This window comes from Eublepharis macularius, chromosome 15 (assembly GCF_028583425.1).
Source record: "Eublepharis macularius isolate TG4126 chromosome 15, MPM_Emac_v1.0, whole genome shotgun sequence".
NCBI classification, from domain to species: domain Eukaryota; kingdom Metazoa; phylum Chordata; class Lepidosauria; order Squamata; family Eublepharidae; genus Eublepharis; species Eublepharis macularius.
In genome coordinates this window covers 45,780,489-45,847,761 of record NC_072804.1, presented here as the reverse complement: position 1 = coordinate 45,847,761, position 67,273 = coordinate 45,780,489, and the positions used below count along the sequence as shown (strand labels likewise).

The 67,273-nt window shown below is 45.1% G+C and overlaps 2 protein-coding genes across 2 annotated transcripts; one reads left to right on the top strand and one right to left on the bottom strand.

Moving 5' to 3' along the window:
- The first annotated feature begins 6,709 nt into the window (after nucleotides 1-6,709).
- On the top strand, nucleotides 6,710-20,416 carry LOC129343534 (FXYD domain-containing ion transport regulator 5-like). Its single transcript, XM_054999790.1, has 10 exons — nucleotides 6,710-6,793; nucleotides 10,033-10,090; nucleotides 12,425-12,502; nucleotides 13,999-14,073; nucleotides 15,835-15,918; nucleotides 16,063-16,098; nucleotides 16,294-16,326; nucleotides 18,116-18,190; nucleotides 19,373-19,421; nucleotides 19,976-20,416. The coding sequence occupies exons 1-10, from the start codon at nucleotides 6,755-6,757 to the stop codon at nucleotides 19,998-20,000; spliced, it is 552 nt and encodes a 183-aa protein (XP_054855765.1). The 5' UTR covers nucleotides 6,710-6,754; the 3' UTR covers nucleotides 20,001-20,416.
- Nucleotides 20,417-34,622: 14,206 nt separating this feature from the next.
- Nucleotides 34,623-49,426, bottom strand: LOC129343529 (sushi, nidogen and EGF-like domain-containing protein 1). Its single transcript, XM_054999784.1, has 7 exons — nucleotides 49,318-49,426; nucleotides 46,851-46,886; nucleotides 45,240-45,370; nucleotides 42,920-43,201; nucleotides 41,447-41,584; nucleotides 36,377-36,546; nucleotides 34,623-34,777 (listed from the first exon to the last, which is right to left on the bottom strand). Exons 1-7 carry the CDS (start codon nucleotides 49,352-49,354, stop codon nucleotides 34,774-34,776), a joined length of 798 nt encoding a protein of 265 aa, XP_054855759.1. The 5' UTR covers nucleotides 49,355-49,426; the 3' UTR covers nucleotides 34,623-34,773.
- Between the last annotated feature and the right edge of the window lie 17,847 nt (nucleotides 49,427-67,273).

The following is a 67,273-nucleotide window of genomic DNA, read 5'->3' as shown; positions in this document are numbered from 1 at the left end:
AGTTGCCCCAGAAGGCCTGGGAATGGTGCAGAGGCTAACCCAGTCTCTTCCTGATGTCTCTCCTAGCACCAGTATTCCAGTATTCAAAGGTTTACTGACCTTGGACTTGGAAGTTTCCAGATAATATATACAGAGGGGTTTGTTTTTGTTTTACTTATATGTGGAGGACAAACTAAGAGGATGGCAGCACAGAATTATTTTAATGCATTAAAGTTTTTTTTTAAAAAAGGTAAAGGTAGTCCCCTGTGCAAGCACCGAGTCATTACGGACCCATGGGGGGACGTCACATCACAATGTTTTCTTGGCAGACTTCTGTTATTGGGTGGTTTGCCAGTGCCTTCCCCAGTCATCTATACTGGGGAAACTGGGTCCTCATTTTACCAACCTTGGAAGGATGGAAGGCTGAGTCAACCTTGAGCTGGCTACCTGAACCCAGCTTCCATCAGGATCAAACTCAGGTCGTGAGCAGAGCTTGGGCTGCAGTACTGCAGATTACCACTCTGTGCCACAGGGCTCTTGCATTGAAGTTATTTTATTAAAATATGTATACTTTCTCTTGGCTCTTGGCTCTGGACATGGCTTAAACTCTCCATTCTGTCTCCATATCCAGGTGTTTATTACTGCTGTGAGGATGAAGACAGGTGAGAGAGAGAAAGAGAGAGCAAGTCAAGTGACCCCTTCGTAGGGTTGCCAACCTACAGTTGGGGTCTGAAGTTCTCCTGGAATTCATTGTCAACTTGTGCATCCATACATAGTAATGGGGAATGCCCCAGTTTGGATTAACTTGATCTTGGTTCCCAGTGAGACATCTTTATCTTTAAGGATCTTTCCTAGTTGCTCTTCTAAATCTCGATCTTCTTCTGATTTCTTGGTTGCAGTCTCTCTTTTGGTTGATGATTGAGCCAAGGAATAGAAAATCTTGAACAATTTCAATTTCCTCGTTGTCAACTTTAAAATTGTGTTATTCCTTGGTAGTCATTACTTTTGTCTTCTTGGTGTTCAGATGTAATCCTGCTTTGGCACTTTTTCCTTTAATCTTTGTCAGTAGTCATTTCAGTTCTATTTTCTGCCAGTAACGTGGTGTCATCTGCATATCTCAAATTGTTAATGTTCCTTCCACCAATTTTCACTTTCCTTATGATATGTTCTGCATAGAAGTTGAATAGGTAGGGAGATATTAATCTTTGTCTGACACCTTTGCCAACTGGAAACCATTCTGTTTCCTCATATTCTGTCCTCCTAACAGTAGCCTCCTGCCCAGAGTACAGGTTGTGCATCAAAAGAATCAGATGTTGTGGTGGCACCCCCATTTCTTTTAACACTATCCATAGCTTTTCATGATCCACACAGTTAAAAGCTTTGCTGTAATCTAAAAAACATAGGCTGATTTTCTTCTGAAATGCCTTGTATTTTCTATTCTTCTAGTTCATGATTTGTAGTGCTAATCTGTTCTTTACATTGTCTTTATACTCTTCAAGAATATTATTTAGATTGTATTTTGGCACTATGATTCTTTTTGTGTTTCTCTTCAGCTTTCTTCTAATTTTTGGTATTAGCAACTCATGATTTGTATCACAAGCAGCTCCTGGTCTTGTTTTAGCAAAGAATATAGAGCTTCTCCATCTTCTGCTTCCAATTATGTAATCTACTAGCAACAGCACCCATTGTAAAAACAAATACAATGGGCTCTAGCAATGGGACTTTGGGAGGGCTGCGGAGCCAGTGGGGAGGTGTAGCGTGGTCCTGCAGCTGACAGAGGTGGTAGGAAGGCCACATGGGGAGGAAGCCCACTGCCCTGTGCCTCCATGCCATCTCTGCAGGCAGGCCTCTGATTTTTTTGTCCTGCCACAGGCACTCCACAGGGGCACAGTGCACCTGCACCAGGATAAAAAGTGAGTTGTCAGGAGCACGGCTCAACTTTTATATAGTAGAATTTTGTTCCTGTATTGGTCATCTAGTGATTTCCACATATATAACCATCTTTTTGGTTGTCTGAAACGTGTTAGCAATGAACAGGTTGTTGGCTTCACAAAATTCTCAGTTGCTCTCCTGCTTCATTTCTTGATCCTAGTCCAAATTTTCCAACAATTTTAATTCTGCTTTGTCTCCTACTTTTGCGTTCCCCTTTCAGGAATCAGCGGTCACATCAAGAGAAGAGAACTGACTGTTCCAGTGGAGATGGGAGCGGAGGCTGGGCAGCAGCAGTAGTGGATGTTGACACCGGCGGAGGATCTTACACGGAAAACTGCAGTGTCACTTCACCTAACCTTGACTGGCACTGTGCAGGAGAATATAATGGTAAACCACTTCTGCTAATCTCTCACCTTGAAAACCCTATGATGATATCTCTGAATAAGCTTGATCTAATATTGTGTCAACCCACTATACACATACACATACACACATACATACATACATACATACAGGGCTTTTTTCTGGGAAAAGAGGTGGTGGAACTCAGTGGACTGCCCTCGGAGAAAATGGTCACATGGCTGGTGGCCCCACCCCCTGATCACATGGTGGGTTGCCCTCGGAGAAAATGGTCACATGGCTGGTGGACCCGCCCCCTGATCTCCAGACAGAGGGGAGTTTAGATTGCCCTCCACACCTGTGGCATGGAGGACAGTCTAAACTCCCCTTGTCTGGAGATCAGGGGGCAGGGCCACCAGCCTTGTGACCATTTTCAAGAGGTTCCAGAACTCCGTTCCACTGCGTTCCAGCTGAAAAAAAGTCCTGCATACATACAACATTGTGGCTGGTCTCGAAATGTATAACTTGATATATAGGGTACAACAGAATAAAAAGAACTATTAATATGCATCTCAGAAGAAGTCCAGTAGAAACTATGTAAGAATATTTTGACTTCCTCTTCGAATATGCATAGTAGAGAGAATAGTTTCAAATGCATAGGTGGTATTCTACCTCTTCTTTTAAAGATATTTCAAATGCATACTCTCATTCACGTGTGGCAGGAATGCTCTATGGTCAAATGATTTGACCATAGATTTTTGAGACAACTGAGAAAATTTGAGATCTATCATATGACTCAAAGATGATCTTATTAGGCTTAATCTGGGATAATGTGGAATAAGAGCATGTGTGTTTAGTATGCCCCAAGATTATTACTGGTTGAAAACAAATGAAAAATGCTACTTACCGTACATAGTAGCATTAGGTCATGTTGGTTTTGAAATATTGATGGATACACTGTGAGAAAGAATAGATTTTTCACAGATGTTAATTTTTCAAAGCTGGCGGCCATTTGTGTTATTCTGAGGAGGATTAAACCAGATGAAGATGTCTGCATGTCAGTTTTTATCATATGCATAATGGCTGTAACAATTGTATGTGCAATGCAACAACCTCCACTGTGTTAATTTTTCATAGCTCTTTCCCCTATGACTTGTTTTTTTTCTCCTTTGGTCTCTTCCAAAGGGTCAAATAAATTGAGAATCATACAATCATAAAATCATAGAGTTGGAAGGGACCTCTAGGGTCATTTAGTCCAATCCCCTGCACAATGCAGGAAATTCACAACTACTCCCCCAACACACCCAGTGACTCCTGCTTCATGCCAAGGGATGGCAGAACACCTCCAGGATCCCTAGTCAAACTGACTTGGAGAAAATGACTTCTTGACCCCAAAGTGGTGATCAGTATTACCCTGGGCATGTAAGAAGGAGCCACGAAAACTAAGCACTGGTGTAACCTTTCCTGCCCTCCCTCTCATGATCTGCCCAGGTTCACAGAATCAGTTTCTGGTTGAAAAACCTTTTCCCTCCCTAGATTAACTTCTTTAATTCTTGTTGACAGATTGTGCTTGTGATCCAGGTGGATGTGAGTAATAGAGGCCAAACTCCAACTCCAGCACAGCTCTTTTACATCTGAGCTACCAAAGAGCTAAAAACAGAGACTATGGGACATTTCTTTCCAGTTGGACAGATCTCAAGCCCATCTCAGTCCGGCAGTGGGGAGCTGCAACCAAAACTTTGTTCCAGTTTCATATATCTTTGCTAGCAACAAAGCCTGTTGTGGGGAAAAAATGCAACAGGCTCTAGAAAGGGCAGGGCAGGTGGGCCAGGCATTGCTGCCTCCGCCGCACCCTGAGCTGGCCAAGGAGAGGGCAGGGCAGCCAGGCCCGGCATTGCCCCCTCCCCAGCTTCTGGTCCTGGCTTTGCCCCCTCCCCAGTACCAGTTGATCATGGTGGGGAAGGGCTGCAAGGCGGGCTCACCCCTCCTGCCGCCTGCCCCAATCCATCTCTAGGGGCTTGGCAGGCGCATGTTTAATTAGGCAGAAGAATATGGCTCTGTTTTAGCAAATTTTAATTAAGAATTGTATTTTATGTTCAGTATATTTTTTTACATTTATGACATAGATCTAATCTATACATCTCTTGATGATTTTGATTTTGACTTCTGATCATGGATTGTAATAATAAACATTCAGAAGTAGTAACCACCAATGAAACCATCCTCCATCAATGTGTCTTTTAAGGTGTCTCCATCAATGTGTCTTCTGTGCTCATGGTCGTCGCTACATTCACTGGCAACAAACTCCATGATTCGCAAGCAACCAATTGCATTATGCAGCCAAAAGACCTTTCAATAATACAATAACTGAAACAAACTGCTTGTTTGATTAACAGTTCTCCCAGAATCCAGGATCTTACCACAACTGCTACCTAGAAAAACACGTCCACTTTTTCAGTGATAAGTAAAAAAGTAAAAACTTGCTGTTTTACTGAACAGCAGGGGAACACAGTCAAGGGTGGAGCAATTACATCATCTCCATCTTGTTTATAAAAATTACCAAACAACTAACAGCATATGCAATATAGTCTCTATCACCCTGGTCCACAATCATTTTAGATGTGATTGGAATGACCCACAAGGATTCCTAATGGCAAAAAGTACAGCGTGCTAATGTAGAACGCTTTCCTATATTTTGGAACACTGGAAGTTTTTAAGTAGTTTGTACATTTCTTCTGTACTGAAAAGCAAACATGAACAAGGTCTACGAGCAATGCCGTGCATCTTCAGGTGACCTATTTCACAAATCCTTTGCTCGACTAACATGTGAGCCTTCTCTAGTAAAGCCAGGGTAGAAAATCAAGCACTATTGATTTATTGGATTATAACTTTCTACCATTTGGTCAGAAATGCATCTTTCAGTCCTAAAAAGGCAAACCTAGATGATGGGTTTCTGTGATGAACAGTCAGCCAGACGTTTATGGCTGCAATTCTGGCAATAGCTTTTAATGACTATTCCACAATTCAATTACACATTGAGAAAAGAAGTACTTTATTCTGTCCATCCTGGATCTATTGCATCCATCCATGCATCCATGCATGCATGCATCCATCCATCGAGATAATTTAAACAGCATGTGACGTGTCCTCAGACTTGATTGCTATAACGATCTAAGCAGCTTAAGAACTTCAAAGAAACTCCTGCCTGTCCAAAAATCGTCCTGTATATTAAGACTGGCCCTGACCTGGATAGCCCAGGTGAGTCATCAGATCTCAGAAGTTAAGCAGGGTTGGCCTTGGTTAGAAATTGGATGGGAGACCTCCAAGGAAGAGTAAGGTTGCAGAGGCAAGCAATGGCAAACCACCTCTGTTAGTCTCTTGCCATGAAAACCCCACCAGGGGTCTCCATAAGAATTCTGACTTGAGGGCTCTCTCCACCACCACCATGTATTAAGACTGAGTATGGACATTCACTTCTGACTCTGTGAGACAATGAACAAACAAACCAGTCACCCCTCTGCTGCTAGCTCACTAACACGAATGATTGGAGAGTCCCACCTCACCACTTCTTTCTGGCAGTGAACATCTTCCTTTTCTACTTCTGTTGTTAATCCTAAATTTCTCTAGCTCATTTTGGAGAACATCTCCCATGTTGAGTGTTTGTGCTTCAGGGATTAGACTTGCTACAAGGCAGGGAGCATTACACAACACACCCCTTGAGATTACAGTTCCCATCAGTCCTCATCCTACATTGATCCTGAAACAGAAAAATATCATCACATAACGCTTTTTTGTGGTCCTCCTTGTGAAATGTAAATATGGTGGACAAAACAAACATAGATCACACAGAGGGAACCTTTGCAGTCTCAATGGCCTGGAGATATATAAGATATACAAATAGTTGCAGATTAATCATACTAATATGAGAACAGAGACAAAACATGGGCAAAGAAGAGGACCCATATGAAGACATGCTTGCCCAAAAGTCATGACATTAACCGTTACCTGTAAGTATAAACAAGGATAAAGTCCTGTTCGGCCCCTTGTTCTCCTTTTCTCCCCATTTTGTGTCTCTTCTCCTGTCCTTAGATTGTGTCATCTTTTTAGACAAGAAACACATAAGGATGATTTCCCCACAGCCATAATTTAATCTTTGTACCGCCTCTAGCTTTCAAAGCACTTGACGAGCAATAAATATTGTACAAATGAATGCGTAACAAAGATCTCTCAATGTTTCCCATTTTCCTCCAGCCACGAAAAACAAGAACTCTTCCTTCGGTTCCTCTCCTCTCCAGAGCTTTGGTTAATGTCCTCCGTCTCTGTTATTTCCGAAGGCAGGCTGACACACTCTGGAACACACGCATGCTGCCAGACTTGATATATATACACACATACAAATGGAGAAACACGTGCCCCAGTGACTCACACCCAGTCCCCAGTGCCAGGAAGTGGCAAGAGGAGGAAATGACTGGTGGGGCCTTTCGTTCCCTTGCAGCTACCCAGCATGCCGCACACCCGATGCTCTGGAGCCCCCGGCATGAAGGTGAGTGACCCTCCTTTCCCCAGCACCAGACCACCCAACTTTCTCATCTAAGAATAGCTCCATCGCCCCGCTGTTTCCTGTCTCTGATATAATTTGCCGGCCCAGAACATTTTTTACCGGGGATTAACCCTTTGGACAGGGTGGCAGAGAAGTCAGAGCTGTTGGCTCGAGGGAAATGAAAACCAGGTGTCCAGCCTTATAGCAGGCAAGATAATAGGCGAGCGGTCTGGTGAGGAGGGAAGGTCCAGGCCCCGGTCTGGACAGTAAAGCTGGCAGATGTGCTTCCCTCACTGAGATCACTGGTCTGTCTCCTCCACTCCATCTTTGTTTTGCTCCCATTGTGTTTCTTGTCACAGGAGCTGGCAGCTGTGTGTTGTAATCAGGATGCACCTCTGGGCAGGATTTTGGGGGTTAAAGTGCTTCAATTTTAAGGAGAGAGCAAACTTTAGAGCCTCGGTGTTGTGTGTGAGTGTGTTTCGGAGGGAAAGACTGGTGGTGGGGGGAGAGAAAAGAAAACAAAAGAAAACTTCTCAGTTACGAAGCTAAGGAGGAAATTTGTTAATGGCCGTGATGTTGGGCCTTTGGTGGGTTGGAAAGAATCCAGCAGGAGAGGCTTAGAAAAACCAATTCATCCTGTACTGGGGAGGGGGAGAGAGGCCCAGCTAGGTGTTGGTAACTCCAGCAGGCTTGTTTGGAGGAAGTTACTGGTCTGAAAGCTCAAAGCATTGCCTGTTCTCACACGGTTGCCTCATGAGTTTTACCTCGTTGGGAGTTTTCCTGTCAGCCACAACATCTTCAGTGGCTGAAGTCAAAGAAGAACTGTGCTTTCCATTGAAGGGAAAAGGTCAGTATCAGTTAAGCTCCAGAGGATGAAAAGAAAAGAACAGCTTTGTAGTGAATTGAATGTCTGCATCTAGAGCGAGCCTGAAATCTTAGAATTGCTTGGACGTCAAAATTGCTGTTGAGGCTGACGGAATAAATATCCACAACAGGCACAGGCAACCTTTTGGATTATGCACAATAGGGTATTTGTGCATATATCTTCCTCAGGTTGTAATCCTATCCACACTTACTCTCAGGTAAGTCCTATTTAATAAAGTGAGAGCTACTTCTGAGTCACCTTGCCTAGGATTAGACTGCATGCCATTTCAAGAGCACTCTTGTGCAGAGGTACTCCAGTCTAAACTCATTTGAATTGGAGTAACTATGCATAGGATTCCAGAATCTCGTTCTTTATCGGAATTAACCAGACAAATTGCTCCACCCGCCATGCACCACCCCCCACAGAATCGAGAAAGAGCTATCAATCTGTTAATCCTTTCCATGTCCAGGCTGGGTGAGGTTTCCCGTGTTGTGTCAAATTAAGCCGCAGGCTCCACTCCCGGTGGCGCATAGGATTGCATGTCAATTCCTTAGGAATGTCGGAGATGCTGCCTTTAAGAATGTGCGCCGAAATTTCAGGTTGGGTTCATATTGTTTGTTAAAAATCATGTGACATGTGTTCGGAGTTGCTGTTATATTTGGATGTACTTTCCTTTGGTTTCCCACCTGTCATTTGTGCTTCCCCGTTAAATTGTAGGTGTTGTACCCCGGGCCCTCACCCAACTGATTCTCCTTTCTATCTAGGAGAAACCGTCCGCATTCTAGAGGGACTTAAAACTGCTAATTAATAATTGAGCTGGGAGGGAAAAAATCTTCAAAAAGTCATTTTTTAACAGCATACCTGATTATGAGTCCCTTGGTAGAAGAAATATGCAAGTGTGGAGAAATCTCTGTAACATTTGTACTCACAGGGCTTTGTATGTAAAACAGGGCTTTGTATGCTTAAGAAAAAAATAACACACCCAAGCAATTGCAATTCTGCAGTTGAGATGTGCTCTGTGCTGCAATATGCTTAAATTATATAAATTGAGGATATTTGCACAGTTTATACAATTTATTCACAGTGTTTGTATGCTTGCATAATTTATGCTAATTTAATGTGTCGCCACAGGAGAAAGGATATTGACGTTTTACCTTCCATCACAGTCTTATGCATTCACTTCTCTGACTTCTGAGAGTTCATCAGATATTACCCACAACACTTTGTTCTTCTCTAAGGGCTAGCCTTTTCCGAAAGAAAACTCTCAGGAAGTTTAATTATGCACATACAACAATCTCCTTTCTACATTCCATCAGAATCACAGTATACAAAAATTCACTGAAGGGCAAGGCTTTTTTTCAGCTGAAACGCAGTAGAACGGAGTTCTGGAACCTCTTGAAAATGGTCACATGGCTGGTGGCCCCACCCCCTGATTGCCAGACAGAGGGGAGCTTAGATTGCCTTTCGTGCCACTCCAGCAACCCACTGAGTTCCACCACCTCTTTTCCCAGAAAAAAAGCCCTGCTGAAGGGGATTCTGCAGGGTCAATTTCCTTCTAATGAAACCATTCCAACCCCTTTCTTGCTGTGGCTCCAGCCTCCCAGAAGAGATGAGGAAGGCCCCTACATTCTATAAACAACACAAGGTTAAATAATTCAGATAGGCTTTTTGACTGATAACCAGGGCTTTTTTTCAGCTGGAATGTGGTGGAACGGAATTTCGGAACCTCTTGAAAATGGTCACATGGCTGGTGGCCCCGCCCCCGATCTCCAGACAGAGGGGAGTTGAGATTGCCCTCCACGCCGCACAGTGCAGAGGGCAATCTAAACTCCCCTCTGCCTGGAGATCAGGGGGCGGGGCCACCAGCCATGTGACCATTTTCTTTGAGGGCAACCCACTGAGTTCCACCACCTCTTTTCCCAGAAAAAAGCCCTGCTGATAACTGTAGAATGTGTGGTGTTATACGCTGGAGGGATGGGCTGGTTCATTAACTGATAATTTTGTCTGTTAAATTGCTGCTGTTTATAGCTTTGTTTTTGGCCCTGACGGGAACAGCTCAGTGTAGCCCTGTCTCATTGGATCTCAGGCGCTAAGCAGTCCTTGGATGGAAGACCACCAAGCAAGTCTAGAGTCGCTATGAGGAGGCAGGCAATGGCAAACCACCTCTGTTCATTTCTTGCCGTGGGGTTGCCCTAAGTCAGCTGCAACTTGATGGCACTGAACACACACAGTTTCAATTTGTAGTCTGCTGGGCAGCCTTTGCTTGAAACATGGTTGCTGGTGCGAATGGTGGGGTCTCATTATTTTATTTTTTGAATCTATCGGGCCCAACCGAACATGGAACATGCTAGCTGCATCATTCTTGTTTCTCTTTCAGCTCTTTGCCATTCTGCTGCTTGCTCTTGTGAGCCTGATAGCTGCTGAGAATGTAGACGGTAAGATTCTAACTCTTCATGGCTCTTAATCCTGGTGTGTGGTCCACTCCAGCCTCTAGGAACAGTCCATTAGCTGCACCATGTTCTCTGTGAGCAACATTTTCTTGCCTGCCTCTTAGCAGATGAAGAAACTAAGATCAATTATCCCCCAAGAGGTGGCAGTGGGCACCATGGTACCCTCTCTATATTTCCTAATGCCCACTTGATGTTTCCACAGAGCGCCTCTTTCCCAAAGCAAAAAACCATTTTTGGCTTTCCTACATTCTGTTAGAGTAGAAGACTCCAGGAGTAGAGATGGACACGAACCAGAAAAAAATCGAACCATGTGGTTCACGGCTCGTCAAATTTCACGAACCACGAACTTTCATGAACCTGCCCCTGGTTCATGAACCAGTTCGTTTGGTTCGTGAAAACGGCACATCCAGGTCAGAAAATCATCACTTCTGGATCAGCAGAAGGTCACTTCCGAGCCAGCAGAAGTTCACTTCCAGGTCAGCAGAAGGTCTGCATGAAGTCCATCCCCTGTTGCTTAGGAAACTGATTGATTGGCACCAGGCTGTCTGCAGTGACAAGCCAAAAAATGAACCAGCCTAAAGTTCATGGCGGTTCGTCAGAAATGGGATCTGATGAACCACTGGTTCGCGAACCACGAACTGGCCTGGTTCGTGCTTAATTTTGGTTCGTATTTCGGTTTGTGCCCATCTCTATCCAGGAGACATCATCAGTGGGTCAGCAAGGAGTGCCGATTTCATATTTGCTATCTCCATCATTGAACAAGGCATTGCTTAATATCTCTGGTTTCAGCACATAGTTCTTCTGGTTCATGATCAGTTAAACTTAGTATTGCAAATCTGTTCTTTACATTGTCTTTAAACTCTTCAGGAGTATTATTTAGATTGTATTTTGGCACTATGATTCTTTTAGCGTTTCTTTTCAGCTTTCTTCTAATTTTTGGTATTAGCAACTCTGGTCTTGTTTTAGCAAGCCCCTGGTCTTGTATAAGCAAAGAGAATAGAGCTTCTCCATCTTCTGCTTGCAATTATGTGATCTGTTTGGTTCGTGTATTGGTCACCCAATATTTTGGGAATCTTTCAGACAAGTCATTGCATGGATACACCAAGAACAAATTGGGTCACGAAGTTTGGGTCTGAGATCCTGCCCGTTTTCACACTGCTTTTGGCAGTTCTCGCACAAAATCGCGCCAGGAAGACGCTGCTGTTCCAGGAGCTTGGCGCAATGTTCTGTGGCTGGCAAGCAATGTGAAAACGGCCCCTATGGTTGCCCTTTAAATGCCCCTTGATTAGAATGGTTGACATCTTTGCAACTTGGGTGGGACAATTACATGGTGGAGCTGTGTGTATTTTAGATCCTTGCACAGATATGTTGAGGGAGGAAGACACATTGAAGGAATCCAAATATTATGGTTATTAATACCAAAAAAATACATTTTGTAAAGCGTAGTAAAGAAAATATTATTGTAAAACATTTTATCAGCAATCCTTATGAAATAAGGCAAAACATATGTTGGCCTTCTCAAGAATTCAAAAATGCATTTATGAACATTTTACGGCCTGATTCTCCATATGTTTTCAAGGCAGAGTGCCAGTTCCTGAGAGCTCTGGAGGAGATGAAGGCAAAGAGCTGTAGTAACCTCTAGAGGTGAGAAAGGCAAGAAGCTTTAACAACTCTTTGCCATGCCAAACTGTGGGAAGGGTGGGGAATAAGTTAAATAAACTGCACCTGCTGACCTGAAACCATTCCTCAAAAAAGTTGAAAAGTCAAGAACAAACTATCATTTATTTATCGATAGCCAACCTTTCTTCCAAAGTAGTTTATATGGGATTCCCATAGGAACAGGAACTAGATCATATCTCTTCCTTCGGCTGATGGATATTAGTCCCCACAGTCTTCTATGGGAGAAAGTTCATGAACTAGAAGAAGTGGGAATAAGTCCAAAACCTCCAGGGGCCATAGGGCTCCAGCAGTGTATGGGCCAAGGGAACATTTTGTCACTGGTAGTTTCTTCAGTAGGTCAAGAGGAGAATTTAATTTCTGTGGAAGAAAATCAAAGAGGTTTCAGCTGGATACATGGGTATCTGGAACCCAGTTCTCATGCCAGACACAAGCTCAAGGCAGCGAGAAGTTTTGGTTCCCACCTCAGCCATCTTCCTGACTGTGGCCTCTCACTTGTCCCCAAAAGAAATCAGTCAGAAATTATTCACATGTAAGATCAAAAAATCAAATTCAGAAGTCCATACACCCTCTCCTACTTGCTATTCAGTGAAGGTATTTTATTCAGTGGAGGTGTTTTAGACTACTGATTTCTTGCTACAGACTCAGAACTGACCACCTTGAACCTTGGAGGAGTGGAGAATGAGATAGTTGCCACCTCGGAGGCCTTGGTCTCGACAGGTGAGTTCCACCATGTTGCAAATGATACCTGGTCAATTAAGTCATGCTACTTGTAATTCCTGAACATCTCTAGAGGAGGCAGAGTCTTGACCTCAGGCATGGAAGTAGATAGGAATTAAAGCCAGATGGGAACTAGAGGCAGTGTGATGTAATGCTTAGAGTGTTGGATTACTAAGATCTGAAAGACCTACCTTCAAATCTCCATTCTGCTCTGAAGTTGTCTGGGTGACACATGAATCTTCCTTATACTGAAGGTTGGGTCCTTCAATGTCAATATTGTCTACTCAGACTGGCTGTGGGTTTCCAGCATCTCAAGCAAAGAGTCTCAACCTAGACTACCTGGCAGGGTTATTGTGTGGATAGAATGCCCTCAGCTCCATGTGAGATGGGCAGGATAAAAATGAACTGGATAGATAGTTACCAGGCAGCCATCATGGGGTCTTTGGATCTTGACTGCTGCCAAGCAAGTAGGGGAAGCAGTAGAGGGGTGGCTATATTTAACCCATCACCAGTCTACTCTGTTTCCCCTACAACCCCTTCCCTCCCTCCAACCATTTTTCCATGTGATATTGGTATGAAAGTGGGTACTAGATCAAATCAAGATTGAATTCTCCCTAGAAGCTAAAATGATAAAATTGAGGCTATCATTCTTTGGTCACGTCATGAGAAGACAAGATTCTCTGGAAAAATTAATAATGCTAGGAAAAATGGAAGGCAGTAGGAAAAGAGGAAGAGCTAAAACGAGATGGCTTGACTCAATAAAAGAAGCCACCTCCTCCAGTTTGCAGGATCTGAGCAAGACTTTTAATGACAGGACTTTGGGAGGTCTTTTATTCAAAGGGTCGGCATAGGTCGGAGGTGACTTGATGGCACATAACACTCACACACATTGGTGTAAAAACACACGTGTTTACACTGTGCAGTGGAGGGAAGAGGCTGGGATTCATCTAAACCCTGAGCAGAGGGATGGATTAAGGACCCCATTTCAGCCCTCTCTACTGGAAGTCTCCCATCCCACCCTTCTGTCTTGCCTCTGAGTTGCTTGACCTGTGTCTGCTTCTCAACTTTTAGTTCTGCCCTTTTATGGGAACTGGAAACAAAAGCAGGCAATGTTCTGGCACTTGTAGTAATTGTGTACAAGAGGTAATTTCAGCAGGTATAATTTCTTTTAGGTCTGTACGACAAGCTTCTTTGGCCCAAATCCCTCTGCTACATAGCTACTTACAATAGTAGTCTCAAGTGGGTTGCTGTGTTGGTCTGTATTAGAAGAACAAGAAGGGAACTCTGACTCTCAAAAGTTCATACCCTGGATATCTAGTTGGACTTTAAGGTTCTACTGGACCTGAATCTTGCTCTTCTAACAATACTAGAGTATTCCCTTACTTGTGGTCCTGCTTTGAGTAGGGACCAGTGCATCCCTCCATGGATGACAGATGGAGAAGTCCACCTTACCTTCCTAATTTAATCTTTCTCCTTTTTGCCTTGGCCTTATACAGCATATGACTCAAAGGGGATAACTACAACACCAAGCACCAAAAACATCCCAACTGAAGAGAACAAAATGACAAAAGGTATGTGACAGGGAGACTACTTCCATGGTTGCTTCTGTGATTGGATTTATGGGCAAGATGAACCTGAAGCCCTGAACTTCTAACAGCAACGAGGGAAGGAATTTTGTCTGCTTGTTGGAAGATAATTAGAGGGGGACAAGGGCTAGGAAGCCAGGCTGAAATCTGACTAAGGGAAAGAACAAGTCAATCAACCAAGCAATCATGTATTATGCATTCAGATTATATTTCCCAACAGCCATCACCCACAATTAACTAAGACCCCAAACAATGATCCATAAATAATTAATGAGCTTTATTTACAATAAAACCCAGATGCTATGCCATGTTCCGACATATGAATAAAAATCAGCCATAGCAGAGAATCTTATATACTTTCTAAAGTTAATTGTTTACAGAAAAGAGATAAAATTGTTATACAAAACTAGATACAAACAATTCTTCAGAATCAGATTCTTCCGGAGACATGGCACAAAACAGGCCTGATTGTCAAGATAGTAAGCTCTCTCTGCAATATAAGCATGCTACATATCTAGTGCCACAAAGGAATTTTGGGTGTCTTCCCCAGAGGGAGCTTATTCAAGCTAAATTCTTGAGTACAAAGTCAAAACAAGAGAGATACTGTCCTTGCAATAGGGCTTTCTAACCTTACTTAACCACAGTGTCGGAAGGAATCTGCTGACAAGAAAAAACTTTTGCCTTCTGTGTGACAGGTCAACTCCAATAAATGCGCATACATAGATCTTTTAGAATAGGGGTCATAGAAATTCCTTAACACAACTCTTTAAAAGCAAACACCTGTTTTTAAAAGCAGCTGTTGCTAGCAAATAATGCCATAATGAAATGAAAATAAAAGTAACCACCTACATGTAGATATTCTTGGTTTCATGGTCTATTTGAGAATAAATGACCAGTCAGTTTGCCAGTGTACCACCAGCTTACTGAGGTATACTTTCTCTGATGGTGCAATAATAACCTCAGGTAGATTAGTCTCTAAAACCCGTTTCTACAGAGCAATCTAGTTGAAGATGGTAACATTTCCAGAGAATCCATGGAGATTTGATAACATCATCACTGCCCACAATACAATAGGACAATTTCTGGCTTCTCAGTCCACCGTAGCTTTGGTCAAACTCGTTTTACTTTAAATACATGCATTGTACAATATGTGCGCTGCACGTAGGATGTTTAAACAAACTGTAATTTATTTTTATGCTACCAGTGTTTTATCTTTTATGTATCTAAATTGTTGAGATCTGCTCTGAGCCTGCTTGTAAGGAGAGTGGACTATAAATTTAATAAATAAATAAAATACATCTGAAGTTGAAATGGAGCGTCCCTCTTCTTAAAAAGACTTATCCAAGGAATATGCAAAGAGCTAGTACAGAGAGCCTATTGGCCAGCACTTGTGACATACCTGGAGCCTGGCGTTACCACCATTGTGACATCCGTTTTGTAATTGTTTGAAAGTGGTTTTTACTTCCTCTCTTCCCTGAATGCAAGAGATCAACTGATAAGAACAAACATGTATAGGTGACCTTTGAAAAAGAACAAAAAGCAAGGCTTCCTGCTATCCTACAAAGTTTAAAGACCATTACTAAAGACTATAGTTTAAAGACTTCTTCTAAAGCAAGCAAGCAGTCTTTATTCCCCTATATAAGTCAGAGTTACTCTATTGGCAAGAGGGAAAAATCTCTCAAAATGCATGTTTGTACACAGCCTGTGTGTGTGTATCAAACATACACTCTTTCTTTGACTTTGCAGGGGTATCTACAGTTCAAACAACAGCAACTAAAGGCATTAGTACTACCAGCACCAGCAGCCCTGTGAAATTCCTTAATAATAAACGTGAGTATAAAGAGCCACCCCTTGGGCTTAGGACCACCTGTATCAAGGGCAGATGAAATAAGCAAATGGTCCTTTGTGGCCCATGTCTAAATGAACCCTGTAATGCCTCATCCCCTTGTGATTTGTGGTTTTCTTCTTCTCTAGAACACCCCTCCTTTGTCGACTTGGATAAGGAAGCAGGTATGTAGAAGCCTGGAAGTGAGCGGGGGAAGGAAATGTTGCTTGGTGGAGACCTTTTCCTTGGAGGAATTGATTTTGCAAGTCTTTGGATGCCCTCCAAAACACCTGGCAACAATACCCCTCCCTGTGATACTAATACGAAGCCCTGTGCTCAAATGCCTGCAGGCTACAAAATACCCCTGTCTCTTTCCACAGCTATTAAAGAGCATAAAGAACGCTTTGAATACGGTGAGTCCCAGATGGGAAACAGTTTTTTCTTTCAGAAGGGTTGCATGAAAGAGAGATGTCCACCTCTTTCTTTTTCACCTTTGGTGAACAGGTTTCTTGCATTGTCACAAAAACCTGCTGAATACCAGGTCAGACCATCAGTCTACCTAGCTCAATACTGTCTGCTCTGATTGATGGATCCTCTCCTGGGTTGGGTACAGAAAGGTCTTTTATGGATGCCTGAGACCCTTTTCACTGGAGATGCCAAAAATGGAGCCTAGAACCACTGGCATTCAAAACAAGGGCTTCCCCCTGAGCCATGGTCCCTGTCCAAGCCTGTTTGACCTGAGACAGAAGCAGTACGAAAGAAATGTGTGTGCTCGTCTAGAATCCCAGAAGAAGCTATGCCTTTCCTTAACCTCTTTTTGTCTTCTCAAATGTTTTGTCTTCAAGTCTCCAGACGTTGCTCAGCCACCAGCTATCTCTCATCCCTGGATGGCATTGGATGCTTATATAACCTCTTTCAGTGTGGGTTCTATGGGGCTAAATTAAGAAAAGAACTTGCAAAGCCAATGTACATTTATCCAGAGGAGTTAGCCGTGTTAGTCTGTAGTAGCAAAATCAAAAAGAGTCCAGTAGCACCTTTAAGACTAACCAATTTTATTTTATTGTAGCATAAGCTTTCGAGAATCAAGTTCTCTTCATCAGATGCCTGATCCGAACTCGGATCAGGCATCTGATGAAGAGAACTTGATTCTCGAAAGCTTATGCTACAATAAAATAAAATTGGTTAGTCTTAAAGGTGCTACTGGACTCTTTTTAATGTACATTTATAAATTCCTTTAAGTCAAAACCTCTAACATTCAGACCAATACAACATGATTTGTATAACTAAACACAAGTGTAACAGAGAACAAACAAACAAAAAGGTTCAAAGGATGTCTTAGAATTCAGTCAAGTAACATTGTTGTTGCTTGATTCCTCTTTGAAGTGAGTGAAGTCCAACTTTTTTGGTCCACCAAGCACAAGAGACCTTTGATACAGGGCCAAGTTACAAGTGACACCAGACACGTGTGTTTTTTATCATGTCAGGGACTCAAGTTTACCTGGGAACTGTAGTTGAAAACAGCATTATGTGCCTAGCATGGGGAGGCAGGAGAGGGGAGAGAGCCATGTGAGATCATGAAGGGGGGAAAGGAACTTTAAAATTGTTTTCTTGCAATCTCAACTGAGAGAGGAATACAGGACCCTGTCCCTAGTGTGGGAAGGCAGGGGAGGGGAAGAGCTGGTAGTCCATCTCTCTGTTGGATTGCAAGAAAACAATATTAAAGTTCCTCTCCCCCAGCGATCCTGCACAGCTCTGTCCTTTGAAAAGCTCTTCCCCTCCCCTAACTCCCTGCTCTAGGGACACAACTCTGTTTTCATCTAGAGTTCACAGGTAAAATTGCGTCCTCAGCACGTTAAAAAAACATGTCTGGTGTCACTTGTAGCTTGGCCCACAGTCCTCTTGATTAAAGGAACCAACGGGAACCCAGGCGTCAGCTTAGAAATTACAGCCCTGCAATAATGATGGTAACAATTCCAGGAATAATACCAAACGAAACTTATCCCCTCCTTTTATTCATTAATTTTCACATACAACATGTTTCCAGTTACCTTATTCTAGATGATAAGAAAATTTTCTCTAGCTCCCCAGCAGTCAGCCTCTTTGTCCACTGCTTGGCTCCGGACCCTGACTCCGCCGTACTGGGCTAAACTCATGGGAGTTACACTTGTACTACATGCTTGCCTTTTCGTCTTTCCCGTCTAGATTATGCCTCCTTGCGCAAGTGGGGCCTAATAGCGGCTGCTATCCTCTTCGTCCTGGGCATCCTGATTCTCACCTGTAAGTTTGGGCTGATGGCCTGAGCGCACCTGGTTTGGTATCTCAGATGGCTGCATTCCTTTCCTACTCAGATCTGGGTGGGGAGGCAGTGCAGCAGCTAAAGAGATTATGATAATGATGACAAGGATCTTCTTTAGTAGTTCACCTTTCTCAATGGGGCTAGAGGTGGATTACAAAAAAAAGGGGAAAAAACAATCAAACAGCTGCAATTGCTGATAAACAAAACAACGCAGTGGGGCTAGTATTGGAGAGCTGGAAAGCAAAATAACCGTCTAAGGCAATGAATGCGACCCCCCCCCCCCATTTAAGATAATAAAACTCTAATGTTTGGCATACCATAATGAAGGGTTACAAAGGTAGAGGACATTTCACTGCAGTAAAGAGAGTGGGATATATATATCAGACATTGGAGTATGCAACAGTACTAGCGTCCTCATCTATTCTCCCTTCTCATAAGCCTGTTGCAGGCATAATACTTAGCAAGAACAGGGCCAGTTGCATAAAATACGGTGACGCTCCTGTACGGTCAATTGTAGAGCTTAAAGAAAAAGGGGAGCCGCACCAAGGCAAAACGAAGATTTAGAGACAATTTGTGCAGAACATACACTCTGCTAAAGTGCATATACACGAATGGAACTAAAAAGAATCTGGAAGCTTCCACCAAACAAAGCTGCATGTGAAATACATAAGGGTTGTACAATTATAAAAGATTTCTTCTGCACCAGTTGTCTCTTCTTCAATTGTAAAGCTTGCCAAGCTAAGCCCTGATTCCCAGATGAAATTTACAAAGAGATGCTAGTGAGATATAGCAGTCCTGTAAAGATCAGACTTGGGGTGGGGAAGGCAAGAATATTCCAAACTGAAAACATTTTTTTAAAAAATCCCTCCAAAGGAATATAGGAGAAAGTCTCGGATACCATAATTGCAAGATTTTGGGTTGGAGGTAGACAAGCAGGGGTGGTTTGCCATTCTCTTCCTCCACAGTGACTTCCTTGGAGATCCCCAAGCCAAATACCGACCTTGCTTAGCCTCTGAGATCTAATGAGATCAGGTGTTAGGGACCGGGCTACAGTGTGTTACAAATTTGATACTGCCAGCAATCCAGATACCTCAGTGCAGTTACTAGTTCCAGAGGGAAGTTGAACAAGACAGTAAACCTCTCTGTTTTTCCTCCAATTGTAGGTGGTAAACACGGGAAACTCTTACGATGCCGAAGGAAAAAGCGAGCCAGGTGAGAAAGCAAACACAGCAGCCCCTTCACCCCTCTCTTGGTCATTCTTCACGCAAAAGACCAACCCGGAAGAGAGCAATACATCTGCATGGTGGGCGTGGCTGAGGGAGACCTGGGTTCAGATGTCATGAAAAGGGCCAGCCCCTTCCCCTCAGCTTAACCTACTTTGCAGGGTTGTCGTGAAGACAAGAGAGCCAGTTTGGTGTAGAGGTATAGTGGTTAAGAGCATGGGACTCTAATCTGGGGAGCTGGGTTTGATTCCCCACTCCTCCGCTTGAAGCCAGCTGGGTGACCTTGGGTCAGTCACAGCTCTCTCAGAGCTCTCTCAGCCCCACCCACCTCACAGGGTGTTTCTTGTTGTGGGGATAATAATGGCATACTTCGTAAACTGCTCTGAGTGGGCGTTAAGTTGTCCTAAAGGGCGGTATATAAATCGAATGTTGTTGTTGTTATAAGATAAAACAGAAAAGGGAAGAGCTACTCTGAATTGGAAGGCAGGCTAAAAAGACAAATTCTTGCACCCTCCCCTTAATTCCTGTTCACTTGCTTTTCAGAAACTATGATGTGACCCCTGCCTGAAGCTACTTCATGCCCTCCTGAGGCCTTCAGGGTCCCTCTAGAAACCGCCTGCTGCTCTAGTATTGTGGAGACAACCTTTCCTCTTTTCCTCAAACAGAGAAGTCACTGCTTTTCTTCCCCTCATCCGAACCTTTCAATTTCCCCCCTACCTGCTCCCACCATCTCTGCCCACCCCTCTTGCTCTTCCCATATTGAATTTTCATTATCTGCAGTTAATCCCTTTGTAGAACCAAAACATTTGAGAATTCGTAGTTCTTTTTGCACAGCTTGATTTAAGAGGAGACATGTGAATTGGCTCCTAGTTCTGGGGCAAGGCCTTTGACACTCCAGGCCAAGAAAAACCCCTTTTATCCGAACTCTGTGCCAAGACACCACAGATTCTGTACTCACAATAAAGTTTTTGGCGTGGCCCCTGAGTTTTCTGACTGTATTGGATTCCATGCTTTGTTTGGCCTTGGGGGTGCTGCCATTTTGTAAGAAAACTAACACCACCAGCGGGAACTTTATGAGCTCAGTCAGGACAATGATAGCCTGCCAGATGGAGTTACAATACCCTTCATTTACACCTGTGAAACATAAGAACGTGGGTGGTGCTCTGTTGTATCAGACCGGTGGTGCCTCCAGTCCAGGACGCTGGATGGGATTCAACCAGTTTGTCAAAACGGAAGATGGCTCCCACCTTGACCACCACAAAAAGGCTGTGCTTGGGATCACGGGACCTGCACGGATAAAATGTGGAATGGGGCTTTAATAAATAGAAGAATTCAGAGAGAGAAAGGGAAAAAGCTGAACCCAGACCTGTTTCACAGTAGCCGACCAGTTGCCCTGGAAGGCTAACAGGCAGGTCTTTACTTGATGCTGCCTCTTAGCGCTGGTTTTCCAAGGTTGACTGCTGCTGGAGGTTCCCTTTTGTCACTTTGGCTATTGATGGACCTTTTGTCTATGCATCTGTCTAACCCCCTTTTAAAGCCATCCACAGGGGCCATCACTACAGGAGGGAATTCTGCAGATGTACAAGAATCCCTTTATTGCTATTTATCATAGTTCCACTGTAGTGTTGTGCTTAAGTGTCAGACTAGGATACGGGAGACTCCAGGTTCGAATCCCCACTCTGCCATGGAAGCTCACTGGGTGACCTGGGGGCCATCACACACTTGCAACCTAGCCTACCTCGCAGAGGAGGTGAGGAGAATGATGCAAGCTGCTTTGGGTCCCCATTGGAGAGAAAGTGGGGTATAAATGAAGTAGTGGTAGAGAGTGCCCTCAAGTCATAGCTGTCTTATGTGCCCTCAAGTCACAGCTCTCCCTGCTGCCGTTTTCAAGGCATGAGACGAACAGAGATGGCTTGCCATTGCCTCCCTCTGCAACCCTGGTCTTTGTTGGAGGTCTCCCATCCAATTACTAACCAAGGCTGACCCTGCTTAGCTTTTAAGATCAGGCTCATCTGGGCTATCCAGGTCAGGCTATATAAATGAATTAAAAAAGTATAATAGTCCGATATCTGGGGGCTATGACATAGAGCACTAGCACTAGATTTGCTCTCGGTTTGGAAAGGGCCAGGCAAAATACTGCAGGGGGTTCATACCTGCTGCCGCATGCTGCCTCAACGAAGGGTGAACACAGATAACTACTTACCAGTGGTGCCTATCTGATAAGACCTTGCCCATTCTCTGAGATGTTCCTGGCTTCTGAGGCTAGGATGGTAGGAACTGGAGACCAGACCTTTTCTGTGGTGGCCCCTCTGGTGTCAAGTTCCCCATCCAGAGACAAACTGGTACCTACATGATTGGAGGGGGGAGGAGGTCGGCTGCAGGCTAAGATGAATTCGTTCTCCTGGGGTTTTAGGGCACGGATGCTTTGTTGTTTTCACTTTTCGCTTTGCTCAAGTAACAATAAAATAAAAAATAAACCCAAAGCCTTTTAAAAATCCATTTCAAATTCAAATCTGGCTGCTTTTTGCTGTTCCTCGGAGGCCCAATTGCTGGACTTTGGAGGAAGGAGGCCCTTAGTTGGGGCTGAGGGACAATAGAAGCATTCCTAACCTCTTTTACCACTTACAGTTTTATCAGTAATAAGAGTTAAATGCACAGTGGGAAAGCAGGGGGTACGTTGCTCCCAGGTCTGGACCACTCAAGTCTTCAACATGTTTCAATGTTACTCCTTATGTGTAAAAAAAAAATGGAGCCATTTTAACCTACAACTAAGCTAAAACCCTTTCCCTTGAGATGCTAGTTTTCCAGAGAGAGAGAGATGCTGGGAACGTTTGTGCACACACTCCAGTCTAAATTACAACATTTGAACAAGCTTGATGAAATGAATTCCCTCCCTGGTGCTTCTCATGGTTTTTTTTACAGAAATGTGACTTTAAAGCCTCAGCAGTTTTTAAATATCATTCTTATAATAATAATGATGATGACTGGATGCCAGGAGGCGTTTTATTTTGCCTCATTCTTTTAGGCCAAGATAAAATTGGATGGCACACAGAGCTGGAAAATGTGCCTTCACCCAAACAACTTAACAGGCTCCGTGTAATCAGTCGTGACCTAGTTTTGAGAGAAGGTCCATTGGCTGTGGCCTGGGTGAATGTTTGAAAAGGATTCTGCCATGGCAACTTGCCTGGGATACATAGAGGCTCACTAAGGGAGCACCGCTGAATTAGCAGCATACGACATTAAAAAGCATAAGGATACGAGTTTTTATCTACAGGCTCCCAGTTCTGATCAATGCAACTTGCCAGATGAGAGCAAAGGTCTCCAATATTGAGACTCCAAGGAAGGCAAACCAGATGCCCCAGGGGAGGGTGGGAAGAAGCTGCCCTCTGGCTCTAGCACTGGGCGTTGGGAGTATATGTACTCTTTCTGGGTCAGTTCTTGGGAAACAGCAGAAGTAAATGGCTTACTGGAGAATAAATGGGAACAGGATGCCACACTGCGAACTGGAATTACTGTGGAGTAATAAAATCGAAAAGAGTCCAGTAGCACTTTTAAGACTAACCAACTTTACTGCAGCATAAGCTTTCGAGAATCACAGTTCTCTTCGTCAGATGCATCTGATGAAGAGAACTGTGATTCTCGAAAGCTTATGCTACAGTAAAGTTGGTAAGTCTTAAAGGTGCTACTGGACTCTTTTCGATTTTGCTACTACAGACTAACACGGCTAACTCCTCTGGATCTGTGGAGTAATAGAATCTCTAGAGATGTTTGCCATGTGAGTCAGGATCCACAGGCAAATTAAACTCATAGCACACTCACTTTCTTGGCTGCGAATGGGTTTCCCCCTCCAAAGTATTGGGGGAAGGGCTCATGAGAAGTGACTCATTGACTCAGGACAGAAGTCCATCTAGTCCTCCTGCATCCTGAGCCACACAGCTGCTAACTAGTTTCCCTGGAGGGCCACAAACAGGGCATACAGAGGCCAAGGTCACCCCCCTCCCCGGTTATGATTATGGAGATTCTCTGTAGTCATCAGGCCTAGTAGCCAGTGACGAGTCTCTCCTCCATGAAGCTGTCCAATCTATGACAGTGACTATCACTACCCACCCACCCATCCCCATGGCAGCTCATTCCACAATTCAATGACACGTTGAAGAACTGCTTCCTTTCGTCCATCCAGAATCACTGCCCATCAACTTCACTAGGCACAAGGGGGATACTAAGTGGGTCAGGGAGATTGACAACTGCGAAGAGCTTTGTACACACCTCCCTTCTCCATACTGCCGTCAAAATTCAGAGCGACCGGAGGGAATTAACTTTCGGGTTTGGGGGTCAACGATCTAAGGAACCCTTCCGCCGACGCTGCGCTTGGTTTGGAAGGAGAAAACAAAGGCGCAAGCAGAGGAAAGGGCTTCCTTCGAGATCTTCTGGCAACCCACTCAAGAATTGCGCGTTGGATCTCCCTTTCTGTTATGTGCCCCAATCTCGTTGGCCAAACCGGTGGGGAGATCAAACGGCCTCTTGCAGCTGCTTATGTCCCTGGCGCCCCTGGAGGTATCTGGAGAGCATGATCCGAGCGCACCGTTTCCCAGGAAAAAAGTGAGTTTTGCATGGGAAGAGAATGCCCAGAAGCCAGCTGGGGACCCCACCAACAGCTCCCCCGCCCCATCTCTGGCAGAGGAAGAACGTAGCTGTTAGCAGCCCTGGTGGTCCAATTGTAACACAAAACGCATCTTAAGGCGCAGCTGCAGAGAAGAGAGGCGTAGCCAGTCTGAGAGCTTGGCAGGCTTGGGGGCCAATAAAAAGTCGGAGCGCCCCAGACCTCGCCTTCCCAGGTCCGCTATGGAAGGGCAAGACTGCAGGCGCCTACACATGCTGTGGTCTGGTTCGGGGCTTTTTGCAGCTATGGAAACCGCGACCTCCCGCAACGGGGCCTCGGGGCGGCTTGCCAGTGGCGACCTCCCCTGCTAGTAGCTGCGTAGTAGGGCAGATTCAGCAGCAGGCGAGCCTCTGCGTCCACCGATTGAGATGGCTTGAAACAGCAGCGTTGGAAGAGCAAAAACATCTGGCACGGCTGGGGTTGCCAATCTCCAGGTGGAGCCTGAAGATCCCCAGGGATTACAGATGATTTCCACATAACAGGGATCTGTCCCCTTGGAGAAAATGGCTGCTTTGGAGGGTGGGGGTGTATGGCATTATACTTCTCCCCAAATCCCAGATTCCACCCGTAAATCTCCAGGAATTTTTCCTAGAGTTGGGAGGCTTATGTACAGCCCTCTTTGTGCCTTGCATTCACGCTAAGGTCCCGTGATGTGAGGGCACAGCCTCAAACTTCCAGCTCCTTCATACTGTAGAAGTAAGGAAATGTTTTTGAATTGCACATGTCACACTACACAGTTTGGGTTGCCAAGATCCAGGTGAAGCCTGGAGATCTCCAGGTTATCTTCAGGCTTCAGGTTTCAGAGATCGATTTCCCTGGAGGAAATGGCTGTTTTGGAGGGCTGGTTTTCTGGCATCACATCCTTGTTAAGGGCCATCTCCAGGCTCCACCCTCAAATTCCCAGGGATTTCTCAACCTGGAGGTGGCAACCATTCTACGCTACATTGGTTTCGAGCTGACTGGCTTCATCCTATCCCACCGTGAACAGCTTTCTCAAGCCCAATTACTTGTTTGCTTGTGGAGGGGTGCAGTTTGGAAGGGAAGCGCCAATTAAGTATCCTAAGGGTTGCCAGGGAAACTCCGGTCATAAAAGTGGTGCAAAAAGGAGAATTGTGCCGAGTCAGCTTTCCCCATCCCAGAGCTTAGCTGGGAAGCCCCGTTTGGGGCGTGTTAGTTAAAAGATGCCCACCCCACATTTCTACTGTGCAGAGGCCAGATTTGGCACTGAGGTTGCTGTGGATGCTTGTGCAAAATCTTTGGCTTGCTGTCTAGAAGCCAGCTGGGAGGGAGCTGAGGACAGCAGGCGCCGTTTCATGCTGCCGTGGAAAGAAAGAAGGGTTGGAAAATCTGGAGTGCTCTCTGGGGGGAAACAACTGCAAGAAGGCGCTTCTTAGAAAGGGAAGAGAGATGCAGTTTAACTGTAGAGCTGCCCTCTACCGATGCAAACTGACGATCCATCAAGGTCAGAATCGCTTACTCTTGACTGGCAGAAGCTGTCCAGGAACTCAAGTCTTTCCCGGCATCCTTTTGGACTCCTGTTAAAGCTTTTGACTTTATGCAGCAATTAATCCAATGGTTAATTTGTGTTAAAGATAGAGGTGTTTCCCACTGTTGCTAAAATGTTTGTATTTTCCTCACAACCTTTTCTTTCTTCAGGCAAATACATCAATGTTGATTTATTTATTTATGTCATTTATAGTCCACTTTTCTCACTGAGCCTCAAGGTGGATTACATAGTATGAGATTAGTACAGTCAGTATCAGGGACGTTTCAATAAACAATTCCAGAGAGGCCAATGTTTTGTTGTTTTTCCTGTTATGTAAGTTAAAAAAAAAACTTATAACCCACACTTTAAGTTTTTGCTTCATGTATACCCAGGGCTTTTTTTTCTGGGAAAAGTGGTGGTGGAACTCAATGGGTTGCCAGCACAGGGGGCAACTCTTGGTGGGAGGTGGTGCCCCTGGTACCACATGTGCATGCGAAGTGCGCACATGCTCCCAGGGCCAATGAAGTCACTGGGTCTGCTGGAACAAGGGGGAGTTTTTAAAAGTTTAAATCACCCTCGGCAAAAATGGTCACATGGCTGGTGGCCCTGTCCCCTGATCTCCAGACAGAGGGGAGTTTAGATTGCCCTCTGCGCTGCTCCAGTGGCGCAGAGGGCAATCTCAACTCCCCTCTGTCTGGAGATCAGGGGGCGGGGCCACCAGCCATGTGACCATTTTCAAGAGGTTCGGGAACTCCAATCCACTGCATTCCAGCTGAAAAAAAGCCCCGTGTATTCCCTGCCTTTCTCCCCAATGGGAGAGAAGCTGGTTACAACATTAGCCCCTACTCCATTTGCTCCTCACAGCCCTGTGAGGTAGGGCAGTCTCTCTGGAAAAGAGCGAGTGTGTGATTGGCGCTCGGCCACCCAGCAAGTTGCAATGGGAGAACAGGAAATCGAACTTGGGTCTTCCAGATTTTACCGCCTCTCTAGTCATTACGCCACCTTCAAATACCCAACGAGGCTATAGGAGCAAATGAAGACATCTTGCTCTAATGCTCAGCTGCTTGGGTTCAATCTATCCTGAGCCTTCAAGAGGAGCCGGTCCCAGGCACGAAATTCCAAGGGTCGCCCTATTCAAGTACCCTTCTTACCATTCCTTTGTCTGTGTGAACTCGGCGAGTTAGTTTCGTGTCTGGTGTTTTGTTTAAGTTTCCCTCCCCTGAATGGGGTGGCCCGATTCGGATCAGGACCGCGGAGTACGGAGACGGGGATTAAGTCTGCCCTTCCGTCAGTCCAAAAAGCCGCCCCTTGTCCCTTAGGGAAAACTAACGCATTACGTAGAAATGGTTGAAACGATCCCGAGAGCGCTGAATAGGGACCTGTCAGCGCCTCCTCTGGTTCAGAAGGAGAATTCGGCTCTTCGCGGTTCTCTCCTGCCTGCAAGTTCCCAGACCCCCGTGGGAACCGGCCTCCCGGACCTCGTGCGCAATGCGCTCCAAATGGAACTGGAACCACATCTGGGTGGCTTCTCTTCCTCCCCATCCCAGCCTCCATTCGTTTGCTCTATTCAGCCCCGAGATCGACGACTCCGCAGCTCTAGCTGCAACCCTTCGGGGGTCCTCACCCTCCAGGGCTCGCCTTCGAGGAAGCGCGTAAAGGGAGCGCCTCCAGTGCTGCGCTCTTCTGGCCGGACGCGCACCGGCGGAGTCCCGAGGGGAGCGGGTAAGAGCAGCGGCCGAGCTGTCGAAAGCGAGTTTAGCAAGGGGTTCAAGGCACCTCCCGGGAAGGCGGAGAAAAAGCAGCCTTCCCCCTTGCTCCCGCCGCTCTGGAATAACGGCCTGGAAAGGAAAGGGGAGACGACAGGAGCTTCCCGGCAAGGAAATTCTGCCTCGCCCTTTCCCGGAGCGCACAAACAAATCCGCGCCTGGCCAACTGAGGCGTGCTGCCCCCCTGCGGCTTCGACGCTGGCTGCTTTCAGCCGCATTGGATAATGCGCTTCGTATGCACTTGAGTGATGGTTTGGAAGTGGGGTTTCCTGTTTCACACAGGAAAATCCAGTTCCAAACGATTGCTAAAGTGAACTGGAAGTGCATTATCCGTTGTGTGCGTTGTTCTGGTGCGTTAATACAAGCTGGGTCTTAGAATACAATCTTTTAATGATGTGCCACAGGTTTTAACAGAAGCCACAGCGGTGGAGATGCAGGTGGATATTTCTCTACCAACCCATCAGAAGGGCAACTCAACAGAATTGACATCTGTAGCAGAGAGACAGTATGGTGTAGTGGTTAGACGATTCCCCACTCTGCCATGGAAGTTTGCTGGGTGACCTTGGGCCAGTATCATGTTCTCAGCCTATGTTACATCACAGTATTGTTGTGAGGAAAAGAGGGAGGAGATGAGAATGATATAAGCCTCTTTGGGACCCCACTGGCGAGAAAGGCAGAATATAAATGAAATAAAATTTAAAAAGTATTTTGTCTCAGCTTTCCCCAAAGGAATACAGAGGGTTACACATGGTTTTCTTTTATACTTACAACAACCTTGTGAGGGACTGGTCATCCCAACAAAATTCATGCCTGAACAGGAATTTGAACCAGGGATCCCCAGATCCTAAGTTTGGCACTCTAACCACACTCCAAATGGGCTCTGTTCACATAGTCTTATGTTTTCAGTCACTCTTCTGTGCAAATTGCTGTTATTTTGCTCTGCCAAAGGTGTCAAACTGGGAGTTTCCCGTGAGTCCTGATTCTCAGACTATCGTTTCATATACACAGATTCACATTTGTGTATAAAGATGTATGTTTCAAAATATGTGAGACCCGCATATTGCTGACTTATCGATACGAATACAAACATTTGCAAATGAGATAGAAGCACGACCATTTGCCAGGATTTTAAATATATTTATATTATTCAATTTTTTAAAAGAAAAAGTGTAATCATAGGAAAGAAATAGGCAGTCCTAAGCAGAGTTACTACAGTCTTAGCCCATTGATTTCAGTGTGCTTAGACTGGAGTGACTCTGCTTAGAATTACACTGTAAATATCAAGTTGTGGTGTCAACAGCAGCAATGAACAGAAGCTCCACATAAACATTTAAAAAAATCAAGGCTTCCAAAAGTGAACACGATAGTTATAAAATACAGAGACACTGAATACTCTCCCCGGATTTGCTTGTAAAAGCACAATGTGAGTCCAAAGGATAATGGAATAACCTTGTGCAGTCAGGCAGTGATAAATGCATCACAGATATGGAGCAGGATGGAAAGAAAGCATAGGGTTTGTTGTGACTCCTGCTAAGCACTCATTGGCTAAGGTGATAACCAATTGCATGGCTCCAGGAGACAGCATCCTTCTTCATATTTTCCAAACTGCATCCCTCCAGGTACCCACTGAGTGGCACTGACTCATCACAAATAGACTGCAGTGGTCTTTGCAGATGGATTCTTCTTATGGTTATTAATCTGTCTGCATACATATGCCCAAATTATACCTATTATTTTTAATATTCCCATTGGCATAAAATGAACCAATAAGGGCATCTCTTTTTCATTGCATCTCTAGGGATGAAGATGCACACATATGTGCGTGCGCACACGTGCCGTGCACGCACGCATGCACACACGTGCCATGCACACACACACACACAAATAGGTTTGGGTCATTTGCCACTTTAAAAATTTGAGTCAGATTCATTCCTATCAGAATTAAGGTTAGTAATTTCAAGGAACAATCCTAAGTGGGTCTGCTCAGAAGTAAGTCCCATTTCATTCAACATAGATTGCTCGCATGACAGTGGTTTTAGGATTGCAGCCCTAGGAAATCTGTCAAATAGTTCTTGTTTCCATAAAGAAGTACGTTTCTAGCTGTAGTCATGAGTTTGTCCTTCCTTTCTCATGCAGCAACACAAATCTGGGCCCTAAGGAGGAAATGGGAAGCTGGCTGTGCTAAAAGCATTATGTACAGGAGAAGAGGATGAAAAAAAGCCTAGCATTTGGCTCTGCTACTGCATCCCGAGCCCTCATTGGCTAAGGCAGCAACCAATCACATCACTCCAGGAGCCAGCATTCTTCCTCATGGTTACCAGACTGCATCCTTCCAGGTAACCACTGAGTGGTGCTGACTCACCACAAATGGATTGTTTCAGGGGGGGTAGCCATGTTGGTCTGAGAAGAACAAGATTTGGGTCCAGTAGCATCTTAAAGACCAACTAGATTTCCAGGTTATGAGCATTTGTGAGTCAGAGCTCCAGTCAGATATCCGAGAAAGGGAGCTATGATTCAAGAAAGCTCAAACCTGGAAATTTAGTTGGTCTTTAAGGTACTATCGGACCTAAATCTTGTTCCACAAATGGATTACAGCTGGTGTTTGTAGCCCAATTCTTCTCCCCACTAAAGCATTTGGAGATTTCATGGAGGTTGCCTAGGCAGTTGCTCTTTGGGATCCACAGAGAAAGTTGCTTTTTCTCATCCTCAGAGAAAGACATGGTCAGAATGTTTTGGTTCAATCACTAAGTAAACATGCCAAGTTGTTTAAGATGCTGTAGAAGCGGGTTGGGAGAGCTGGTGTATTTTCTTTACCCTGACACTGCCAGACTGGACACACAGGAAGCATGGCTAAGCGGTAGAACATCTGATCTGCATATAACATTTTCCAGGTTCTGTAGTCTCCAGAACCCTCACCTCACGGGGGAGCCTATTTTGAGCTCTCATTTTAGTTATAATAACATGGGCTTAGAGTTAGAAAACGGATTCTGCATCCTGCTGAAGTTAAGCTAACAGCAGTGGCAGTGGGTCATGCTAAGGGCAAGGGGGCGAGTCCTTAAGCAGCAACGGAACGCAGGCCCGCTCTTCTCGAAAGCCCACCTCAGGCTAAGTAACTCAGAGGGCCCTTCTCCCCAAGGGCTTTGGAGCCTCGTCCCTGAATAATTTGACTCTAATGAACGACCCCGGTCTCCAAGAGAATGAGCAATGGACTAACCCCAGCTGTTCCGCCTCTTATCTTAGTGACTGTACTAGGCTGGGCTGAGTTTCTCCAAACCTCTTCCAGGAAGCATTTTTAACTTTTACGCAAACCAGAAAAAAACTCCTTTTTTCAATATTAGCCTCTTCCCCACTTTAAACTTGGGTGATTCTCCAGAATTAGGTTCTGAGGCAGCCTTAATAAAGAACAGGTTCAAGCAGGCGATCGGCCTTATCCCAGACCCATCACCCAGCCCTCTGTCCCTCCTGGCCTTTTGTTCACTTACTAGTACTCCACTTTATGACTAGCATATTCCAAATTATGAACATCTATACTAAAATCCCCAATACTTTGCAACAGTTTTTCCAGCTACTGCCCCTGTGTGGCCCAGATTCCTTGGGGACACACGCTCACCTCTGGCTCTATACTGCTTTCTTCTGCTCTCCATATCAGAACCCTACAGAATTTCAACCCTCTGCAGGTCAGGTTGTATACTTTCATCCCCCCTCTTTTGTTTAAGAGTAGTTAAGAGCATGGGACTCTAATCTGGAGAGCTGGGTTTGATTCCCCACTCCTGCGCTTGAAGCCTGCTGGGTGACCTTGGGCTAGTCATGGCTCTCTGGAGCTCTCTCAGCCTCACCCACCTCACAGGGGGTTTGTTGTTGTGGGAATAATGATAACATACTTTGTAAACCGCTCTGAGTGGGTGTTAAGTCATCCTGAAAAGCAGTATTTAAATCGAATGTTGTTGTTATTATTATTTATTGTTTAGCTGTTAAGTTTAGCCTTTTTAGTCTGTGTGTGCTTGTGTGTGTTCACAGCGGGTATAGGGCTAGAAATCAGCAAGGAGCTGTGTATGTATAACAAATATACAGTCACATTTAATAAATCAACAGTCCTCTTAATCACTAAAGATCCAGTACTGAAGGTGTACAATATACATAATTACAATAAACACTCATCCAAAAGGGGAACCGCGTCCCTCACCAGTTCAACCGCAGTCCCTCACCACTGTTGATTTATTAAATGTACTGTATATTTGTTATACATACACAGCTCCTTGCTGATTTCTAGCCCTATACCCGCTGTTGTTCTGGAGCTGCCTCTCTGTCTGTTTTGTGTGCGTTCACAGGCATGTTTGGATTCTTGAGTGCCTCTCACCATTCTCCTGTTCTATCAGATTCTAATAAAGATTCTCATTTTATACTGTCTTTCTCTTGCTTGTTTCTGGGAACCTCGCCCTTCCGATATGAGGCTCTGCCTAGATATGAGATCCTGGTAGACATAGGCAGGATCCCAGAATTTACCCAGCAACATGTGTGCCTACTCGGCATGTTGAAAAAGGGAATGCTCCAGTAGTTGAGGAACAACTGCTGGACAACCCTGTAGACTATTTTGGTAACAGTTCCATCCCTGGCCTCTCCAGAGAAAAGAATTGGGGAGAAGAGAGACCCTGACCTGACACTCTGGAGAGTCGCTGTCAGTCAGAGAAGACAAAACTGATCTCGGTAGATCAACGGTTACACTCCAGAGAAGATAGCTACATATGTACATTTGTGCACAAATTCATGTATGAAGCACAGTTGTGCTGTTAAGGAATGGCAAGGAAACCATTGTCTCTGGGTCCTTAATAAGGGAACATCACATCCAGGGGTTTGTCCAAAACCCTGTGAACAGGTGCCTTGATACAACTGCTCCAAAGACCTCTTCTTCCTAGAAATTAAATAGGTGAACAGCCAATGATGTCATCCACAGTTCGTGGTCCATCAAGCTGAACAAAGCCCATCACGTAGTTATGATGTGCTGCCAAAGCACCTGACAACTTGCCAGAGAGAGAACAAATAGGAAAGGCCTTTTGAGTCTCCACATAAGCCCTGTGACAAACCACATTCAGCTGACCTGGTGTATTGTTAAGAGATAATGTAAGAGGCAGTGTTTAGGATGAGAATGAACCCTCTGAGAAATGTTGATCATCTTATTATAGAGGCTTCTTGTAGTGTAATAGAATTTTATTGTTTGACCATTGGATGTCGCAACACAGAACAGTTTAAAATGACAGAAATGTCAAGGGTCTGGAAAAGTAAAGCTCGGAGATTCCTTTTTGCTTCTCTAATGATTTCTCAGATGCCACTGTGGAGTAGAGATCTCCCTGCTTGCCTTACATTTTTGGTTACGGGGGAAATTTCATGGACATCTACCCCACCTTTTTACATTCCACTGAACCAAGAGAAGTTTTACTACTTGAATCTCTTGGATTTTTTCTTCAAGACCCTTCAATATTTTGGCCGAATGGGAGCCTCTAAATTTCACTTCTATGCAAAATCTGGTGTAAGTGGTAGGCAGGGCTTTTTTTCAGCTAGGATGCAGTGGAACGGAGTTCCAGCACTTTTTGAAAATGGTCACATGGCCGTTGGCCCCACCCCCTGATCTCCAGACAGAGGGGAGCTTAGATTGCCCTCCATACCGCTGGAACAGCACGGAGGGCAATCTAAACTCATGTCTGGAGATCAGAGGGTGGGGCCATTGGCCATGTGACCATTTTCGCCAAGGGCGATTTAAACTTTAAAAAACTCCCCCCTTGTTCCAGCTGACCCAAAGTGACGCCATTGTGTAGTCCTGAGTTCCATCACCTCTTTTCCCAGAAAAAAAGCCCTGGTGATAGGCCAAGTTAAGGGAAATCTGAGAGCAGAATCTGATTACAGCTGCTAGAGGCAGCAATGGCAGCCAAAGTCAATTTCACCATCACCTGGCGTCAAAACGGAGAGGTGCGGCTGAAATTCATGTTGTAAAGCATGTCTTTGGGGCTTTACACGCAATTGTACATCCTGTTAATCCTTCCATGCTTTGCAATGTCAATGTTAGCACACCAGTGGCATTCAAAGAAAGAGAAACCACAAATCAGTTCAGCTGGTGTATGAAGATTTTTTACCCACCTGTTAAAGGCAAAGCAACCTTGATGGAAAGGCAAGAGGTAGCAATATAACTTGACATGCTGGAAAGCAGTCAGGAACCAACACGGTTGAAGGGCCAAGAAAATAGAAAATAGAAAAGAAATGTAAGTATTTATTGCACAGTGCAAAAGCGACAAAAAAACATAAAACAAAGTTAAAAACCTAGAGACCTAGTAATATCAGTTACACAGAGTCACAAAATGGTTGGCACATATAAAAGAACCAAATCACAAAATTGCACGTATACAGAGACCAAATGCATTTCGGCCCTCTGGGCCTTCTTCAATGGTCTAATTTGTTATTACACACACATAAAAATTGTAACGGATAAATATAAAACATTGCTGGTTCAGACCAGGTAGTATAAATGTGCACTTTTCACATTCACTTGCCCAGGAACATGCACTTGGAATGCTACTCTGGCTCAGGACAGAATGCTAGTTGAGCACCACTTCTGTGGAGGGAGGCCACCCGAGTACTGTAGATATTAACAAGTAACTTATATTGGGAGCTATAAATGTTCCATATTTATTCTGTGTAACTGATGTTACTAGCTCTCTAGGTTTTTAACTTTGTTCCATGATTTTTAATCGCTTTTGCACTGTGCAATAAATAATTATATTTCTTTTATTTTTTCTTGGCTGTGGAACCTTTTTGGTTCCTGACTTGTTTATCAGGTTGAATTTTTTCCCTATTGGAAATTTGTCCATGTTGGACAGCAGTCCAGAAAAACAGCATTCGGCACATATGCAGCGTATTCACAATGGAGCCCATGCATCAGCAGGGAGGAAAACCAGCTCAGAGGGTGTGCCTTACACACACACACACACACACCCCACACACCGCACACACACCCCTTCATAAATTACTGCACACATATACTGGGTTGGATCCTAGTAGCTTTCCCATTAATTCTCACCTGATTCTTCTTCTATCTGCTGTCCCATCCTGCCGAAGTTTAGCACAAGCAGATCTCACAAGCCTCCCTGGTGGTCAAAGGGTGTCCCTCCTTCTTTTGCTAGCAATAAAAACTGGCATGATCCAACCCACTGTTCTGCATTTCTTTCTTGACTTCTTCAGACAGCCTGCCCGGATCCTAACCCCCAGGTAATGGACAATGGAAAGCAGACATGTACGCAGAGTCATTTATTACTATGCTACAATTAACTGTGAATTTAAAAGGCTCTGTGACTGTATGGAGTAGGAGAGGGTTTATTGCCGAGGTTGGAGCACATCCTGTCCTGGTAGATGGAGAAGTGAAGGTCATGAGTTGAACGAGATCTCACCTGGAGAAAAGAGACAGCAAAATGCAAAATGAAAGGGAGATTACATCGCAGCTACCTAAGGCAGATTAACCAGCTCTCCAGTTGTTTTTACTAGTTCACCTGCCTCCACAGACCCATATATCATGAAGGAACGCCACGTGGACAAACACCAAATGAGATCTGGAGCATGCTGTTTGCCTGGCAGCTTCCTGCACTCCCCAATATGGCCTGGAATGCACAAAGATAAGTACAGGAATATTAGAGAGAAATGTCTTCTATCTGACCTTTTTCTCTCTTCCCTTGCAACAACAAAGGAAGAAATGAAAAAGGGGAAACAGAGAACAGACAGATCAACTGTGCAGATCTGACACCCAGTCTTTCTTGACCCCATCTTCCTTCTAGATTTCTGAGGAAAAATTCATTACAAGTTTGCATTCTAGCCTGCAACATACAGCTTTGTGAGCCTGCAAGAGAGAAGGAAAAACAGAGAACTTGCATACAGCATCCACCTTCTGAAAATCGAAGTTTGTTTTTTAAAACCATGACAGCAAGTTTCCAGATCCCATGGCTTAAAGATATGCTTAAGTATGAGGGCAATGCCTGGGGAAATCTCATAAGGTATGGCTGAATGAGCTGACAGAATTGGGCTGGTCCCTCAGGAGCCCTCCTCAAGGAGCTGCAAAGGCAGAATAAGTCGTCCAAAATCGAAACCAGATTCAGAATTATGCCAAGTTTGGAAATTATAATTCTTAAATGTCTAAGGCACATTAAAGACTAAGCTTGCATCTCTTTTATCCAGTTGTACAGAACTGTGTTCCTAGTGGAAAGCCAGTTTGGTGTAGTGGTTAAGAGTGTGGGACTCTAATCTGGACAGCCAGGTTTGATTCCCCACTGCTCCACTTGAAGCCAGCTGGGTGACCTTGGGTCAGTCACAGCAGGACTCTGATCTGGAGAGCCGGGTTTGATTCCCCACTTCTCCACTTGAAGCCAGCTGGGTGACCTTGGGCTAGTCACGGCTCTCTGGAGCTCTCTCAGCCCCACCACCTCACAGGGTCATTATTGTTGTGGGGATAATAGTGACATACTTTGTAAACCGCTCTGAGTGGGCGTTAAGTTGTCTTGAAGGGCGGTATATAAATTGAATATTGTTGTTGTTGTTGCATGGAGGTGGAGAGTGCCCTCAAGTCAAAGCTGATTTATGGTAACCTCTGGTGGGATTTTCATGTAAAATGAGAATTAATTGGCTTGGACACATGAAGCTGCCTTGAGTCATACCATTGGTCTACCTAGATTAGCAATTTCTGCCTGATCGTGGCTCTTCGGAGAGGAAGACGCCTCCCAGAACTTTAGATTCTTCATCTGGAGACTCTGGCACTTCAACTGGGCTATAGCTCCGCATGCAAAATTGCTGAGCTACAGCCCTTTCCATAAATACAGCAACTTCAGTTTAATTATGATTTTTTAATGTGTTGGTTTAGAAGACTGTCTTTCCATTTTTCTGTACAAAATGTACAAAGCACATAGTCCTGTCACTCCACAGTGGGGTAGTTAGAAACCTGCAAAATATCTACCTCACGGCGACCCGAGAGAAGATCTGGCTTTGGTGTTCCATGTACTCACAGCAAACAGTCGATGCTCTCTGTGGTGACTGCAGCCACAAATTCATCCACCTGGAAGACCCATCGCCCCGGCACACCCACATTGGTGGTTCCTCCAATATTGACAACATCAGCGGTGCGGGAAGAAGGGATGTTGTAGTAATGTATTTTGTCTCCGCTGTCAAATCCAGCCTGGGTGAAGATGGAGGGGAGAAATTATGTATTATCTAATATTGTAGAGCAGGAAACCTTGTATTCGCAATGGCTTATTTTTTATTTGGAACGTGCCATTTTTACACTGCTTGCCTTTTTGTAGTAGGGACCAGATGGGGGTTTGCAGGACCCTCACAACAGGTGTCCCATAGCAAACACGGGAAAATAAGGTGCCAAAAGTTCTACAACTGGAACATAAAGATTTTAATGCTTTAGCACAGAACCAGTAGGTTCTTGCACTACTAGTCCAGAAAGTTGGTTGGGCAGCAAGCGACGCCTGAATACAGATGGATTTGATGGTGGTTGTGGATTTTCCAGGCTGTATAGCCGTGGTTTTGGCATTGTAGTTCCTGACTTTTCGCCAGCAGCTGTGACTGGCATCTTCAGAGGTGTAGCACCAAAAGACAGAGATCTCTCAGTGTCAATGTTAGCAGGTAATTTATATCTACTCAGGAAGGTGGGTTTGGGCTGAGTCATCTTGTAAGAGTTTCCCAGGGTGTGGAATGCTAATGGGGGGAAGCTTCACTGTATCCTAAGGAGGTTCTTTTGCATATGGATTGGTGGTTGATGTAATTTACCTGCTAACATCTTCTCCACACATTGACACTGAGAGATCTCTGTCTTTCGGTGCTACACCTCTGAAGATGCCAGTCACAGTTGCTGGCGAAACGTCAAGAACTACAATGCCAAGACCACGGCTATACAGCCCGGAAAATCCACAACAACCATAGTTCTCTGGCCGTGAAAGCCTTCGACAATACATAGATGGATTTGCTTGGAGTTCAGAAAAACAGTGGTATTGCATATCATTTACAATGCAATGCTAAACTGAGTTATACCCTTCAAAGTTCATTAATATCAAAGGGCTAGGTAGATATGACTCATCATTTTCCTAAACATTTCAGCTTTTTTAAAAAAAGATGCAACTTTCTAGTCCTTATGGTTGCAGAGAAGTGTTTGTTTGCTCTAAGCTGGGTGAATCTCAGAAGACAGAGAAGTGATCGGCATGGATAGCTCTTCTGCTAACATTAAGGCCATTAAGGCAGAAGAGCTTTTTAGCTTAACGCTAAGCTCTCACTCAAGGAAAACCCCATCGTTTGTGCAATTGGGATCTCTGTTTCTATGCTGCTTTCGAAACAAAGAAGCACTCTTACCCCACACTGCAGTCCTGGGCCTAATTGGGCCATGCAGCACTTTAGAAATCAGTTAGTTCCCTGTAAACATGCAGCTGCAATATTGCTGGCACTCCGCTGCACTGCTTGCTGCTTGTGCAAGGCATAATGCTAGCAATGTTGCGGCTGCATGTTTCTAAAGAGCCACAGGGACAAATAGGCCCAGGACTACAGTGTGAAGTACTGCTTCTTTGTTTTGAAAAGCAGCATAGGGGGAGAGATCCCAATTGCACAGACTCTGCACAGGACAAAGACTTATCTTTTGCATAGGGTTGCCAATTTCCAGGTAGTGTCTGGAGATCTTCTGGAATTACAACTGATCTCCAAGCCACAGAGATCAGTTCTCCTGGAGAAAATGGCTATTTGGGAGGGTGGGCTACATGGCATTATACCCTTCTGAAATCTCTCCCCTCCCTTCCTCAAACCCCACCCTCTCCAGGATGCATCCCCCAAATCTCCAGGAATTTCCTAGCTTGGAGCTGACAACACTATGTCTTGTGCAACAATGCTCCTGTTAATGGAGCACCAATCTGTTGATGCAACATAGGGTTGCTTGGTCCCTTTACTCTCCCAGTGGGAGGGGGGGAACCTGGCACTCACCATCTTGATGAACGTTGTGTGCAATGATATCACTTCCAGCAGTAAAATAGTAAAAAGTCCAGTAGCACCTTTAAGACTAACAAACTTTATTATAGCATAAGCTTTTGAGAACCCCAGCTCTCTTTGTCAGATGCTGGGGGTTCTTGAAAGCTGGGGTTCTCGAAAGAGAGCTGTGGTTCTCGAAAGCTTATGCTACAATAAAGTTGGTTAGTCTTAAAGGTGCTACTGGACTCTTTACTATTCTGCATCTACAGACTAACACGGCTAACTCCTCTGGATCTACTTCCAGGAGAGATGTCATCGTGCCGGCTGCAGGAATGCTCTTTAAGAATCAGCCCATTTGGGACCCAAATCAGCCCCATATGAAGTGCGAGAGCATTCCTGTAGCCAGAATAATGTCACTCCCGGAAGTAACATTGTCGCACTCTGTTGGGAGTGTGACCTCTGCAGGCTTGTCCAGAAAATATTTTGACTCCTGTTCCTATTCTTCTCTTCCTTCTCCCCTGCCAGCCAGGTGAATGGGGCAGAGGGCAGAGGCTGGGAGCGGGGGATCCCTTGCCTCCACTGGGGGACTGGCAACCTTGATGCAACAGCAATAAATTAACAGAGTACTCTGCCAACATATTAGGATTAGAGATGGGCATGGACCGGAAAAAAACCTTACCGTATGGTTCATGGTTCGTCAAATTTCATGAACCACGAACCACTAACTTTCACAAACCTGTCCCGGTTTTGCGAACTGGTTCATTTGGTTTGTGAAAACGTCACATCCAGGTCAGAAAATTATCACTTCCGGGCCAGCAGAATGTCACTCCCAGGTCAGCAGAAGGTCTGCAGGAAGTCCATCCCCTGTTGCCTAGGAAACTGATTGATTGGCAACAGGCTGACTGCAGTGACAAACCAAAAAATGAACCAAATGAACCAGCTTAAGTTCGTGGTGGTTTGTCAGAAATGGGATCTGATGAACCACTGGTTCGCAAACCACGAACCGGCCTGGTTCATGCTTAATTTTGGTTCGTATTTTGGTTCATGCCCATCTCTTATCAGGATGCACACCCCTAAATAATATATCCAGTGATCAGTTCCCTCTGCAGCTCCTGAGACTTCCTGCTAACTAGCAGAAGCAAAATGAATTAAGCAGAATTCTAAAAATTGCAAAATATCATGCCATCCTATGCATTTTTACTCAGAAATAAGTCCAATTTTATTCAGTAGGGTTTACTCTGGGTTTAAGTGTTCTTAAGACAACAACCTATGTTCGGTCAAATGAGAAACACTGCTCAAATTTGCTAAATATATATAAGTTGCGGAATTTGCCTTTTTATGTCATATGTTTAGGTCACAATGGTATAGAATTGACCCCCATTTTGCTATTTTGAGTGTGTGTGTTGTGTGTGTGTGTAGGGGAGGGTTATTGTGCTCCAACTTTCCAATCTTAAGCAAAGTTCCACCCTGCTAAGTGCATTGAAGTCAAGCTTGAAAAGATACGACTTTACATAGGAATAGGATTTCATTGCAAATAGCCTTCTGGTTAGTAAAACATGATATTGTGGTGTGACCTTGGTAGCCACAATGTCAGAAAATTCCAGGGAAAGCGTGCGGTGTGTATTGCTAACCCAGGCTCCTTTCTGATCAATGGAGGATATGCTTTCCAAAGTCAATTCACTGACTGGATAACATCTATATTCTGATCCGGCGTATGTCACTCAGGACACACATTATTGCTGAGCCATTCATCATGGGTTGTCCAAAATCTCTGGATCCAAATTTATGGCTCTCCAAACGGAGACTGGATGATAACCACCTCCATATGCTTCTTCATTAACAGAGCAGGTGTGATCGTAAATTATAGGTGGCACATTACCAAATTCAGTGTGGCTAAAAAAAAAAATCTGACCATGAAAGTCTTAAGATCCCCTTCCAGAACCCATCAATCAAAAGCACTTTTGTTGATGAGAACTCTTTCAGCCGATGGATATCACATCCGGCTGTGTTGGTGTCAGTAAATCTTCCATAAAAAGCGGCATGGATTTGACAGAACATCTTTCATTATTTGATCCTTTCCCAGGAACCATCTTGCTTACAATTCCACTGAACTTCTAAGCTCCATGTACATACTATTGTATTTTATGTTTTAACGTTTTTTAAAAATGTAGCCCCATTCATTCAATTCTGTTGTTGCTAATAATTTTTAAGTGCTGAACCCAAATGTCTATAGTTACTGTGTTGTATTTATATGATGCATTTGAGTAATTTGCACTGGATGCCAATATTAATTTGCATGGCTGATAATATAGCATTTTTGGTTGCCTGATTTTACTTTTTGTTCGTTAAATGTGTAGCTTTCTCCTTTTTCCTGACAGCTTTACACACTTGGACCAGATTGGTTTCAGAACTGCATCAAGGGCCTCTGTCTTATGACAAGAACAACTACTGGGCTTGTATACTCTTCTAGACAGATCAGTGCCCAATTCAGAGTGGTAAACAAAGTCAGTGTTATTATTATCCCCACAATAAAGCTGGGGAGCTGGAGCTGAGAGGAGTGGTTTACCCAAGGCCACCTACTGAGCTTTTGGCAGAAGTGGGATTTGAATCAGCAGAATGTTGATTCACAGCCCAACCACTTAATCATTATGCTACAGTAGCTTTGTACTCTACAAAGTCAGTGTTATTATTATCCCCACAATAAAGCTGGGGAGCTGGAGCTGAGAGGAGTGGTTTACCCAAGGCCTCCTACCGAGCTCTTGGCAGTAGTGGGATCTGAATCAGCAGAATGTTGATTCACAGCCCAACCACTTAATCACTATGCTACAGCAGCTTTGTATGCTACAAAGTCAGTGTTATTATTATCCCCACAATACAGCTGGGGAGCTGGAGCTGAGAGGAGTGGTTTACCCAAGGCCTCCTACCGAGCTCTTGGCAGTAGTGGGATTTGAACCAGCAGAGTGCTGATTTGCAACCCAACCACTTGACCATTATGCTACACTTACACTCAAAATGAAACTTAAGATGTTGATCTCTCTCTGAAGATGGAAACACCCTCAATACAGAACCAACCCAGCCCTGCATAACATTTGCTATATTATACGAGATCACTCGATAAACACCTGTGCTGGGATTCCTCCAAGGCCAGTCTTGGGATCCCCCCCACTTGCTGGACCTGTGGTCCACTGGATATCAGCGTAGTTCAGCATGATAAAAGCTATATTTCCATCAGTGGTCAAGACAGCTTGGAAGGTGTTGACCTGCAGAAGGAGGAGGAGAAGAAGAAAGAGATGACTGTGCAGATCTTAGAAATACAAAAGGACCATCTATCAAAGTACAGAGAACTCTACTTTAGCAACGCTGTCTGCAGCACTGCAACGGAAGAGATCACTCATTTTCTCACAACTTTGTGTAAAGTAACCATGAACTGGGGGCACTGAGGAGCAGTGAACTTTTGAGATCACTGACAATTCCCTTGTCTGTGGGTAGCCTTAGAGTATCTCCACATGAGACAGCTGACATGTGAAGAACACCTGTCAGGAGATGTAATGGTAACTGGGAAGGGTAGTTTACAGAGCCGGTGGCAGGGCAAAGGCTTTGCTATACACTGGAGCTGTGTGAAGGGGCTGTGAAATGCCAGGAGAGAAACTTCAGTCCATTAGAACCTCTTCAAGTCCAAGCCCGGCTCTGCAAGGCAGCTCCAGCCCATTTTCATTACTGGCTGCCCTCTGGTTGAGATCCCGCAGAGTTTTAGACTGGAGAGGTGAAATTGACAGAGTCTTCCTGGACTCTTCTAGCCAAGTTCCCATGCTTTCCTTCCCCTCCAGTCAGGTGAAGGGGGAGGGCAGTGGATGAGAGGGAGAACCCCCACTCTACCAAGGGACTGGTAACACTCACATTGTCCTACTTAGGGTTATCAACTTGGGCCTCGAGTGCTCCTGGAATTACAATTTATCTCCATCCTACAGGGGAGGATGTAATGTTATTCCCAGGTGACACTCTATGTCTCTACTAGTCTCTATCACCTTTACTATAGATGCTAGAGGGAATTCTTAGTGCATTACTATGTGGAAGCTGTTTTTTCTCCTGCTCCTCACATCATCAAGGGGCAAGAAACGGGGGCTGGAAGCCCCCCATCCTGGGCAGGTAAGTGGGGGGCCCAGAGGAGAAGGAGCTTGGCAGGGATGGGATGCCATTGAGTCCACCCTCCAAAGCAGCCATTTTCTCCAAGGGAAATCTTGTGGTCTGGAGATCAGCTGTAACTCTAGAAGAACTCAACGCTCCACCTGGAAGTTGGCAGTCCTAGTACTGAGAGGGAGTGGGGCAGGGAAGACAAAGTTCTGACATCCCCTGATCACCTGGAGGTTGATGAAGCCAGACAAGGAATATTATTTGTTTGCACATGGAAGTTCAATTAGGTCATCATGTTGCAGACACGATCTTTGTCTAGAAGTTCCCGGTGACTCTTGCTAGCTCTGACCCAGTGCTCTGCAGATTCTATGGCAGAAACCTTAGTTTGCATTTTCTCCCATTGCATTGGAATTAGTCATGAGGCTGAGAGAACATTCACAAGGCACCATCAATGACAGGCCTACCTTCTTTGAAGCAGATCTAAAGAAGGCAACATGGTCCCAGGTAGCAATGAGGGCCCAGACAGCTACGAAAGGGACCTCAGGGAAGTATTGGTTGATATCTGCAGTGCAACGGCGAAGCACCGCTTGGTCCCGTGTCTGCCTCCAATAGACCTTCCCCGCAATCCGAGTGTCGACATCACCCCAAAAGGGAGCCACAAAGGGAGATCCACCATCCAGAGGGAAAGGGTCAGGGGTGTACTGTGAGACATTCACACCAAAGGAGACCACACCGTTGTTGTTTACCTGCAGGAAGTTGTCAAAGGAAGAGGTGAATGTATGAGATTAGATCAACCGATTGCTAATTAGTTAGATTGAAGGGTAGACTGTCTGACATGCTTAGCACAGTTATAATAAATTAGTTGCAGAAGGAAAAGATGTCAGGAAGAAAGGCCTAAACTAAGCCATATATTCCACTTTTCCTTGGGATGAGACCATGAACAACTTGGTTTATCAAACACCTGGCAAGTTGCAATAAATAACTGACTATTAATACCTACGGGGTGGGGGTGGGGCTGACCTGGGTAGCCCAGGTAAGCCTGATCTCATCAGATCTCAGAAGCTAAGCAGGGTTGGCCTTGGTTAGTAATTGGATGGGAGACCTCCAGTGAAGACCAGGGTTGTAGAGGCAGGCAATGGCAAACCACCTCTGGTAGTCTCTTGCCTTGAGACCCCCAGCAATGGTTGCCATAAGGTAGCTATGACCTGATGGCACCTACCATCTCCACCACCACCACGGGGGGGGGGGGAGGAGATGGCAGGCCTAGGCTTTGTGTGTGTGTGTGTGTGAGAGAGAGAGAGAGAGAGAGAGTGTTTTACATGCCAAGCCACATACAACTTATGGCACCCCTATGAATTAATGAGTTCCAAAATATTCTATTCCAAAATATTCCAAAATATTCTAACAACCTTGCTCAGATCTTGCAAACTGAAGGCTATGGCTTCTGTTATTGAGTTAAGCCATCTCATTTGGGGCCTTTCTCTTTTCCTACTGCCTTCCACCTTTTCTAGTATCATTGACTTTTTCAGGGAAACTTGTCTTCTCATGATGTGAACAAAGTACGATATCCTCAGTTTTGTCATTTTGGCTTCTAGGGAGAATTCAGGCTTGAGTTGATCTGGAACCCACTTATTTGTCTTTTTGGCAGATTACATTGCTCTACTCAACAAAGACACATCAGTTTGCTAAACAGTCATTCCCACTTTCAGGAGAATGCTGGAAGTTCTAGATCTGTGAATGGATTTCTAGGGATGAAAGCAAGTTGGTATGGGACTGCATTAAGTACTAGTAAGTTGGTATGGGACTGCATTAAGTACTAGTAAGTTGGTATGGGACTGCATTATGTACTAGCACTACTAGTAAGCTTACATAGTACCTCTCATCTTCTGCTTCAGATCTTCCAAGAGTGACAGTACTGGTAACAAATTTAAGTTACAATACTTTCACCCCTAAAAAAGGTAAAGGTAGTCCCCTGTGCAAGCACCGAGTCATTACTGACCCATGGGGGATGTTGCATCATGACATTTTCTTGGCAGACTTTTTATGGGGTGGTTTGCCATTGTCTTCTCCAGTCATCTACGCTTTACCCCCAGGAAACTGGGTACTCATTTTACCGACCTCGGAAGGATGGAAGGCTGAGTCAACCTTGATCTGGCTACCTGAACCCTGCTTCCGCCAGGATCGAACTCAAGTTGTGAGCAGAGCTTTGGCTGCACTACTGCCACTTACCACTCTGTGCCATGGGGGCTCGGTACTTTCACCCCCGAGGACCTCAAAAAAAGAAAATTCTTGGTACCTCACCAAACTAAGTTCCCAGAAGCCATGACAGCTGAAAAGAAGGAAACTGATAGCCACAATATGCCCCAGCTGTCTGACTGCCTTTGCATGGATTCAGGATATATCGCAGAATGGTCTTCCATTCCTTTTTGCCAGATTTATCTGAATACAAACTGTAGGGCAAAAATTTCGTACAAAGAAAAATAAGTCAAGTTTGCTGTGCCTTTTCACAGAGCAAATACCTGGTGGTTATATGTCCTATTGATTTGACCTAAAAAAGGTTTCGTCACACTAGATCACCTCTCAAATCACAAACATTTATTTGTACAGAAATTTATTTCTACCTAGCACTCTCAATCTATTGGTTCCTGAAGAGGCTAATGACACACTAGTGGCCAAGATATTCAAAGAGCAAAAGAGAGGGACAGACAGGCAAAGCTTTTTGCCAACTTCACTTCTGTGAGAGAAACAGAAAGCTGGTTTTCAAACTGGTCAGGTATTACGTACGTAGAGAGAGTGGTATTGCTTGCCATAGAAGGCGAAGGGCTCTGTAAGAGTAATTTCTGGAGATGTCCCATCATCTTCCTTGGGATTCTCCATATCACCTTGGTTTGGCCCATAAGGATACATCAAGGAATCTAGAGTAGGAAACAGATCAGGACGGGTAGCTGTGTTAGTCTGTCTGTAGTAGCAGAAAAGACCACCAATAAGACTAACAAAATTTGTGGTACGGTATGAGCTTTTGTATCTAAAGAAGTGAGCTGTGACTCATGAAAGCTCCTACACTACCACAAATTTTGTTAGTCTTATAGGTGCTACTGGACTCTCGCTCTTTTCTACTAGAGTAAGACAGAACGCCACGTTTGTTCTTTTAACAATCCTGATCAGCAACGAGTTCTGAAGGAGGCCAGACTGCGGAGGGGATGGAGTAGGTCTGGGCAGATCCTATCTTCTCCTTTCCCAAATCCAACTGCCAGCAAATCAGGGCTCCCTTACCATATTAAGAAAATAGCATTTCTTTGGGGGCTGTGCATTTGGCCTTGGAGGTGCCAGCCTCAGCTCTTAAATCATCAGGAATCAGATTGCTTAGAATGCTGGTGAAGGTTTTCTGCAAGATCAAGGGAGAGATCACTGACCCACAGTCCTTCTGGCGAGGGACCCTATAAATACTATGTTTTATATAGGGTCGCCATCCTCCAAGAGGGGCCTGGAGATCTCCCAGAATTACAATAGATTTCCAGACGACAGAGATCAATTCCCTAAAGAAAATGCCTGGAGGAAGGACTCTATGACATTACACCCTGCTGAGGTGCCTCCTCTCCCCAAATACCACCTATAATGATTTTAAGTGTGTGTGTGTGTCTTTAAATGCTTGGCGTGGTACAGATGAAGAATGGGGGCGAAAGAGAGGGATGAGTGAGTGAGATGACTGGTTGATGACTGAGAGTGTGGGTGGAGTGAATGCAAGTTTTACTTAATGAGCAGAGAGAAAATATTCAGTCCGGCCAAGGCAGGCAGCCTGTGTGGAAGCCTGAACTTTGCGTTTCTGAGAGAAATATTGAGTCTGGGCAAAGCAGGCAAGTTGTGTGCAGCCTGAGGGTGTCTTTGCATTTCTGAGAGAAATATTTATTCTAGTTCAGTTAGGCAACCTGTATAGAAGCCTGAACTTTGTGTGTCTGTGAAAGAACTTTTATTCTATATGAATTAGGCAAACTGTCTGTGAGCCTGAGAGAGAAAGTTTATGAAGATCTGAGTGACTGTGCCTATGTAAAGAAACTTTAAGAACTGAGGGGCTCGCAGGGTGGCGGGCACGTTGGTTGCACCGCATTGCCCCGGCTCCACTGAGGGCAGTGCACCTGGCCCAGAGCCTGGCAGCAGCCCTGGAACTTGAAACGCGATGAACTATGAACCACATGGTTTGGTATTTTCCCGGTTCATGCACATCTCTGTTCACAATTCATGTCCCTTCAAAATGAGCCAGTCTGCTTTTAGACTTTGCTTAGTTTTCCAACACCATTTTCTACCACTCCAGCCAGTATGGGGCCCTGAGCAGTGGTCCAGGCTGCCCTATAGGAAAGACTGTCTCTGCCCAGAGTCAGTTCTTAAACTGCATGTTACCTTTGGAGTCCTGGACAGGAGAAGTCAGCGTTGATCCTAAAAAGCAGCAATAAACAAACAATTGGGATTAAAATTGGGATTGGGTAGCCACTCCTCAAAAAACTTCTGCATGTACAGTCATTATTAAAATGGCAGATGCTGCTGCTGTCACCACTGAGTCTAACAATCACAGAATCACTGTGTGGCTTTGGATGTTATAAGAAGAACGAGCAAACAGATGCGCAGTGTAATGTTCAGAAATCTGTTTTATGTTTTATGTTAGTTCCAGCATACTGGAATCTGGAGTAGTTCCAGCCCAGGTTTTACTTCTAGCTGGGTAAGCTGGCTGGAGGACAGTTAAGAAGGTCTCTGGTGGGTCTTGTGTTCTTTAATGGTGTTTGCTGAATAAAGTTACTGTGTTCATTCAAAAAGACACTGAACGACTGCATAATCTTACATGCAGGTGCTTCAGGTTTGTGCTTTTAGTATCGGCATTGCAATGTTCAACAGGGAATTCAGGCTATGGGAGAATACATCTAACTTACATACCACACCTTTGAGAGTTTCCCTTTGGACACTACAGCAGATGCATTAAACCGTCATATACCCATCTTGTTGCTACAGATGAGCAAATGTTCCCGATTTCATAACAGTTTCACTTCTCCTGTGTTGGTTTTATAGATTCCTTTGTTCTGTGCATGCATCTTGCTGCCTTGAGCCAAGGTGTAAATAGATTAACAAATCACATAATGCTGATTTGACAATACACAATGTTAAAAAAATCATGTCTACATTTCAGAGGAACCCTTTAGTGCAAAGAAAAAGATGAGGCACAATTAAAAGGATCCCAGGTTCAATTTGCAGAAGGGAGAAGTGAAAACCAAATAAAGATTTCCAGGTTGTAACAGCAAGGATGGGGACTTTGAAATCATCTCCCCTTCCAGGTGCTTTGTTGGATGTCCACATTGTCCCACCAATTTAGAAAAGGACCAATATGTCATCTCATCCAATTCCTTCTATAAGGTAAGGCTGTCCATCCATCCAAAAAGGCAATAATGCATTAAACCCTAGATCTTCAGCAGCCAAAGACACCAGCTGCAAATCTTTGCTGGAATAAGTAAAGTTGCATATTATCTGTCAAAACATGAGATTGCTTTTTTTTTAATTAATTTTTTTTATTGGGTTGGTTAACATAAGTATTACATATAAAATCAACTTCATTTTGTTCTCTATATATCATTTACCTTACAATTACCAATTAATATATGCCTTCCCCACCCTCCCTCCTTCCCTCTCCCTTGACTCCCAACAGCACTGAAACCCTTTTAATTCTTAAAATATTCCTTCTATTCTATTACCTCTCCTTTTTTTTTTTAAAAGGTAAAGTTCATACATAAAGCTTACCCCATTATTCTACACACATCAAAAGTTATCTATAGATCACAATTGACCTTTTACATCCCACTTGTTTTCCAAATATTCTTTAAGTTTTTCCCAATCTCTTAAAAATTCATTTGAACTTTGTTCCTTCAATTTTCTGGTAAACTTATCCATCTCCGCCATATATAACAATTTTTGTATCCATTCTTCAACTTCTGGTATCTCCTCTTGCTTCCAATATTGCGCGTACAGTAATCTAGCTGCTACAATCATATACCATAATAATGTTCTATCCGTTACATTTACATTTTCCATATTAAGTCCTAACAAAAACATTTCAGGATTTTTGGCAAGTTACCCTTCATAATTTTCAACATTTCTATGTACATCTTAGACCAAAATTGTTTTGCTTTATCACAAGTCCACCACATATGGTAAAAAGAGCCTTCATGTTGTTTACATTTCCAACATTTGTTTGACATAGCATTGCTCATGTTTGCTAGTTTTTTTGGAGTTAAATACCATCTGTACATCATCTTATTGTCAAAACATGAGATTTCCATCCTGGTTAAGGGTTCTGCGTAACTCTAGCACTTGTTCTCCAGCAGAATTTGGCCCAGTTAGAAATTCCGTCATCTTTAGTTAAATAACTATTAAATGTATTTCGTAAATGATTTCCTCGAGCTTACATGTACAAACACCAGTTCTTACTCTGCCTCCTTTTTGCAAATTTAAAGAATTCTTTCAGCCCAAGTGCCCCTTCACCAGGGAAAGTCAGCAGAAAACCATCCATCTTTTAAAATTTTATTGTTTTTTACAATATATAACATAAAACATGATCAAACGACCTTTCCCTTCCATAAAACCACCTTCTTCCCTAGCCCCAGAAAGAGAGAAAAAAAGGGAGGAGGGGAATGAAATGGGAAAAAACCCAACCAATCCATAACAAAGAATATAAGGCAGAGGAGTGAAACTTATCCAAGCAGATAAAAATATGCTTTATATTAGAATTCATAACCAAACCATCAATCTTAAAAAATGGTTAAAGTCAGGTTTGATCTCCCTCTATAAAGAAAATGGCTTATACCAAAGGCATGATTTCACTTACCCACTGCCAGTAGAAGGAAAACACAGAAAGTCTCCATCCTGGTGGCTTATTTGGACTACTGTGCGAATGTATGCTTGAGAGACTTCACACAGCTCTTACGAATCCAGAAAACATAAATGGGATAAGTGATATATATTCTACCCTCCCACACCTAGCTTTACAGAAGGAGAGCAAACATTTTTCATAAAGGATTGGGGGAGAGGGGAAGCCTTAGCCAAATAGCAGGCCGTTTCATCATTTTAATCCGGCTGACTTTCTTTGCACACCTTTTTTTTGAGAATCAGGTCAGCGTGACAATAGACGGGGCCGGGCAACCTCCTGGTTTGAATCAGAGTAAAGGGGAGGGGGAATGCTCACTGGCATGGACAATACATCAACACTGTTCATGGAGTTCTGAATGTAGCAGTGAGTAGTCCCCACCTAGATGGTACACAGTTCACGCTTGATTGACAAGATAATAATGGGTGGTATGGTCACATGTGGACATGGAACAAAAGGTGAGAGAGAATGGAGGGGAGGGAAGGTCAGGGAGCAGCCAGAGGCCAGGTGAAGAGTGTTTGTGGGTATTGAAAGAGAAGTTGTTACTTGGTGTGGGATACAAAAGCCAGCCTGCACGGTGTAGTAGTTAGAGTGTCAGATCTGGGAGGCCCAGGTTCAAATCCCCACTCTGTCACAGAAGCTTGCTGGGAACCTTGAGCCAGTCACACACCCTCGGTTGAATATACCTCATAGGGGTTTTGTGTGAGGATAAAATGGAGGAGATTGTTGTAAGCAGGGCTTTTTTTCTGGGAAAAGAGGTGGTGGAACTCAGTGGTGGAACTCAGGACCACACAATGATGTCATTTTGGGTCAGCTGGAACAAGGGGGAAGTTTTTAAAGTTTAAATTGTCCTCTTGAAAATGGTCACATGGCCGGTGGCCCCGCCCCCTGATCTCCAGACAGAGGGGAGTTTAGATTGCCCTCTGCGCCAGTGGCGCGGAGGGCAATCTAAGCTCCCCTCTGTCTGGAGATCAGGGGGCGGGGCCACCGGCCATGTGACCATTTTCAAGAGGTGCCGGAACTCCGTTCCACCGTGTTCCAGCTGAAAAAAAGCCCTGGTTGTAAGCCGGTTTGGAGAGAAAAGTGGGGCCAAAAAAAAGGAAGTAAAAATAAATAACAAGGCAAGGAGGAGGAAAGAGACAGAAGGAGCCTAAAGCTGTGATGAATGTGTGAGAGGGAGTGATCGCTTAAAGGTATTCTTCAGAGAATGAATGTGGTAGGAGCCTTCTGGGACTATACCTTTGCAGATTGAAGGAGGGAAATCACTCATCTACAGGCCCCTGCCTTTAAAAGAAACAAAACTAGAGAAAACTAGGGAGAAACCTAGGTTCAAACCTGGAGATACTAGTTTTCAAAAGGCAGAAAGTTTCCAGAGTGGGAAAGATTTCAGCCACGGGATTCCTTCTTCTACATTTTGAAATGGTAGAGTCTAACGTGGGCTGTGCTCTGTGCTTGTATCTGAGACTCAAGTAGTAGTAACATGCGTATGCAAGCATTGAATGAAAGGGGGTGGTTTTTCCGAACCTGTCAATCAGCTCTGAAAATGAATTTGAGGAAGTGAATCAGGGATACTATGGTTCTTCTATATGCTACTTGCTTAGTATAATTTCTTTACCATTATTTGTTTAGTACGTTTTTACTTTGCCCTTCCTCCAAGGATTTCAGGGAGCTGCATATTGTTCTCTGCTGTTCTTCACAGTAAGCAAGCCAGGCTGAGAAGATGCTACAGGCCCAAGGTCACCCAGCAAGCTTCATGAGAGAGTGGAGATTCAAACCTGGATTTCAACCCTATAACCTCTACACCACATTGGCTTAGCATTACATTTTAAGCAGGGGAGAGCTATTAAGAGTCTACAGCTGGGAGAATTAGAGCCAAGCTACAAGTGACGCCTGACACAGGTTGGACACTTGTCAGCTTCCCTCAAGTATTGATGGGAAATGTAGGTGTCCTGGTCTTGAAGCTTGGCTCTCTGACTGCTATCCAATGGACTTTTCAACTGTCACTTGTCCAACATTCTGCCAAGCTGCCAACATTTCCCATCAAAACTTGGAAGCTGACAAGTGTCCAACCTGTGTCAGGCATCACTTGCAGTTTGGCTCTTATTCGAATTGTGAAGATTTGCCTAAAGAAACTTAATTTCAATCAAACTGCTTCTTTGGGGTTTGGTAGAGTTCTTTTTATTAAAAAAATTAAGTATTTGGAATTTTTATTTGTTTTGCAACAGATATGCCCTCACCGTACATTTGAAAGAAGAAGAGCTGTTGATGGATGAACCGTAAAGCCTTTGGAAGGGGAAGGGGCTGTGTTCAGTTAAAGAAGATGAAACATTCTGCCTAGGCCCTTTACAAAGAACTGCTCATATATATTATTAAAGCATTGAGACTCAGGCTTTTTGGGGGGGGGGATAAAGTTGAGTGGCCACTGTGTGGTTATCTATCTACCGAAGGCTGTCAGACAAACAGGGTCAAACATTAAATATTAAATGGAGTCAGCCATGATCAATTGGGTGTTTGTTTGTATTCTTCAATGAGAAAGTCAGTGTGTGCTGAAAAACTTCCGACCAATAACAACCAGTCAGCAGACATGCAACCACAGGGCAATGAATTCTTGGACACACTTTCAGTACTTGTGGGGGGTGGGTGATGGCAAAAATGGGGAGGGGCTGTGCCTTCGCAGCAGAGCTTCTGCTTGGCACACTGAAGATCTGAGGTTCAGTCCTCAGCATCTCCATTTAAAAGAGTTGGGCACAGAGCGATGAGAAAGACATGCGCCAGAAGCTCCGGAGATCCACTGGCAGACAAAATAGACAAAACTGACCTTGATAGACCAATGGCTGAATGCAGCTTCATTCAACGTGTTCAACTCACGTACAGTGAAATCCTAGCAGAGTTACTCCAGGCTAAGCCCATTTAAATCAATGGACTTAGATTGGAGTGACTCGTCTTAGGATTTCACTGTATGTTTAGGATTTCACTGGTAGTCAATCTCCTCTAAACATAAGGACCTGCCTGGGATCTCAGATTAGGGATGCTTGAATGTTCAACATTTTGTTGGTTTTATATTTGCTTCTATTTTTGTCTTTTGCTTTGGTTTTTCTCATTCACTTGTTGATTTTAACAACAACAACAACATTTGATTTATATACCGCCCTTCAGGACAACTTAACACCCACTCAGAGTGGTTTACAAAGTATGTCATTATTATCTTCACAACACTCATCCTGTGAGGTGGGTGGCGGTGAGAGAGCTCTGAGAAGCTGTGACTAACCCAAGGTCACCCAGCTGGCTTCAAATGGAAGAGTGGGGATTCAGACCTGGTTCTCCAGATTAGAGTTCCACCGCTCATAACCACTACACCAAACTGTCTTATATAATGGTTGTTGGGGGTTTTCCGGGCTGTATTGCCGTGGTCTTGGCATTGTAGTTCCTGACGTTTCGCCAGCAGCTGTGGCTGGCATCTTCAGAGGTGTAGCACCTTTTGGTGCTACACCTCTGAAGATGCCAGCCACAGCTGCTGGCGAAACGTCAGGAACTACAATGCCAAGACCACGGCAATACAGCCCGGAAAACCCCCAACAACCATCGTTCTCCGGCCGTGAAAGCCTTCGACAATACATGTCTTATATAAATTGGTTTGCATGCATTGGTCATCCTTTCTTTATACACAATTTAGACAAGTATGTATATATATGACGTATAGCGCTTTTTCATTGTTGTACCGCTAACATTGAAAACTACTTACAATTTTACAGGGGAAATACCAATTCAAGGCAACAGAAAATTGCATCGAAATAAAGAATCACTCCCCCAGCTCCCTGCAAGAGATCTTATTGATGGGTTTATTTAGGATATTTCTTTGCTTCCTCTTCAGAGTCTTGCTTAACGTAGCTTTCCATTTACAAAAACCAATATAAAAAACAAGCCATTAAAAATAAGCCTCGGGGTTGCATTGGATAGCTCAACAAGAATGTTGACTCAGTGTATTAATACACATTATTTTCAATAGCAAAACCATACTTCTGAATGCTTAACCATCAATATTTCAAGTTTACCTTATTCACTCTGTGTCACCAGTACACACACACACACGCACGCACACACACACACACACACACACACACACACACACACACACACACACACACACACACACACACACACACACAATGCCCTCAAGTCAAAGTTGCCAGAGGTTATGGCAACCTCTGGTGAATTTTTCATGGCAAGAGATGAACAGAGGTGGTTTGCCATTGCCTGCCTCTGCACCCCTGGTCTTCGCTGGAGGTCTCCCATCCAATTACTAACCAAGGCCAACCCTGCTTAGCTTCTGAGATCTGACGAGATCAGGCTCTCCTGGGCTATCCATATATATAAATCTTATTAAATGCTAACATGGTAGAGCTTCTGCTTGACATGCAAAAGGTCCCAAGTTTAATCCTCAGCTTCTCCAGTTAAAAGGTTAAGGTTGCAGGTGATGCAAAAGACCTCCTCACCTGAGACACTGGAGAGCCACTGTCAGTCTAAGTAGACAATCCCGTCCTCAATGACATGAGCAGCCAGTTCAGTATAAGGCAGGTGCATGTTCCAACATCATCTTATAAAGTTCAAGTGCATATATCAATAAATGCACTGAGATCTTTTAAAATTATTAATGAAACAGAAAAAGAAGTATGTATACACAGAACATCACACCAAGATGCTTGTCCGGGGATGAGCAGTCCACACCCTCCAGACTTACCACAGCCATGGCACCCGGTGCCCATGAAAGGCGTACCACCTGGCCCTGCCAGCCCCATCCACCAAGTAGGAAATAAGGGAAAAGGGAGGGGCTGGAGCTGGGGAGAGACACCTGGCAGCCTCCCCAGCTGGCCAAGATCAGGAGCAATCAGCCCAGGAGAGGAAAAGTGGAGAGCAGAGCAGGAAGCCCTATATAAGCAGGCTCCGTAAGATGCCAGTGGGGAGAGAGTTAAGGAGTGGATAGAGAGAAGTGAACTTGTGGTGGTGAGCAAGGGAGAGAGGGAGAGAGGGAGAGAGGGAGAGAGGGAGAGAGGGAGAGAGGGAATGGGAATGGGAATGGGAATGGGAATGGGAATGGGAATGGGAGGGAGTGGAATAGGGGGCAGCAGGCAGTCAAGGCAATGGAACAGATGTGAGGGTGCATGAGTGATATATACCTGCTCCGGTCATGAACCCATTGGGCAGGCTCCTTGAAGCACCTGCCAGGCTTGAGAGTGCCCTGTGTAGCAGTGTCCCAGCCGAGGCGGGGCAAGGCTGCTTACCTGAAGCCCCAGAATGATGCCAGGGGGCCAAGTGCAGCTATGCCCCACCTGAGGTGGGGAGAGTCCATTTACCTGAAGCCCCCGACAGGCAGTGGGGCATCAAGTAGAACTGCGCCCAGATGTGGGCCTGACAATATTATTAACTTTTTAACATTTTAGTATGCATCAACATGGGTTCTTATGTAACGCATTCATCTACCCATCTGTTAATATGAAGTTTAAGAGTGATTATGCTTTCCTCTTTCACTTGGATTCTTTCAACATTAGAGATTCTCTTTCATCTGTTCTTTAATTATTATTATCCAAATCTGTTTCCCAGAACAAGTAAATTTGTCTGTTTTTTTTGCAAAAGAAAAGGAAGGCTTATCTCTTTGCGTCACTAGACAGGGATGGCTCACATCGTGTTTACACGTTGCAAATATTGAAGTATTTGCTCACACCCAAATACCTACAGTTTGATCTCCAGCTTGTTCCTTGTTTTGTCTTTCCGCAAATCCAAAATGACACCCTATCAAACACCTTATCTCTAACTCAGCTTTAAGCCAGTGTGATAATATTGACTTGCATTTTCGTAATTCCTGCTGGGTGACAAATGTATCCCTAACTCAGATGAGATCTCCCCACTGACGTCATCAGCTTTGGAGGTTCTTTCCAAAGTAAAGGAACCCTCAAAGAGGACACAAATGCACTCTGGTTGGCACTTTGATGGATCTTAAACCATCAATGGAGCAAGTACTTTAATAAGTGAATGGAGGTGTCTCTAACGCTGAAGGCCACAACCCAAATTGACAGTCTACTATACGGCAACACCAGGCAGCTACAACTGACTGGGTCTTTCTGAAGGTGTGTGCGTGAGGGGGTGGAGTCAATCTATCTGCTAAAAGGTCTTCTTTTACTATGACTGGGGTTTTATTCGTCTTGGGTGGAAAAAGCAATATCCTTTCAAAACACAAAAGGCTACGCAGAAACAATACGCGCTCTTGCAAGACTATTTACTTTTAAACTTACAGTTCAATCAAATGGTTCCCAGTTGTATGTTTCTCTTCAGAAATGGGCATTTCATCACATGGGTGATGAAATGCCCTCTGTTCTGCAAGAGAAGACAAAATTCACCTGCTAACATTTTCTCTTCTACACGGCTTTTCTTTCCCATTCATACGATAGAACCTGCACCCAGACTGGGCTGCCCACAATTTCTCGTGAGTTTTTCTTATGTGCTCAGCTTGGTAGACTTTTATAATGGGATTTGTTCCAGATCTGTCAGCAAGTTATTAGCAAAGCATTTGATAAGGAGATTATGTACAAAAGGCTGAGTAAATAGTTTACAGGAAATAAAACACAATTCCTTGTTATCAGGGCTTATTTTTTTTGGAGAAAGAGGTGGGAAAACTCTCACCTGGGGCAAATCCCGGGAGGAGGTGGTGCCCCTGTCACCACATGTGCGCACGTGCGCTCCCGGGACTGCGTGATGACATCACTTCCCAGAAGTGATGTCATCACGCAGGCTGTGGCTGCCCAGGGAGTGCTCTTGTGCTCCAAAGGGGGCCCGATCCAGCCAAGATCAGGCTGGATTTGGCCCAAATCAGCCCAGAATGGGCCACTGTAGCACAGAGGAACACCCCCCCACCCAGCAGCAGCCCAATCCAGGCTGTTTCGGGCCCAAATTGAGCAGAAATGGGCCCGAAACAGCCAGGATTGGGCCCAAATCAGCCTGAAATGGGCTGCTGCCACATGGGAGAGCACTCCCCCGCCTGACAGTGGCCTGGTCGTGGCCATTTGGGGCCCAATCCTGGCCTTTTGGGGCCCAAATTGGGCTGAAATGAGCCTGAAATGCCCGGGATCGGGCCCAAATCAACCTGGAATGGGCTGCTGCCATGTAGAAAGCACTCTCTGCCTGGCAGTGGCCTGATCCTGGCCATTTCAGGCCCAATCCTGGCCATTATGGGCCCAAATTGGACTGAAATGTTCCTGAAACAGCCAGGATCAAGCCCAAATTGGGCTGGAATGGGCCACTGCCTCGTGGGAGACTGCTCTTCCACCCTTCAGTGGCCTAATCCTGATCATTTCAGGCCCTATCCTGGCCAGTTTGGGCCCAATTTGGGCTGAAATGGGCACCAAACGGCGAGGATTGGGCCTGAATCGGCCTGGAATGGGCTGCTGCCATGTGGGAGAGCACTCCCCCACCCAACAGCAGCCTGATCCTGGCCATTTTGCAAAATGGGCCCAAAATGGCCAGGATTGGGCTCAAATCAGCCTGGAATGGGCAGCTGCTGTATGGGGGAGCATTTCTCCATGCGGCAGCAGCCCAATCCGGGCCCATTTGGGCCTGATCCAGCTGTTTAGGGCCAGTGGGGGTGCCCTGATGGGCCCAGCTTGGGGCGAAGCCTTCGCCACCTCCCGGAGGGAGTGGAGGGGGTGGAGGAACCTTGCACAGGCCAGCACACCATTCCCCCACCCTCCCTCCATGTGTGCTCCCCTTCCCCCGCAGGCTTACTTAACAGGATCTGCAATCCCCCTTTGAAAATGGCCATTTCCTCCAGGGGAACTGATCTCTGTTTGGAGATCAGGGGGTGAGACCACTAATCGCATGGTCATTTTTAAGAGGTGCCGGAGCACCATTCCACCATGTTCTGGCTGAAAAAGATCCCTGCTTGTTATACTTGTGGAAGTATGCCAGGGAGCAGCTCTTCCATTTCATTTTTCTCACAGCCCATTATACTAATTACCTAGATACTTAATTGAATGTCATCAAGTGCAAACCACAAAATTACTCAGGTTCAGAATAGTTGGATTTCTTCACAGAGATTCCATGGGCCCCTCTAATAAAATATAAGATACAAGCAACAAAGCCTGTTATGGCCAAAAATACAATGGGCTCTAGAAAGGGCTGGGGGGCTGGGCCAGGCTTTACACCCCAATTGTGGCAGGGGAGGGCCAGGCAGCTGGGCCAGGCATGGACACCTCCTCCGGACTCCGATCCTGGCAGGGGGAGGACAGGGTGGCTGGGACGGGCATTGCCCCTTCCCCAGGGCTCCAATTTGGGGAAGAGGGGAGGGCAGGGTGGCAGGGCCAGGCATTGCCACTTCCCCAGCACCCCAATCTGGGGCAGGAGGAGGAGGGCAGGGCGGCGGGGACAGGCATTGCCCTCCCCTGTGACCCTGTCATGGTGCAGCCAGGTTTCACTGACAGTGAAGGCTCCTCAGAGGAGGAGGGGCCCTACGTAACTAGCCCAGGGTTGACAGGAGCCAAGCAGCAGGGGAATGAGGTGTAGGCACGCTGGACCTACAGCCAGAAGCTTGGGTCAGAAGCAGCTCCATCCTCCAGCTCTGACCCAGCAGGTGAAGGCCAGCTTCGCCTCTCCCAGCCCTCCAGCATCACTAGTGCCTCTGGAACGCCATAGACGCAGACTAATAGCAGAATTACAAGCAAAAAGGCACAGTGCATGCTTGATGGCTCGAAGGCAGCTGCCTGCTGACAGTGAAGATGAGTTTTTACAGGACTGTGCCTGAGAAGCCAGCTGGGTGCATGATATATGGGTGTGCAGATTATAAAGCCTCCAGAGAGACGCTTCTGATGCAACATGTATATTGAGGTGCTGACCTGCGGACACTACCGGATTGATTACTGGAAGCCCTGACCTCAGCCTGAATGACCTGACTTTGGAACTCCCCCTGGCTTTGTTATTCTGAGTAACTGGAAGAGACGCTGTAACCTATTACCAGAGACTGGCCACCAGTACAGCCACGATCTGGAGGAGGACAGGGAGGTGGGGCCAGGCATTGCCCCCTCCCCAGCACCCCGATTGTGGTGAGGAAGGGCTGTGAGATGCACCACTTGTCCTGCAGCCTCCTCACCGAACTGGAGGTCCATGCAGGTGGGCGGGTTCTTCCCCCCCATTCACAGAGAGGAAGGGCTGGGAGGTGGGGCTGCCTGTCCTGCAGCCTGCTCACCCAAACAGTGGGCTGTGCAGACAGGTGAGTTCTTCCCTCTGGAGCCTGCGGCGAGCATCTGCACCACATAAAAAGTGAGTCATCGGAAATATGGCTAACTTTTGATGTTTAAGGATAAAAGAAATACAGTTATTTATTGCACAGTGCATACACAATTAAGAACCATGGAACAAAGTTAAAAACCTTGAGATCTAGTAACATCAGTTATACAGACTCACAAAATGGTTGGCCCATATACAAGAACCAAGTCACAAAACTGATTGCACATATACAGAGACCAAACGCGTTTCAGCCCTCTGGGCCTTCCTCAGTGGCCTAATTTGTTATTACACACACACACATAAATGATGGCTCATCAATATAAAATGTTGCTGGTTCAGGCCAGGTAGTTTAAATATGGAACATTTATAGCACCCAATATAAGTCACTGGTTGTTGATATCTACTTGGGGTGCCTCACCCCACAGAAGTGGTGCTCAATTCGTATTCTGTCCTAAGCCAGAGTTGCTTTCCAAGTGTGTGTTCCTGTGCTAGTGAGTGTATAAACACACACACACACACACACACACACACACACACACACACACACACACACACACACACACACACACACACACACACACAAACGCTTGTGGATGTATCCCCCCAGACCCAGAAACCAGTGATGAACTATCTTCTTAGGAAGCATGTTCTTCATAATATAATTTGCCCCCAGCTTTGTTAACGCTTAACAAACCAAGCCCCTGAAATGAGCAGATCTGTAGTCAGCATTGTGCAGTCTAGCGGTAGTTCGCCTCCCCCCACAAACACACACCAATCACCAATGCAAGAAAACCACACTCTGCTCCCTTCACTGTAGCTGGAATCGCTAGGAGATGGGATCAGCAATTGGAGGAAAGTTCTTGGGGTTGTGAATCTCTAATCTCATAACAAACATTTCCTAACATTGGAAAACCGTCCGAAGCGAATATTGTAATTCCCTCCCTCAAAGCTGCACAACACTTCTGAACAAAAGGCCGAGTTTTCCGACAGCTGAATCATCTCGTTAAAATGAGTTCTCTAAATACTGTGCCCGAGCTTTGAAAAATGAATTGCACAATTGCTTATGTTGTAATCAACACTCTACTGTTGACCCTGATGTTAAATATACTAAACTTGAATTCCTATTTAATACATTACGACCTTCAACAAAAGGGCAATCAACATCTTAGAATTTGTGCATAGGAAAGGGGAAACCTTTGCAGCAAATGGCTCTAAGATTAGCACCTACTGCAGCAGAAATATTACTGTGTTGTGTCGAGCAAGCAAGTGACCTTTTCTACAGTCATTTCTCAGGAGTCTGCCAGCATTAAAAATTAAATAACGTCAAAATTCAGAGCAAGAGATCAACAAAGTGCCAGTACAAGAAAGCCTATTTGCATAACTTAACCTATACAGTTTAATGTTTCCAAACTGACATGTAGGTTAATAATCCATGAAGTTTCCTCTGTACAAACATTAGTTGTTGCATTCTCTTTATTAGGAAGTGGCACACATGAGTTTTCACACTGTCAGAAATAGACACGAGGATAAATGTGACGCAGCAGCAAAAAAGGCAAATGCAATCTTGGGGTGTATCAACAAAGACATAACATCCAAACCACAGGATGTCATTATCCCACTATATGCCATGTTGGTCAGGCCCAACCTGGAATACTGTGTGCAGTTCTAGAGGCCTTACTTTTAAAAGGATGGGGACAAATTGAAACAGGTGCAGAAGAGGGCAACCAAGATGATCAGGGGCCTGGAGACCAAGCCCTACAAGGAAAGACTGAGGGTCTTGGGAATATTCAGTTTGGAGAAGAGGAGGTAGACGGGAGACATGATTATTCTCTTTAAGTATTTAAAATCAAATTAGGGTCCATAGATGGAATCTGCAGGAGAGGTTTGCTAAATGACCTAAGATGGTGAGTGATAATGCATAAGGGGGCAATCCCTCCCTAGCAGGGGTCATTTCATAGAAAAAGAGCTGGAAGCACTCATTAGCATAACTCATTAGCATACACCACACCCCTGGACATCACCAGAAGTATGTCATTGGCATAACTGATTTGCATATGCCACACCCCCTGACATCACCTATCCTGGCTGTTTTGGACCCAATCCTGGCCATTCAGGGCCGAAATTGGGCCCAAAATGGCAAAAATGGGCTGAAAATGGCTGAAAAGGGGCCCCAAATGGTCAGGATCGGGTCGTTGCTGAGTGGGAGAGTGATCCACCACCCGTCAGAGGCCTGATCCAGGCCGTTTCAGCCCCAATCCAGGCTGAAACGGGCCCAAAATGGCCGAGTCAGGTGGGCGGGGCCACCTGACATGCAGCCTCTTTGGGGAACTGCTGGAACTGCGTTCCTGCACGTTCCCCCTCAAAATGAGCCCTGCTCCCTAGTATGTGGGCCTTAGACAGTGAAGAGCTTTATAGGTAGGACTTGAATGGAAACCTCCTGGAAGGCAATGGAACAGTTTTAAAACTGGCATGATGTGCTTGAGGTGTGATGCCCCTGTCAAAAGACAGGCTGATACATTTTGCACCAACTGCAGCCAATTCTGAGGAGGCAGATGAATAAGTCAGTGTGGAAGGGTCAGCTAAATCTAAGAGCAGGAGTGGGGTATGCCATGGCTATTAAAATACTACAGCAGTTGTGAGACATGCTGCATCACAGAGGTCCCCAACCAATTGGAGATTGCAGGCACCTTTCGAATTCTGGCACAGGGTGGTGGGTGCAACTACAAAACGGAAGGCACAGGAGTCAGAGAGCCAACCACAAAATGTCAGGTACTCTTTCCTGCTATTTAGATGAAGTGTTTACCTTCCGCTGAGATGAAGGGCCATTCTTGTAGAACCCCTCCTGAGAAACATTTTTGTGAGATCAAGTTGACTCAATTGCTCCTATCCTTTTTAGTTGCCCCCATTATATCTCACTTCATAACCAGTATGTGACTCCCTGGACTGACTGGCTACAGAACGTTTCAGAGCAACAGAAATTAAAGATCTGTCAAGCAAGATAAAAAGTGTATGTGCGATTTAGCCATATTTACCTATGCAACTCATAAACAACATATGGCTTGTAGGCTGTTAAGTTACAGAGAAAGGAAAAGTCAGGTAGTGAGGTTATGCATAACTCTCATAGTAGCTCTCATAGAAGGTCCGCTTAACAGGATGCCTTTAAAATGAACATATTATTTAGAAACAATTTCTTTCATAGCTTCAGTCATGCATTGAATATCTTTGTGCTGTGGTGACAACTGCTGTCAAAGCAATGTTTTTTTTTAAAAAAAATCTACATAGCCAATCAGATCTCCAGTGGCCAATCAGAAACCCTGCTGGACAAAAGTCCTACCTGGCCCTGCCCACTTTCTAAAAACATGAGGAGGGTGCCAGGAAATGTGTTGGTATGTGCCATGTCAGGGAATCTTGCTATATCAGTTATCACGGTTCATAAACCAATGTCGCGCCACCTTATGCTGTATCGTCCCATTGGTCTATCAAGATCTGTTTTGTCTACTCTGCTGTGATTGGTTGTGCTTCTGGAGTCAGCATCAGTTTACTGGCTCTCATCTAGCCCATACCTGCCTCCAGGTACTGGTTTAAATAACCCACCATCTCACCAGACTCACTTGAATACTCAAGAAAATCTTTCCTAATAACTTACTGGGGAAGGCGATGACAATGGGCCTGCTTGTGCGGGGAGGGCAGAATAACCAACCAACCAACCACTCCATAACAAAAGTCTGCCAAGAAAACGTAATGTGACATCCCCCCATGGATCAGTAATGATGACTCCATGCTTTATCTTTTAACTTCATACAGATGATAAACAGTGTGGGGGACAGAATAAAACCCTTCTGATACGGGTTGGTCAGACAGGACTGGAATTATTGGACTGTGCTGCTCCTGCTATCCATTTCAGCCAACTGGGTCAGGATGATACCATGGCTTATGGTGCCAAAGAACACTGAGAGGTCGGGGCGTATCAGCAAGGTCACAGTTCTATAGTTCCTCTCCAGGCTAATTAAGGCTGTTTCAATTCTGTTCAGTATGCAGTTCAAGTCCCATCAGTAAGTAGGGTTGCCTGGTCCCTTAAGTCCCCTGGTGGGAGACTGGGATGCAGGCACATACCCTTCACCGGCTTCGGATCTCTCCATCACACACGCGCACAGCACACACGCACTCCTGGCGTGCGTAAGGATGTCACTTCCGGGAAATGACATCGTCACGTGGGTCAAAGGGCGGCCCGGGAGCATGAGTGCACTCCCCTAATTTAACTGAAGATTGTAATAGCCATATGCTGTAAAGTTTTATTATTACTGCTATTTACAAAGGACAGCTGCTATTATCTGGTATTGGTTCTGAACTGCCATTTTGCTTTTTGGGGACATCTAACTCTAGTACTGGAGCAGTAAAGTTGCAGTTCTTTTGACCAATTCCCCTCTCCAATTTTCTAGTTGTTAAATGTCTGAGCAGCTCTGGATGCATTCTTAACTAGTACACATTCATGTCCATACATGTGCATGAACTCTGAAAAACTAATGTACATCCTGCATTTCACTTACTGATAGGCTTGCCATTCCCCCACCAGGGGCGGGAATCCCCTGCTCCCATCTCCTCCCCCACCCCCACTTAACTGACCAGTGGGGGGCATGCCCCCTGGGGCACTCCCCAGTGGTGCGGGCACACCCTCGGGCAGCGTGGCATATCTGTGCCCCGCCATGGCACACTCCCATGCTCTGCAACAGGCCCATTTTGGGCTGAATTGGACCCATGGGGGGCGGGGGGGCCCCTTCATAATAAATTGTGCATTCCAAAGAATATCACAGCCCCCGACCTGAAAGCCGAAGTTCCCCAAAAGCATACCACACATATGCATGTCACAATCACCAAAGTACCACAAGCTCCTCTAAATAAGGGTATAGTTCCCTAAAACTTCACCATCCCATTTTAATATGAATTGCACAAACCTTGAAGCTGTGACCAACCCTTAAAACGAAAAATGTTCTACCGAAAGTTCAGAACCTCAGAGTCAAGTGTAACACTAAATGCACCAAATCCCTGTTAACCACATTAAACCTTCTGCGAAACACCAGCCATTTTTAAATTAAAATTTAAGTAAGGGGAAATTTGATTATAGAGTGCACCATGATTGAAATGCTACTTTAGACATGATTGGACCCTCTAATCAGCACGGGTCAACAGTCGACTAGAACAGTATTTCCCAACTGGGGTTTGACACCCCAAACTGGGTCATGAAGCCTTTGAAAGAGGGCCACACAACAAGCCGGTCCTTCACAAGATCTGCTGTTGCCCTTTGTATTGCACTCTCTCCTCTTCCTTCGTGCCAACTTTTCAAGTTGGCTGAATCCACACACCCACGGAGCGTCCCGGTGTTGCGCTAAATGTTCACTAAACACCCGGAAGTGTAGTGTCTTTCTAGCGTGATTCGCTAGAATCGCGCTAGAAAGACGCTACACTTTCGGGTGTTTAGCGAACATTTAGCGCTACACCGGGACGCTCCGCGGGTGTGTGGATTCAGCCATTGACCCATCTGCCACAATAATAAGGGGGAAACCTGGCTCTTGGAAATGGTATGGGTATGAGCAGGGCTCATTTTGAGGAGGAACGCGCAGGAACGCAGTTCCAGTAGTTCCAAAAGGTCACGTCAGGTGGCCCAGCCTACCTGACTCTCAGCCATTTGGGGCCCGTTTTGGCCTGGATTGATGCCAAAACAGCCAGATCAGGCCTCTGATGGGTGGTGGATCACTCTCCCGCTCAGCAGTGGCCTGATCCTGACCATTTTGGGCCCCTTTTTGGCCATGTTCAGCCCCTTTTTGCCATCTTGAGCCAAATTTCAGCCCTGAATGGCCAGGATTGGGTCCAAAACAGCCAGAATAGGTGATGTCAAGGGGCGTGGCATATGTGAATGAGTTATGCTAATGAGTTCCTCCAGCTCTTTTTCTACGAAATGACCCCTGGGTATGAGCAACTACCCCCCTGAGCAACAGAAGTTCCTATCTCTGGTGCTTCAGTCCCCATCAGGACTGGGTCTCCACAGTGATTTTAAAAGTAAACATTAGAAAAATATGCTCTAAAATGGTGCTGTGTCCCCATGGCATGCTCAGGAATGTGTTACTGCCTTGCCTGGCCATTCAGAGCATCAGTAATGTGTGGGTTAACCTTTCCTCTCCCCACAATGCACGGGCGCTGATAAAAGTCTAGAAACCAATAACTCAGAAGGTGGTTTAAGGTGGCATAATGCTCTTTTGAGCAAACAAATGTTGAGTAGCATCTACTCTCTGAAGCAGTGGGGTTTGTTTTTTTTTGTAGCTTACGCCTTGCTAAGCCCTTTGTACTGTACTAAGGTAGGAAACAAGGCCATTTTAATTTGATTTCTCTGCAGTGCTATTTCTGCTCTCGTCGGGCTGGCAACATCCAAGAGGGCCTGGAGATTTTGTGGAATCACAACCGATCTTCTCCAGACTACAGAGATCAGTTCCCCTGGAGAAGATGTCTGCTTTGGAGGGTGGATTCCATGACATTATACTTTGCTGAGGCCCCTCCCCTCCAGAAATCCCACCCTCCCCAGGCTCCACTCCTAACATTTCCAGGAATTTCCCTGCCTGGAGTTGTCAACCCTCTGCTCTCAGGTTGATGAATGTCCAGTGTGGGGTTTTTTGTTCTTGTTGGGTGGTCTTTTGTTTAGAGGGAGTAATATGTTATGCACAAATTTGGTGATGAAAAGGATGCTCAAATGAACTTACTCTTTCCATAAAAATCAGTATTGCTTCAAAGCATAAGCAGTGACTGAATCATGTTCTACATGGTTTGTAGAAGCTATCTGCCCCCCTCCTGCCCGGCATATACTAAAATCTGTTGCCAGCCCTCCCCATTTTTACCTGCATACCCCCCCCCCCCCACACCCAGCCTTAATGTACTTTTGAAGAAAAAGACTTTTTGCAGGAGAGACTGTGAACCAGGACTAAGGAAATCAAGCCCCACCAGTTTGGAAGACAAAGGCACTTCTCCTTGTATTGTCTGGCACGTGGTAGGCAATCACTGATCATTAACACAATCTGGACATTGTACCCTGTGACAGATTGGGATTCCCGATTCAAATCTTCCCATTGTTCCCAAAATTACGGCCACAGGAATGACTCAGTGTCAGACCTTCGGTTAACCCCTGGCATTCTGAAAGGACTTTCTATTCTGAACTCCAGCTAGATTTACTTACCGCCCCACCAGAGACACTGTCCTCCTCTCAATGCAAGTAGAGGTGCATAAAAGCCACCTCTCAGCCTCCCACCTTTTGTGATTGGTTTCTGGATCCAAGTGCTACCCCAGCCCCACGGCGGGCTTACCCTGGCTGAAATCACTTGGTCTCTTTGGGCTTCCCAAGGACTGCAACAGACTTCCAGCACACTGGACCCTTCTTTCTTCCTCCTGATTTCATTGCAGTCGAGGACAGGTATATCTTTGCTCCCCATCTTTAATCTATCTCCCCTTATTTTTCAATTCACATTGCACCACACAGGGAGCTGGCATTCTGCTTCTCTTTGATAGTTTGAAAGACCAGATACTCTCTTCTCTTCTGCCCTGTTCCCCATTTCCTCCCACATTTTCATTTTAAGCTTAGAGGTAACTGATGCCGCAACTGGTATGGGAATAATTTTGATGTTTTCTGGGTGCTGTTTGGAAATGTGCTAGTTGCTTGTGTTTTGTTTTAATATTTGCTAACAGGAAATTTCCTCCCCCACCTTTCTAACATTGTACCCAATCAGGGCCAACCCACCCATTGAGGCCGGTGAGGCCACTACCTCAGGGCACTAAGGTGCCAGAGGGGCACGTGCCATGGAGCTGCCGCTGACCAGGAGCATGTGCTGGTGGCAGCAGCATGGGGCATCTGAGTGGGCAGCCGACCGTTCAGTTGCTCTGCGGTCCAGGAGCAGCCCGTGGCCAGGGCAGCCGGCTGTGCCTGGCCTGCAGAGCAACTGGAGGGCTGGAAGGCCCCCTGTACACGCCAGCCCCTGCGTGATGACGTCACGCACAGTGATGTCATCGTGCAGTCAGGTGCACGCACGTGTGTGTGCACACATGCGTACACAGAGGCAGCATTAAGCTGCCTCAGTTGCCGGCAACATTGGAGCCGTCCCTGTACCTGATCCCCCCCAAAACTCCATATTCTTTTTTAAACCTTTAAAATCTGTTTCTGTTGTCCTTTCCCTGCTGAATCACACTCCTTGCAGCTCCTCACAGCCACCTCAGTGGCACTGAACCCCGTTCCCACTCCCTGCACAAACACGTCAGCTAATTCCTCATGCCAGTCTGAATATGTAAGTTTGCAGGGCTGCGGTAACACACCTTCCCTTTGACATTAATTCCATTCAAAACAGTGGATCTCCTCTTTCACAAAAAGATATTTATTAAGGGTCAATAAATGGGAGGAGCAAGAGTTCCCCTACATGACTTGCTCCAAGTGTGCCACCTGGTGTCCATCTGTGAGAACAGCACTATGGTAGCAGTAGGTAGTCAGTCCCCTGTGCAAGCACCGAGTCATTACTGACCCATGGGGGGACGTCACATCATGACGTTTTCTTGGCAGACTTTTTGTTACGGGGTGGTTTGCCATTGCCTTCCCCAGTCATCTACACTTTACCCCCAG

Bases quoted from the DNA above. Each gene is read 5' to 3' on its own strand.
- LOC129343534 (XM_054999790.1), top strand. From the start codon at position 6,755: ATGCCGCACACCCGATGCTCTGGAGCCCCCGGCATGAAG. The intron at 6,794-10,032 runs GTGAGTGACCCT...TTTCTCTTTCAG, and splicing joins CTGGAGCCCCCGGCATGAAG to CTCTTTGCCATTCTGCTGCT. The intron at 19,422-19,975 runs GTGAGAAAGCAA...CTTGCTTTTCAG, and splicing joins CGAAGGAAAAAGCGAGCCAG to AAACTATGATGTGACCCCTG.
- LOC129343529 (XM_054999784.1), bottom strand. From the start codon at position 49,354: ATGGAGACTTTCTGTGTTTTCCTTCTACTGGCAGTGG. The intron at 46,887-49,317 runs GTAAGTGAAATC...GCTGCTTTTTAG, and splicing joins TTTCCTTCTACTGGCAGTGG to GATCAACGCTGACTTCTCCT. The intron at 43,202-45,239 runs GTACGTAATACC...AACTTCCTGCAG, and splicing joins AGCAATACCACTCTCTCTAC to GTAAACAACAACGGTGTGGT.